Genomic DNA, 72089 nt, shown 5'->3' with positions numbered 1-72089 from the left:
GGAATACTATTGTACAGTAAGAAATGTCAAATGGAAGAAGCCACAAGAAGCATGGGAAAATCTATGCAAAATGCTACTTTAACTAAGCAGCACCAAGAAAACAGTATATGGGGGCGGCTAGGTGGCGTAGTGGGTAAAGCACCAGCCTTGGAGTCAAGAGTACCTGGGTTCGAATCCGGTCTCAAACATTTAATAATTATCTAGCTGTGTGGCCTTGGGCAAGCCACTTAACCCCATTGCCTTGCAAAAAGCCTAAAAAAAAACAATATACATAGTAATCATATCAATGTTAATGTAAAGAATAGTGGTATAACAAAAAATCAAAAGATAATATAAAATAATAATAAAGAGATGTGAGAAACCTCTAATCTACATTTTTGTGGGGGTGAGAGGTCCATAGATATGACATGTTGCATTTATTTTTGGACTTTTCCAATGTATCATTCAATTGCAAATAATAGGTATTTTTTTCTTCTCTAAAATATTTTTGATATTTGAGATGGTTCCCTTAGAGGGGAAAAGGGAAAGAAATAAGGGATATTATAGTGATAGAAGAAAAGAAAAGAAAAAAGGAAATTTATTTAAAATAAAAAATAACTTTAAAATTTATTTTAAAACAACACAGAGGTCAGTGTCACTGGATCAAAAGAATATTAGGAACATAAGGAAGAGTAAGGTTAAGGATGCTGGAAAAAGGAAAGAGAGAGACTGGCAAGTAATGAAGAGTTTTGAACATCAAATGGAAGACTTGTATTTTTGAGGCAATTGGAAGCCACTGGAGTTGTTTTGAATGCTGGAGGTTAGGGGGAAGAAATGATATGACCAGATTTTTCCTTTTGGAAAGTCAGTTTAATTAAGTGTAGGAATGATTTTAGTGGAGGAAGACAAGGCAGGAAAACCAATCAGCAGGCTACTGCAAGAATTCAGGTGTGATGTGAGAAACTAAAGTCTAAGTCCAAGGAGAGAAGGGGGCATTTATGGCAATGTTAAATAGCATGATTTATTTTTTTATTTCTTTTAAATTTTAGAAAGGTTTTATTTATTTTCAGTTTTACAATTTTTGCCCCAATCTTGCTTCCTTCCCCCCACCCCCCCCACAGAAGGCAGGTTGTTAGTCTTTACATCATTCCCATAGTATGCATTGATCTAAGTTGAAGGTGATGAGAGAGAAACCATATCTTTAAGGAAGAAACATACAGTATGAGATATAGCAGAATTACATAATGACAATGTTTTTAAATTAAATTAAAGGTACATAGAAAGTCTTTGGTTTTTGTTCAAACTCCACAATTCTCTCTCAGGATACAGATGGCATTCTCCATTGCAGATATCCCAAAATTCTGCCTGATTTTTGCCCTGTTGGTATGAGCAAGTCCATTAAGGTTGATCATCACTCCCATGTTTCTGTTAGGGTATATTATGTTTTTCTGGTTCTGCTCATCTCACTCAGCATCAGTTCATGCAAATCCCTCCAGGCTTCCCTGAATTCCCATCCCTCCTGGTTTCTAATAGAACAATACATCATATGAATACATATATATATATATATATATATATATATATATATATATATATATACCACAGTTTAAGTCATTCACCAATTGATGGGCATTGCCTCAGTTTCCATTTCTTTGCCACCACAAAGAGAGCTGCTATGAACATTTTTTGTATAGGTGAAGTTTTTACCCTTTTTCATAATCTCTTCAGGGTATAGATCCAGTAGTGGTATTGCTGGATCAAAGGTGTATGCACATTTTTGTTGCCTTTTGGGCATAATTCCAAATTACTCTCCGGAAAGGCTAGATGAGTTCACAGCTCCACCAACAATGCAATAGTGTCCCATATTTCCCACATTCCTTTCAACATTGATCATTTCCTTTCTGGTCATATTGGTCAGTCTGAGACATGTGAGGTGGTACCTCAGAGATGTTTCAATTTGCATTTCTCTAATAATTAGTGATTTAGAACAATTTTTCATATGACTATGGATTGCTTTGATTTCCCCATCTGTAAATTGCCTTTGTATATCCTTTGACCATTTGTTAATTGGGGAATGGCTTGGTTTTTTTTTAAATTTGACTCAATGTAAACAAAGTAAAGACTGACTGAGTGCTCTCTGTGGGGTGGGGGTGGGGGGGAGGGAAGCAAGATTGGGAGAAAATTGTAAAACTCAAATAATATCTTTAATAAAAAAACAACAACAAAAATTGACTCAGTTCTCTATATAGTTTAGAAATGAGTCCTTTGTCAGAAATATTAGTTTTGAAGTTGTTTCCCAATTTACTACATTTCTTTTGACCTTGGTTACAGTGGATTTTTTGTCTGTGCAAAAGCTTTTTAATTTAATGTAATCAAAATTATCTAGTTTGTTTTTAATGATGTTCGCCATCTCTTCCTTGGTCATAAATTGCCTCCCTTTCCATAGATCTGACAGTTAAATTAGTCCTTGATCTTCTAGTTTGCTTATAATATTGTTTTTTTTAATGTCTAGATCCTGTATCCATTTTGATCTTATCTTGGTATAGGGTGTGAGGTGTTGGTCTAATCTAAGTTTCTTCCATTCAGACTTCCAATTTTCCCAGCAGTTTTTATCAAAGAGAGAGTTTTTATCCCAATAGCTGGACTCTTTGGGTTTATCAAACAGCAGATTCCTATAACCATTTCCTGCTATTGCACCTAGTCTATTCCCCTGATCCATCAATCTATTTCATAGCCAATACCAGACAGTTTTGATGACTGATGCTTAAAGGGATGATTTAAATACATTCCATTACATTAGAAATCAATTCCTTATGTGTGTGATAAAGATTCTAAACAAAATCTTCAGGGACTGGTCTGAGCAAAAGAAAGTTTTTATTTGTTTTTCTCGAGAGAAGAGCACACTCAAAGTCTCACAAAGGTAGTCAGATCAAGTTGCTGTATCCAAGGTACAGGCAGGCAAGATTATATGGCCTAACATAACCCACCCCCGCCCCCAGCCCCATCTCATCCAACCCAATTGGTTGAGTTTTCAGAATGACAGTCTTTATGCAAAAGAAAAAAAATCTACCCAGTAACAAAGAGAAGAATAGAATGGTTTCATCTATCTAAATTAAATAATGTTTGAGTATGCAAGGTCTAAGAAAAGTCTACTATCCTCCTATCCAGTACGTATCATCAAACAAGAGGAGACTTATGAGCATCTTTGGAATGCAAAGTGTTTCCATGGGAATATGCTACTGTTCTCCCAGCTGATAAAAATAGTTTTATCATAAGATAGGTGGCTAACTTAGAATGCAAGATCTTTCTAGGAGTAGTCTAACAATAATAGTCTGTTTTTGTCTTAATGTTTCTTAATCCTGAGAGGACTTGACTAGAAATATCAACCCTAAGAAGGTTCTATTAGAAATATTCCACTCACTTCTTACTTCCTGCTTCCCTGACTATCTTCTAAAATCCAGGAGAATGTAAGCTTCTTATGAGCAGGAACTATTTATTTACTTTGATATGTAAAGTGCCTTGCAAATAATAGGCACTTAATAAATTCTTGTTGAATTTTTTCTCAATAGTAGGGCCTTCCCTCTGCCAGAGGTCTATAGAGATTTATATCTTCAGTCTCTGGTCTTAAGAAGTTCACAATCTGATAGGGCTGATAACAAACAAACAATCATTTATGCAATATGTATATAGTGTATACACACCCAGGTATACACATGGATAAAGATTTACACATCTACAAGTTATATGTAATATAATTATGTATTTAACTTGTAGATCTATACATCTATGTGTGTATATTGTTTGTATATAACTGTTTGCATGCCATTTCTCCCTTAAAACAATAAGTTCAGAAAGAGCAGGATGGAGAAGATAGCATGCAAACAATTAAATATGCTTATGTATGTATGTTGTATGTCTTTGTAGTGTGTATATAAGTATGCACATGGATATGTAATTCTACATATTTACAAGTTTAATATAATATAATTAGGTATATAATTTATATAACATATAGTATATATAATTTTATAATATAATTAGGTATATAATATATATAATTTTTATAATATAATTAGGTATATAATTTATATATCTATACATTTATGTGTATATTTTTATATATAATAGCATGTTGTTTCCCCTATCAAATTATGAGCTCCTTGAGAGAAGAGATTGTTGTTGCCTTTCTTTGATTTCCCCAGTACTTAGCAACAGGTCCTGGCACAGCAAGTGTGTAGTACATGTTTGTTGATTTGACTGAATAGTTTTTTTTTTAGGAAAATGACTTTATAAAAATCTTGAAAAGTTAACCTGCAAATTTGGCTGACTACTGCTCAAAATGCATTCATCAGCCACAACTGTTCGAGCAAGGCAAAAAAAATCATAGCAGAACCAAGAACCCCAAGAGGCCAATTCCTAACTATTGAAGAACAAAATAATCCAAGTCACAAACTGACCAAGTCATTAATTTCTTCTCAATGTTCTGTAAATGTTAGAAAGAGACCAGCAAGAAGCTAAATGTAAATTTCACTGATCTATAGATTTTAATTAATTTTTAAAGTTACATAGCATAAGGAGGCAGAGGGCTCATGATGGATCTTGAAATAAATTTAAATTTACTACATATATCACATTTTGTTAGTAGCTGTATTCTCTTACTGACACTATATGGCTACAAAATAAATCAAAATTACAGATGACACAAAGAAAAAAATATGATTAGTATAAATAACCCAGAGCATAGTACCAACATTAATTTGTATGAAGGAAGTATAGCAAATCAAACCATTAAATAAAATCAGGCATGGATTTTTTTTGCATTATGTATCATATAAATATCAATTTCTATTAGAGGAAACAGAGTATAATGCATAAAGTTTGGGTCTTATAATAAGCAAGATCTAGATTCACATCCTACCTAAGACATTTACTAGTGTAAATTTACATCATTTTATACCACTGTAGTTTAAGCAACTCCTTAGAACTTGTTTACTAAGTCATGGGTGAGTTGTGAACTATATAAGTAGGAGGATTTCCAACATTGGGAATTCTCCCATTTTGTCAGAATCAAAAATCCTTGCAATATTTAAGCTTTATCATATTTATAAAGGATATATTAATTGTTTTTCTATACTTATATCCTCAACTCATAGCATAGCGCCTGGCACATCATAGTTGTTGATTGACCAAAAGAAAAAAAGATGATCCATTGGTTGAACATCAGTTCAACCCATAACAGTCCATGTACTATATATTAACATCCAAGAAATATGAAAATATTCTGACAAAAGTATTCAGCATATTTGGGAGGTTCCTTGTGGAAGATTTACAGAAAACAACTCACCCAGGTTGAGAAAACATGGATGGACTGTGCTTGTATCATCCCCTTTTAGAGACAGGTAACTTTAGAGAGATTTTAGTGGTTTGATTCCAGGTAACACTGCTAGTGATGATCAGAGATGAGATTTGAACCCAGCTCTTCCCAACTTCATGTCCAGCACTCTTAGCAAATGCACCCCGCTGAAATTGAAACCCATGCTCTGGGTTCCTGTTCCAGTGTGTCATTAATCCTCACTCAGTTGCCCTTGCTATGTGGAAAGGAGTACTATGTGATAGAGCTTGGGATAGGAGAGAAGGAACAACTAAGTAAAATACTTCTTATTTAAATCCCCAAATATTTCTTCCCTAGTTTAGAGTAGCTAAGGGACTAGAAGAATTACATTAATGAAAATCATACCTTCATGTAAAAGAACTATTAAAAATTAATCACAGTACTATTTTGGTGTCTCTCATTTTAAAGTGCTATGAAATATATATATATATATATAGTATAAGTATATGATATGTATAGATGTGTATAGGTTAATTTGGGAATTTATTTTGCTTTTGTTAGGCAATTATGTATAGATGATTATTATCCAAAATGGGTCATCTCATCTCCATGATATGAATCAAGCTCAACCTCTGAAGTGGGAAGTTTGGGTGTGTCCTACTGGGGCACCAGGAGAGAAGGTGAGGCCTTAAGACTGAAGGGGGATTCACCTGTAGTACCCATGTTAGGTTGATTGTTTCTACAGTTTTTTGTTTTTATCTTTCTCACACAGGAAGGGGCATCTATTTTAAATTTAGCTACTTACCTAGTGTTACTCTCATTAATTTACTCTGAAGAGATTTAAACCTCTGGCTTTCTGGTTTTGTTTTGTTTTTGACTCATAGATCTGTTTCTTTTCTGTTTTTCTCTCTCCTTTCCTCTCCCTATTCTTCTCTTTTCTCTTCTCCCTCTCATTTACATCCTCCCTGAAACAGCTGAATAGTCTTTCATTTCTATGAGTATAAATACCAAGTATTTGGTAGGACTTTTTATTTTTTGAACCAAGATAAATGACAGCCATCTCTCAGTTCTGAGCTCATTAAATTTAGCATTGAATAAACATTGTCCTCTGTCATTATAACCTTTGACTCTTCAGATGGGCCTACCCATAAGTATATTCACCATTATATTTCCTCAGAAAAATAAAATTTTGATCCTAGATGGACATAACCTTCCTATTCTTACTGCACAGATAGCATTTTTTAAAAAATCTTTTAGAGCATTTGAACACCTGTGGGTGACTTCAGCAGCCTCACTTCCTTGTCCCTGCCTGCTTCCATTAGATCTGCAGCTTTTATTGTTGTCAATTCCTAGTTATTAGAGGCTTTGGACTGCACTCCTCAAAATAAAAATTAAAGCCTCTTAAAGAAACCTATATTAGATCTATCTTCCTCCTTCCCCACCTAGAAATATGAGTATCAATTTTGCACCCCCTGGTGGTGTATAAAGGTAGAGCAACTGTGGCTTAGCTTGGGATAACCATCTTTGACATAGGGAATTAAAGTAACATGTATAAGTACTGTGTTTTAAATGAATCTAGACATCCTTCATGCACATACTTATGCACTAGCCACAGTCCCTCTAAATACAAGTCCTCAGTGTGTATAGTCCAGTACATCTTTCCTGACCAGAGGAACCTCCCTCCTTTTCCCCACCTCCATCATGTAAATGAAAGTGTCCTTGTTTCACACACTTAAGTTAAAAGTAAAATTAAAATAGAAGCTGAACAAGCTGCTAAAAACCAATATATTTTAGTGAATAATGTGATATTTAGTAATGGTGTTCTCTGATAAGGTACTCACTCCTACCTTGGGGGGTAGGAAGAAGCTTCCAGTCATAAACCACTTTTTCCCTCCAGTTGGAAGAGGGAGCCTAGGATGGAAAGGAAATTCTTCCTGGAATAGTCCCTAATGGCTCAGGCTGTAGGCCTTGCTACACTCCTTGCCCACTACCAAATCCCCAGCCCTCTCACATTGTGAGTGTTTGTGTTCATCCAATATTTCTCCTTTTTTTTGCCAATCTGGAACAAACCTACACTGCTATTGTGCTGTATTTGGCTGTAGAATACATTATTGTCAATAAACACAAGCTGAAGCAAAAAAAAAATCTTTTAGGTGATGTATATGTTTATTTAATGATAAATTTCATGACAGCACCACACCCTGTTTTATTTTTATGGCTATATGTTCATTATAATTACATAAATTCTCTTGATAATAAAATTTGAAATGCTTGCCAAGATGGTGGGTTTAAATAGGTCTAAGTGCATTAACAACAACATTGTGAGTTGACCAACTAGGATAGATGCAAATCCTCTCAACAGTTCAGAGAGTTAGGACAACCCTGGGAAATCTGTTATGGATACTGCCATGCCTATCCAGATTAAAAAAGAAAAAAGAAAGAAAGAAAACAACAGAATCTGAATGAACACTATGTTCACTTTTTAAAACTTTCTCTCATGTTTTTCCTTCCCATTCCATGGTTTTCTTTCTTTTCCTTTTGTCCTATTTCCTCATGCACAAGGTGGTTAATATGTTAAATATAAATGTACATGTACAATGTTCACTAGATTGAGGGAGGAAGGAGGGTGAAAGAAAATTGTGTAACTTATTTTTTTTTTTTTTAGTTTTTGCAAGGCAATGGGGTGAAGTGGCTTGCCCAAGGCCACACAACTAGGTAATTGTTAAGTGTCTGAGGTCGAATTTGAACTCAGGTACTCCTGACTCCAGGGCCGGTGCTTTATCCACTGTGCCACCTAGCTGCCCCCAAAATTGTGTAATTTATAAATATGCAAGTGAATGAATGTTAAAAAAAAAAAAAACTTTCACAGCACGGTAACTGGAAAAATAAAAATATAGCCATCAAAAATGTTCACATATACACAATACTAAAAATAAATAAGTAGATGCCAGTGCAAACGGAAAAACATTGAGTGAACATATTGAAATCATGTGGTACAAGATTTCATAAAATCTTTTTAGGCTTTTTTAATGCATTATAGCCACCTAATTGCATCCATACTTCAAAGTAAATACACACATAGACATAAAAAAAAACCCTAAGATACTCTGGATTTTTCAGTGTTTCTGGTTGCCAGTCTTGAATAGCCCAAGTGAGAGCGCCTCCCGACTTGATACAAGACTTCGTTTCAGGAAAGCCTCTGAAATGCCAAGTAATGCCAGAAGAGGCTTAGTCCAGCAGAACAGGTGCAAAACCGTCTCTAACAGATTTTCTACGAAAGGGAGGAATTATTTAAATGTCTACTGTAAATTTATCCCTTTAATAATGATTTCCCTTCCACAGAAAAATCGTTGTTTCAACCACAAATTTGCGCCAGTGAAGAGAATTCCAGGGCCTGGAATTTAAGAGTAAAATCTTTCAACTGATCAAACAAAAGCCTCGGAGCAGATCTGCTATTTTCCCAAAAAGGAGAAGGGAGCGACTGTGACTACTTGAAGTTGGGGAGCGAGGAAGGGGAGGTGTTTCTGCAAGCATTTCCAAAGGCTTTCGGTTTCTGCTTTGCATGGGTTAGACGAAGCTGCCGTTGGCTCTAGGATCGGGGTGATGCCCCTGAATGGATTTGCAGGGGGTGCACCTCCACACCTACCCCGCGCCCCCACCCCTTCGCTTCTCGGGGGAGTGCGGTCACTCGGGATTGCGTGCGGTGATGTCATCGGCCGCCGGGTGAAGAGACGGGCAAGTCAGGACAAGTTCAAGCGCCCGCCTGGAGCGGAGCTGGCACCGCAGCGGGGCGGGCAGAGCCAGGCAAAGAGCAAAAAGTCTCCGTCTTCCAGACGCGGCTTCTCCACCGACACCGAGTAAAGGTGGGAATGGCTCGGTTCAGCACCGCCCAGGCGTTCCTGAGCCCCGGAACCATCCCACTAGCACAGGAGAGGAGAACTCTGGCTCGTTGGATCCACGCCAGAGTCCTCATTGCGGGTGGAGGACTGGAGCAGGGCGAAGCTGGAACTAACCAGTACTGTGGCCTTCCAATCCAAGCGTCCCCGAGATGGAAGAGGGATTTAGGAGCCGGGGGCGGGGGGGCGAGTGGGGGCTGTGCTGGAATCCCAGCCATCATCTCTAAGACTCGGATCAAGAAGCCTTCGGAATAGAAAGGGTGAAGGCAGGCGCAAAGGAGCTGAAATGACAGGGGAAGCAGGAAAGGCAAGTACACGGAGCGAGCCTGGCACTTTCCAGTCCAAACGTTCGTGGGTTCTGAAATGACAGCAAAAGCGGAGGAGGAAGGGGCTATCCCCTTGAGGGCTATCTGCATCTGAGCAGTGTCGCTGCCCGCGGGCAAGCAGATCCCCGAGGAGTCCGAACCTGGGACGTTACAGGGCGGGCGGGAGAGGGACGGGAGCGCGGCCTTGCCCGGTTCCTGAAACTGGCTGGTGAAGCCAACGGGGTCGCGCGCTGCAACGTTTCCCCGGCCTTGTCCCGGTGCTTTGCGTAGGGATCCGGTGAAACACATTAAGAGAAATGAACTTTTTTTTAAGTCTCTGAATAATAGATAAAACGTGCCGTACGATTTTTTAAAATGTCCAACATGTCCTTTTTCCTTCTCTTTGAGGATTTACTTTGGGTTTTTTTTTTTTTACTTTTGCTGATAACGCTTAAAAGTAAAAATATTCTGCATTTCAGAAGGTATGCAAGTATTTCTACTTCACAAAAAATCAGGAATATTAATGCTATTTATATACAGGGATTTTTTTTGTCAGAGATTAGGGAAAAGAAAATCACACTACCTGTTGATTTTTATTCGCATTACCTACTACGGGGAGGATTGGGGAGATTGCATGCTAATTTGAGTGATTGTTATGTTTTTCAGACGCGTTGCATTTTAAAAAGCCTAGTAATGAAAGCACTGTGTACATATTATCTCAATATTCATTAATGCTAATCCCTCCCCCCCCCCCGAAACTTTGTCGATATAGAAAGAACCTTCAAAGAAAGTTTACTTAAAGGATAACTTTTTTTACTCGTCCCTACTTTTTTTCTCAGTTTCCCCAAGAAAATATTTTGTCTATAGAGGAGCAAACAATTTCAGTAGTCTATTATTGCCTTTTACTATATAAGCATAGATTTTAAACTGCTGATTTTTAAAAAAAAATACATTTCCTTCATTTAAATGTTTTATAACACACATTTAACAAAAATACCTTATTTGCATGTTCTTATAAAATTTTATCAGAATTTATATTGAATACTTTTACTATAGTTCAGTTTTTCTTTCTAGTTTTCTTTATTATGCCTCTTCTGCTTCAAAATATTTCTATTATCCTTTGAGTGATATTAATTAATTCCTAAAAACGTAAGTTTCTATGTATAAATGCACACGTGTGTGTATATATATATATACACACATATGTATATTATGAGCTAGAACTTAAGTTAACTGTCAATTACTTAAACATATTTGTTTCTATTTCACCTGCCACTTCCAAAAAACCCCACATTAATATTCTCCATTTGTAAAGTTCATTATATAAGGAATTTCTTTTATAAGCCACTTTAAAAAATATTTGTCTAAAATTGGAATTGGTCAGTCTTTATATAGATCTGTATTAGGGTAGTTGCTGGTAGCCCAAAAGATTTTAATGCTAATACTCCAACTTTCTTTTAGATCAACAAAATGATACTATTTTTATAGAGCAAGAATACTTATTTTACTTGAGGACCCTATAACATGTCTTTTCCACTATGAAATTTAATGTAAACACTAATGGTTAAATACTTTTCAGATTCACATCTCTATTTTCATCTTCTAAAACAAACTATCAAACTTTCCCTTTTACCTTTAACTTTTATTTTATAATTTAAGAAAATTTGCTTTTTCATGACTAAAACTTACATCATTGGCTAGAAAAAGTTACTGTTCTAGTTCAGCATTATTTGAAATGGGGAGTGAGGTAGGAAATGATATATAAAGCTGAGAGTTGAGAAATTTATTTTAACTTATTTTTGTAGGTGGATTTACATAAAATAGACAAATAATATATTTCTCACTTCTGTGAAAAATTATTTATGAAAAATTTCCAGAGATATAGGTAATTTGTAATTGTGTGTGTATATATATATATATATATGTATATGTATATGTGCACATTATGTATGTATATATACACATCTCCAATGGCATAAGTTAGGCATTCACATCACCTCACTGACCACTCACTCTTCAATTAATCTTCAGGGTCATGAGGATGGCCAATGTTGGAGTGGCAGAGCTCCTACTGAAGCACAGAGCTGATCCTAATATCCCTGATCCCATCACCCTTGCCCTACCAGCTCATGATGCTGCCCCAGTGGGCTTCCTGGACACTGCTCTTGCTTCATCATACAGGAGCCTTCTTGGGCCCTGGAGACTCCCCTTGCATTTAGCTCAGCAGCAAGGATACCAACAAGTCTCCTTATACCTTTGCGAAATGACAAAACGGATCCACCTTTCTCTCTTTGGCCTCCACAGCAACACCAAACAAGCCTGAAGAAAGGGAACTTGGAAAGTGACCAAGAGCATCTTTGCACATATTCCCTTAGGCACCCAGAGACCACCCCCCCAGAAGAATGAAGGTGTATTCATACTCTTTCTATACCCTCAACTATTTCCTTGATTTTCTCAGTTTACAATAAAAGGAGGAACTGAGTAAAAACAGAGAAACAACATTTTGGTCAAGATTTCCCAGTGAGACTTGTAAATTACATAATTTGTGGTAGAAAGTTAGTGGGGGTGAGGACTTTTGTTTTCTCTGAAGGTGGGGGAAGGGAAATCCAAGGAGTACTGTTTCATCCAAATAGCCATCCCTGGTGGGGAAACCAGTTTGAAAAAACTTCACTTGTGTGAAAGGTCTCTAAATACTGTAGGAATCCTCCCTAGTGTAACTGAGTCATCTAGAATACTGGTAATATTGATTCAAGCAAAGTGGAGGGAGACGGAATTCTAGTGATGCTGGTAGATTTTATTATTTGAGAGAGATATTCTATTGAGTGTTTCTAAGGGAGCCGCAGATGGCAAATAAAACTGAAGTGCTCACTTTGTAGGGGTCCAATTTCTTCAATCTAGCTTGAAGTGGAGGGGATGGGAGGATTGGAAATTACAAATTCACCCATAAACTTCAGAAACAAGAAGTTGCAATGACAGATGCTTCTCTGAAATGATCACTGTTAATGTTTTTGGGTCCCTTGAACCTCTATATAACCTCCAAGGTTCTTGCCAGGATGAAAGAGTGAAGTGAAAAAGATGTGAAAGTGAAATGTTTTCTAAAGAGATTTTTGAAACCCAAACTAACTATTGGGAAATTTCCAGAAGAAAATTGATCAAACTCATGTCCAAAACACGCATGTTAATTTTACTGTTGTGATTAGATATCAAGGAATTCGATGCTACATACTGAGAGGTTTATATTAGAACTACATTAATTGTGTATTTACCTAATGTAAACTCAGATAATGAATTCCCTTATAATTCTTTTAAACCCACCTGGAAGACAAGGTTTGATTCAATACCAAAACTGATTTTTGTGACCTCAGCATACTTAAATCTAATCTCTCTGGATGCTAAAGCAAGTTTTTAAGACAAAGAGAGTCGTGGTTTCCTCAGTTGCAGAGAAGGAGTTTAGACAGAGGCAACTTCCTCACTGAGGAGCTCCCAAAAACAAGGAAATCAAACATTGTCTCTCTCTCTCTATTCTATTCTTGTATTGTTTTAAAAAATATTTTCTCTGTGGGTTTATTATCTGGGAATATATTTAAGCAGACATTTAAATGCTCATGGTTTTCTTTCCTCTTAATTTCTAATTCCTCTTACACAAAATGACTATTATGTAAATATGTTAAACACAAACATAAAACTTTAACCAGACTGTATGCTGACTTGGGGAGGGGGGAAGGATAGAAGAGTGTTAGAAAAATGTGTAATTTATAAATTTGCAAATGGATGAATGTTGAAAAACTTCAATAGCATGTAACTGGAAAAATAAAATAAAAGTACAACTTTAAAGTAAATAGATTGATAAAACAAAACCCATAAATAAATGTTATAAATGTGGTTTAGTGTACTGATGAATTTATCTCAGAATTCAGTTACCAGGTTGAAATGTCTAAAAGTTGAAAAGTTCATAACTTTTGGAATAACTTGTAATAGCCTGCAATATAATGTTCCTTCTACTACAAAACTACACATGCACGGCTACCAAATTTAAATGTTCATGTAGACTGGTTTAGAAAAATAACACTATAATTTTAAGAGAACTTAAGAGACAAAGTAAATCCCATAATGTTGTAGGTAACTGAGTTCAAAGTGAAATGTGAATTCCCCATTTGTTAAAGAAGTATGAAGATCCTGAAATTCTACCATACCAAATACACACACACACACACACACACACACACACACACACACACACACCTGCACATTTAGAATTGTGCTAATTTTTGTGAAGATTCAGATTTTTAAAAAAATTGGCAACTAAGAAACATGATTTATAAAATAATCTGAAGTAAAAAATGCGATGACAATAAAACACTTATCTAATTGATCTATTTCCCTTCTAAGATCTCAAAGCATTGTACATAATACATTCAAATAGGAAGGAAAACATTCAGGACAAATCAGACAAGAAGGAGTATAAAGAATAAGAAATTACCTATTTAAATGTGAATCACTGAACTGTTAGTGGAACACTTGACAAATATTCAATTGGGAAATTACTGGATTTTATGGACCACAGAATTTTTATTCCATATTGATATTTATCACTACAATGCTATTAAATAAACAAATTTACTTTAAAATATTTATTACATCTTGAGCAGATTTTCTCACCAAAGATTTTTCAATTTTTTCTGTAGTTTCATTAGCCTAGGTAGAAGATATTTTAAAGACCTAATAATTTTCTCTATCTTTCCTTCCCTAGCTCCCTTTCCTTCTTCCTGTCTTCACTTATCAACTTCTCTCCCTTTCTCCCCCCTGTCTTGCATTCTCTTAGTTTTAGTACTCTAGGCAACTCTCTAAAGTTGTAAGTGGCAAAGAAGACTCTGATCTGCACATTAATAGGAGTTTTCTCACCCAGGAATTCCCTGTACAGATGAAATCATAAGATCTGCTCACAAGGCCATGGAAAAGTGTGTTTTACAAATCCAAAGAAATTATTAATTTAATTAATTATACTGTCGTGTCATAATAGTTCCAAAATTCAAGAAGCCAGAATTTAATAGTTGCCTGATGCTGAGTAAAAGAATTCTCGTGGAGGGTGCATATGAAATAAATTCAAATTTGTGTATAAATTACTTCATATATAGACCAGTAAAACTTTTTTATAGTTATTTATAATGAATAGCTGGAATTAAAAGTAAAAGCAAAATAAAATTACTCCCATAACACAATAATGTTGAACTTAAGTGGCTTTAAGTCACTTACTTTACCAAGATCAAGTTTTAGAAAAATAATTTATTTTGGAACTAATGACCTGTGAGAGTAATTCCAAGACACTTAACAGACATTTATAGAATTTAAACAGAAAGGAGAGTCTAGTTCAAAGGAGGGATTTAAAACTACCTAGACTTTTGGGACACTGTATATATTACAATGGATTTAGTTTTGCTTAAGTTCTTAAGGTACTTTTATTGACTAACAATCTCATTAAGCCAAAATGAATGGTTTTGGTTTGTTGTTGTTTTGTTTTGTTTTGTCTGTCTGTGTGTGTGTTTGTGTGTGTGTGTGTGTGTGTTTGTGTGTGTGTGTGTGTGTGGTGTGTTTTTAATTGGTCAGATGAACAGCAGCACAACATAAATCAAAAAAGTTTGACTCACAAACCCACACTGACTTTGATCCAAATAGTTATACAGTGAAATAAATACTTCTTTGATTTTATTTCATTAACATATATACTATTTGGAAGGTTAGAATGACTTCTTGAGTCAAGAACTTTGTAAACTTACTATACTGACTTAATATGCTCTCCAAATTCTATTATTTCACTACGAAGTCAATTTTAGGGTCTATAAATATTAAATATAATTGTTCTTGAGTATCATTCATTTCAATTTGTAATTTAAATTAAATGTAATAAATATTATGCAATACTATGTATAAAATCTGAAGATATAAAACTGTAGACACACAAACCCTGCTCTTAAGAAATTTATGATCTCTTAATTTTCATTAAAAATTATTTCAATATTGAAAGTAAAATAAATTTCTGATAGTTAATTCACACCAATTCAAAAGGAAATACATGTGCTTTTGTAAAGCCTTGAAAAAGTTTATAATCATAAATTATTTTATTTAGGTTCTAGTGTAAGGTCAGCATTTCTCTAGAGGTGAGGTAATTATTCAGTTAGCAAATATTATAAATTGAAATTCAAGTTTCATTTTCAATCTTAAAATGTTGAATCTATATGAAACATTTAGAAATCTAGTCTATTTTTTGATAAAGAAATTGAAGCTCATATTAGTTGAATGACTTGCTCATTTAGCAAATAAGTAGTAGAGTAGGTTAGGAGTCCAAGGCCTTTCTTGAAAGATTTAGATAACTATATGGGTTATCTTGAATGAAATAGATAACTATATTGGCTATCTTGTCAATCTAATTACCTCTCTTTGGAAAAATGTAAAAAGATGTATTGAGGTGATCAGAAGATTTGAAATTTAAAACTATTTTTATAATTTTGCTTTTTACTAGCACATTCAATTGAGACTAAATCATTTTCCAAAACACTAGAGCCAAATTCAAACAGGTACATTCATCCAAGCATTCAAGTGTGTGCACTTTTATACCCATGCATGCAGGCACACAATTATGAAAACTTTCTCAACCAGAATTCTATCATTTGAAGAGATCATACAATGTCATGAAATTTTCATAAACAGTATAGTCTCTTCTGAATAAAACAACAATAGTAGTTTTACATGGTGAGGGGGGAAGATGAGAAAGATAATTCCTTTTGAAGTTAAAGTCAGTTTTTTGGAACCTGTAACACATAAAATTGCTAAATAGAATACAGTTTATTCTAATCCTAATTCATAGATCATAGGATCATTATATCTTGAAGAGCTATTAAATTCAGTCTCTTTATTTTAGATTTAGTGACTTGCCCATCATCATAGTTAATTTGTGGCAGTCAGAACTTCAGTTTCATATCTGCTATTAAATATAGCTGAGCATATTCTGAAATGAATTGCAGTTTGTCATTCTCACTGTCTAGAAAGTCATCATTTGACAAAAAAAAAATGAGACTTTATGTAACTCTTTAAGAAGAAAAAATTGTGAAAGTGCCTTTTCAAGAGATTCTAATGATCCCTTTTTTAAAACCAAGGATAATTCTGTTGAACAGTTATCATGTTGGGACTTTTTAATTTAAGTTTCACATTTGCTGGAACTGTTTCCTTCCGAGAATTCTAGCCATAGTGTAAACTAGAAGGAAAATTCTTTAAAAGTATATATGTAATTATATGTTTTTCTTCTTAAGATAATCAATTATATTACACAATCTAAGTCCTCGGGATTAAAAAAAAGAGTCATAAGGGAATCTCAAGTTTCTTTTAATCCTTTCAAAATATAACTTCCTTGAACTCTAGCATTTGTATAAGCATTAGTTAATGTAGAATGTAAAAATGAAGGTGGAGAGTAAGGGTTTTCTTTCTTGTTCTTGCCTTTAATGTATTTTCCCCATGAAGATCAAGCTGAGTAAATGATCTTCAGAAGATAAGCAATGAAAATCTAGTGTTTAGCTGAAGTGGGCATTGTTATAAATTTGATATTTTTGGAGTCTTATAATATTCTGTAAATAGTTCTTGGGGAATTAGAACAGCCTTCCAGTAGGACAAAATATTTTTGATATTGACTAAATTCAAAGATCATTTTTGTTAGTCCTTAGTTCTCAAGTCTTAGAAGTTATTTGGCAGATAGAAAAAAAAAATCACTGGGCACATAAAGAGTCAGGATATTCTACTTAAAGGCAGTTGTAACTGGGAGAGAGTTACTAAAACAGTCAGAGAAGGGCAGGAAAGGAATGAAGAGGCCAGTGGTGCTATTAACAAATGTCAGGAGCAGAATAATACAAATGTGGAATTGATAAGAGGTGGAAGAAGTTACTTTAGAAGTGACATTAACTCCTTCATTTTACAGATGAGGAAACCTAATTTTCAAGATTTTTGATCACTGATATAACATTTGATAGGCAAATGTTATTGCTACTTTCAAAAGATGGAAGAAATTTTTAGAAATTTCAATTACCTATAAAATAAAATGGTTCTTCCTATTTCTTAAGTAATGTAGGAACCGCTATAAAACAAAAAGAGGTAAATTATTCTTCATAGTGAGTTAGACTCCTCCCAGAATGGGCAATAACATGTTCTAGAACTCACAGCTGGTAAATGGTAGAGCTGGAACGAAGTTATAATTTCTGTTATGTGTTATATTCCCTGCACCATGCTGTTTCTATAAACTGTAATATTCCTTCTCTCTTGAAAGCTGTAACTAAGAAAGGTATTTGTGGAAAAGAGGCAAGGAGTTCAACAGAATAATAAATTCAATGGATATTTGTCTCCACATTTTTGTGCTGATGGAAATTCTGAAATATTATGAGTCATGAACCCAAGTTTTTATATTATCTCAAGCCACACTATATTACTTGATCACTGTACAATTTTATTAATTTAAATGATTACAGATGAATTCATTTTGGGCTTTGTAGTCTAATTTTGCCTGTTAGAATACAGTAGTAACAAGGAGAATATTTTGAATTATTTACTATATACAAAATGTCATATATGTCGAGCTGAAAGGAATAAAAGGGGCCATTTAGTCCAACCCTTGTCATTTTATAGATGATAAAATTAAGAATGAGAGGAGATAAAGTAACGTGCCTAAGATTTATTATGTAGATAGAAAGCATCAAAAGCAGAATCTAAACTCAGGTCTTCTGATTACAATTTTTTCTGTCTATAGCATAAAAATTTCTTCTCTACCCTCAACAATTTTTCCTTTTGAAATATACAGTCATTAAAGTTCAATTTAAATGTACCTCTTCTTCAAAGCTTACCATTCCAAGAGTAGGTAATAACTTCCCCTTCCCTGCTTCTTAACTAAATTGTACTTTATTACATCTATGCATGGTGACTCATCCCAAATCACTCTCACAGGTTGGGTTCCATCAGGAACCCAACTATCTCAGGTTCAAGGTATTCCATGGGTCTACAGTATCCCTAAAATTATAGCTCACAAGCCCCTGCCAATATTTTTACCTTTTAAATGTTAATCAATATATAGTGATTATTGATATAAATGTTATTAGCTTAAAAATAAAGGCATTTACTGAAATGGCATAGTTTTTTAAAGGTTAATAATGAAAAAGATGCCCTCTATAAACTTGGGCCACTCTATTCCATAAATACACATAGTATGAATGGGAATAGTGGACAAGAAGACTCTATTAGATACTGGAAGATTCTGCTGTCCTGGACACTATCACCTCTTTGCTGTAATCTCCACTCCGTGGAACTCCTCAGTGACTTTGAACTTCAAGTAAGCCTCAGGATCACAGGCCTGGGATGGATCTATTTCCACCTCAAATAATCATGACACAAAAAAAAAAATGTTCTCTAGAGACGATCAAATGCCTGTAATGCTCACATTTAAGAACTCTAACTTGGACACAGTCTAGAGTTCAGAAAGAAATGTGTTTGAACTTCCTTCTCAGGCTATATACAAGATGCCACTGTTGATAGGGAAGAAAGAAGAGAGAATCTGCACTCTTGCTTCCGTCTCTAATAGGCAAAAATACTTAACATCTGAGTCCTTCCTTCAAAGCTCAATTAAAATAAGAATATCTTGCTTTTTATGTAGGCCATAACAATCTGTTTATCAGTTGTCTAAATCAACTTATAATTTTATCAGGTTGTTTCAGAAGATTCCACATACTTTGTTATGAGATTGATATTTTATCAATGACTTCTTAGGCAAGCCACTTAACCCCATTTACCTTGTAAAAAAAAATTCTTAAGTGACCTCAATTAGTTGATTTATTGAAATAATAAATCCCCAATTACATACTCAGTTGTTTGATAATATTAATATAGCCTGTTGACACTATTTTTCAAAGAATATTATAAGAACAGGTTCAGAGGAGGATTTCTGGATTTCAGATAAGATTGTTTAATCTTAATAAATGAGTTTGACACATGAGCTGTATATTTATAGTGTGTCATCTGAAATTCATCCCCTTTCATGGACATCATGACAGTGCAAAAATGCACTGGAAACAAAAGGACCTTGGTTCAAATCTAGTCTCTGATTTTATTACCTGTGTCACTTCAGGAAAGTCAGTTAACCACTCTCAATTTCAGTTTCCTTATCTATAATGGGGATAATAATACATACAGTATCTATTTTACAATGTGGTTGTAAGGCTCAAATAAGATATAGCATGGAAAGAACTTTGCAAATATAAGTATGACATATAAATGTTAGTTTTGATTATTCATAACCCTAGTCTCACCCAGCCAGGGGAGTAGTGGTATAGATCACACCAATCAGTTTTCCTGTCTTAATGATGGAACCTTCATGATATCTCTTTTCTCATACAGTTAGTTATTCCCTATATCAGGTCCTCAAATGCCTCTTCACCTGGTCTCTTAATGAGGCCCCAAGGATCACTCCACATCATCAATAATTCTATTCCTAGACCACATCTGATCACATATGAAAAATTCATATGCCTTATACACAAAGTTCTTGTAACTATTGCTTCTAGGATAAGATAAAAACTCCTATTTCCTTTGGAAATGAGGATTGCATCCCGGTTCTAACAGTAGCCTTTTTTTTTTAAGGTTTTTGCAAGGCAAATGAGGTTAAGTGGCTTGCCCAAGGCCACACAGCTAGGTAATTATTAAGTGCCTGAGGCTGCATTTGAACTCTGGTACTCCTGACTCCAGGGCCATTGCTCCATTCACTGTGCCACCTAGCCACCCAAACAGTAGCCTTTTTGAGAAAAGGGATGGTAACAGAAATAACAGTGGGTTTGGAGTTGGAAGCTCTGGGTTTAAATCCCAGCTCTGAATCTTGCTTCCTATAGGTCCTTGAGCAAGTAACTTAATTTTTGTGTCCCAGCTTCTTCTAAAAAAATGAACTAAATGACTTTTAAAATCCTTGCTAACTCTAATCAATCTGGCCCCTGCCTACATTTCCAGGCTGATTACATATTTTTCCTTCTACTCATTTTGAGTTTCTGATAACCTAATTTCTCAAACATTGCATTTCCCCACTGTCTGTATCTTTGCAGTCTTGTTCCTCAAGCCCCAAATGCACTTTATCTCTATCTCTTAGATTCAGTTACTTCAAGATTCAGTTAAAAGGTTGTCTCCTACTTTTCCTGATTCCACTCCCCTTTCAAGTACTTGGATCCCTCCCAAAAAAATCTCTTTGTATATATACTTTTTACTCAAATAGAAAGTAACCTCCATTAAAACAAGAGTTATTTAAGTTTTCTCTTGGCATCCTCAGGATATAGGGCATAGTTCCTAGTTCATAGCAAGGATTTAGTATTTTTTTTGATAGATGGATCAATTGATTGATCAAAAAGAATTTCAGTTTTTCTTTGGAAGGAAGTATAAATTTGTTTTTGCTACAGAGAGATCTTCCTAATTATTTTTTGTTTTAAGTGTTACGGTAATTGTTTAAAATTTTTTCAGTTTCACTTTGTGATTGTAAATTTCTTTTATCTCTATATGGTACTAGCTATTTTTATGGGAGAAATATTGGAGTATTTAAAAACCATAGCTAAGAAAAAAAATCCTTCTTTCCCACCATCAATGCAAGAACTCCAGTAAGACTTGGTATTTCTGCTCATTCAACTCAATATCTAGTAGAGTTTTACAGCACAGATATGACTGAGTAAAGTGATACAAGATAAGTATGTGTAAACATATGTGTGTATGTATGTATGTGTGTGTGTGATTAAAGCAAGTGCTATTAAAGATGCAAGGGGATGGAGCATCAGTAAGACAGGAAAAGTGAGATGATTTGAGGGAAAGCTCTTGAATTCAAAATTAAATTGAAATTTCCTGAGTTGGTATTAGAATTTTCTGAGGAGGGACATAGTCAAAGTTCTGTGCATAATAAAAGATTAACTGTAATGCCATGCAAAAGATGAATTAGAAAAGGAGCTAGTTTAAGGGAACATAAACATATTTTATACCATCCATAACAAACAGCAAAGTTCTCAATTTCCAAATTTATATTTGGTGTCCATTTAAACTGGACACATATACTGCATAACCAGGGCTCTGGAAATGTCACCTGTTCATCATGCCTGTGGGAAAGATACTACAGTTCTATATCAGAACAAAGCTATTTGGGATTTTTTTTTGGGGAGGGGGGGTTCAGGTACAACAATCAGCTTGAAATTTTATAGATTACTTGGTGTCCAAGTCTGGTGGGTCTGTGCCAATCCCAGCTCCTTGCTTTATTTAAGTCTGACTATCAGTAAAATACTTCTCTGGGCCTCAGTTCCCTTAGCCATCAAATGGGAAAATTGGACACGACTTCTGAGATCCCGGATAATTCTAAATCTACGATCCTAGGATTTAGGACACACCCCTAAGAGGTGATTGGGTGTGGGTGTAGGTGATGTGCAAAAAGTGTAGCAATTTCAGAAGAAAGTTTAGAAATTATCGTGTTTAAAACTTACAAAGGGGGAGGGGGAAGAGTAAATATTCCTCACTTGCAAACCACTCCTTTTTCCAGAGTGCTTGACCTTATCTGCAAATATCTATGGAGAACTTCCTTACCATCAGAAACATGTTCGGGTTAGATCAGATCCGATACCCGGACCCGGGCCGATCCAAGACAATTTGCTAAGGGACAACGTAATTGGCTCCAGCCGAGAGAATTCGCAGGCTAGATCCTACTGCCGCGTCTCTAACCGAGTTCAGCCCGGGCTCATTTGCAGCGGATCCGCATGATAAGAGATGGTAGGATGTCCGAGAGAGAGAGAGAGAGAGAGAGAGAGAGAGAGAGAGAGAGAGATGGGGGGAGACAGACAGCGAGACCTAAGGCGGGCCCATCAGATATTCGGAATGTGAGTTAGAACTGGAAGAAAAAGCAATCTCCTGACACGTCCTCCGATGGAAGGAAAGAACCTGTTGTGAGGCCTCCCAGCCCAAGGCAGCCTGGTGTCCTGACCTCACCCTGTGGATTTCCCCACCCCCGGGCCTGCTTTTCCAGTTAGAATTTTTGTTAGAAAGAAAGAAGATGTAGAGAAAAAGGACCCTGGAAAGAGGAGAGGAGAAAGGGAGGCCAGATCACGCTATTTTTCTCTATGCGGATCTCTTTGTTTAAAACCGAAAATAAACCAGAGTTTGGGGACACCTCCTTTGGCGTCTGCTAGTGGGGCGGGGCAGCTACACAGAAGGAGCCCGGCCATGTCCGGCGAGGACCGCTCGGAGGGGCTCAAGTCCAGCCGGGCGCGGGGGAGAAGAGAATCGTGGGTGAGGGAGAGGGGAAGGGGCGAGGCACCGCGCCGGAGGCTCGCCCCGGCTTTGCCTACCTAGTGCCCGGCCTCCTCAGCAGCCTTTAGGCTCCGTGACGCTTCCCCGCTGCGCCCCCGGAGCCCGCGCGCCCCGCGCCTCCCTGAGCCCAGGCGGCCGTGCAGCCGCCCCAGGTGAAGTTAAGCTTTTCTTCCCTCGCACCAGCCCCCCACCGCTGCCCGATCTCGCGCCTCCTGAGGAGTGGGTCTGTGCAGCCGTTTATTTCAAACTTGACCTCTAGCTCCTGATTGGTCAAAGAAAACAATCCGGGCGAAGCTTTTTTTTTTATATTGTAAGCAAGAATGAAAAATTAGCGACCCTCCAGGGAGAGTGAAAGAAAGGAGAGGCTGGGGGCAGGGCGGACAAGATTGTTGGGGTACAAAGTGAAATGGGCGGAGAAAGCAGCAGGAAGGGGCGGTTAGGGATGACTGGCGGAACTAAAGCGGGGGGAGGGAGGGGGAAGGAGGGGGAGGGGAGGGGGTGTGAGAAGGAGCCGAAGAAGGGGAGGGGAAGCTAAAGAGCAGCCATCCTGGCTTGTGGAGGAGGAGAAGGTGGCCCCCAAGTTTTCTCCCCATCCCCCGGTCCCAATTCTCGTGCCCTTAACTCTGACTTGACTCTGGTCCCAATCACCCCAGCAAGCAAAGCGGATCTTGAGCAACGGTACTGATGGAGGTTTCCCGCCCCTCTCCTCCTGCAGAGCTCTGACTCGTGTTCGCGTGTGCGTGCGCGCGTGTGCGTGTTTCTGCGTGTGTGAGAGTGTGTCTGCGTGCAGAGGGCGAGTTTGCGGCGCTGCAGGGATCGGCGCGGTGGAGCAGAAGGACTGGGCCTGTAAATCCGGGGGGAAGAATGATTCGGAGAATGAGAGTGACCATCCGCGTGAGCAGAGCTTGTCGGCCCCACCGCATCAGGACTCTCGTGGCCAAGTTGGTGCAGGCGCTGTGCCGGGCATTAGCCGTCAGCAACCAGGCGACACCCTTCCAAGTTCTACTAATAGTGAGGAGGAAACGGGACCATAGGAGACCAGGTAGGCAAAGACCGTGGAGAGAAGCTGTGGAAAAGAAAAGAGGGGTTTATCGGTGCCTGTGATTAATAGAGAACTCAACCTTACTTAATACGTAATTGAACAGAGACAGGGGGGGCCTTCAGACAGAAAAGAAGCCCCACTTCCACCCATCCCACTCTGGCTGCCTTTTATATCCTCGTACCTCTTTTTAAAAATCTCTTTTAAATGTTTCAGATTTTTTTCATCTTAACCTTTGTCTCGCTCGGGGCACATAAAGCCGGTTCTGCCCAGCGCAGGTCCCCCTCACCCTCCCGTGCAAGTTACCCTTCAGTTCCTCAGCAGGGAATTCTGAAGCTGGTGCAGGGGTCTGCGACTTACGAATGCCCAGTCTGTAGTCATGAACATTTGTTCTGGTCTCAGTCTTTCGATGTGGAGCCTTTTAGTAGTCTTTCTCTCTCCCCTTTTCTAAAAGTTTTGGAGGGAAAAGAGGACTAGGGCACCCAGAAAGATTTAACTACCTCGTAACTTCGGCCACCCAAGTGAGACAAACCTCCAAGAATTTATTTTCCCCCTCTGAAATTATACTCACCAATTGTCAACCAACAAGAGCCAACCTGGTCCAAGAAATGATTTTTTAAATCAGACTTTTCACACATTCAATCTTATTTTTTATGGGGATATCACGGTTTGTGCCTGTCTCTATGTTCCAAGTAAGGACAATTAGCCATCTTAATTTGGCAACCTCTAACCGGTTATATTACTACTTACTGAGTAACTAATTAATATCTACTAGGTCTATTTGGTCTATATGTTGAAGACAACATGTTCGCTATTGAGGGTAATTCAATTCATTTAGAAAGGAAATTTTAGGGTCAAGATAACAAAGCTACTTAACCTGTCTTAGATAATAAGCCTGAAAACAATGAAGCCAAGTAATGAGGCCTACTATTTATTTGAGTGACTTCCCATGTGGTAGCCACCTTTCCCCTCATTAAAAAAATAAAATAAAACCTGTAAAAGCAAGAGACAGAGTAGAACTTGGAATTAACATTATTTCATATAAAAATTAAATTATAATTATTGTGATTTTTTCTTTTTTAAAATAAAGTTAAGGTTCTTAATATACAAACATCAGTTTTGAATCCTAAGCAAAATGTAAGATTTCACAGCCATTAGCATGCATATCTACATATAAAGTCATTTAATATTTAAGATAAATTATAACCTTTTGAATTGGCTGAAACCAGAGTAAATTTAAAGGAAAAAAAGGATGATAGAAAAATGAACATTATTCTAGTTCTTGACTTCTTTGTTTTATCAACTGTGAAGTCCTACTTCCTTTGTCTAACTGTAAATCTGTAATTGAAGAAATGCAGTTATCCATCCTTGCATGAATAATTTTAAAATATAATCAAATTAGAAAAAGTATTTTATTCCTTCATAATTTTAAATTATCACACAGTCAGTTATAACCTATTGATATTCAAATTCTGCATAAAAGACTGGCTCCTTATGGGAATAAAACAATATAGAATAAGAACTGGACCTGTAATTTCATCCCTCTTGTAGACATTCATATATATAGAAAATTCATACATTTATACATTCACAGAGAGATAAGACACATTTGTAATTTAAGGATCTGTATTTTTCTAGATATAGGTAATTTAACCACTGATCAAGATTATAACCTCTCTGTCATTTAGTTCAAAAGAGATGCTTGGACTGAAAAAATATCACCCTGCAGAAAACCTGATAAGCTTATTGCATTTCACTAGACTAGTTGAGATGAAAGACAGCTTATTGCCAAGCCTATACTGAAAACATTTCTACTGAACTAGAACTGACCCTTTACTAAGACTGTTTGTAGAATAAGGGTCATCCACAGCAGATAGGGTCTATTTTTAAAAAACCTCATTTTCCCTGTGACATTTGAGTAGATTTATAAAGGGTATTTTTGCACCAACAACAACAAAATAAAAATACAGTGAGGAAAACATTATTAAATTTAACTATAATTTAGGTATAAATGCTAATGAACATCATTTAAATTGTACAAATGTATATTTCACATAAAATATTAGTTTGGATATGCCTGTATCTTAAGCATACAGACGTAAATGTATTAATGAAAATCCTATTATGAATAGCTCAGACATTTTAAAAGTCAAGTAAGTAATCATGAGTCTGAGATTTTTTGCATGATAATTTTTAAGTGTCATGTTACTGGATAATAGAAACTTTCATAAGTGTATATTATTTTCCTTACAAGAAAATTACAATTAGTAGTAATTTCATTTTATATGAAGTTTCATAGTAGTCTCTTTGCAATGAGGCTCAGAATTAATACATAAATTCAGGCCAGGACATGATTTATTGTATAGCATAATATCTCAGATTAAACAAGACATAGGATCTTATAAATATAAAATGGATAAAATGGATTTTTAGGATATGTAATATATCACTGTGTAGTGACTAATAATTTTGTGAGTACCTTATGATCATTAAGTTTAAACAAAAGTCACTGTCCACAGTGACTGCTTATTAAATTAAGCATGCACAGAAGTTGGCTAACTCCCATTTTATGTTCTTCTCCATTAGAATATAAGATCCTGAAGGGCAAAAACAGTGTTTCTTTTTGCTTGCCTTTCTGTTCCCAGCAATTAACACAGTTCCTGGCATGTAGTAAAAACTTAGTTAAAATTTAATTTAGCACTTCTCCTTTTCTCCCTCCCCCACCCCAGATAAGACCTTAAATATATTGTATTGACCTGAAGGAATTGATGCACTTTCCAAATCATTTGCCATGCAAAATTTAGACCCTGGAGCATTGTGTTACCATGGGGAATATCACCAGACTGAGAGTTAGAAGACTGGTTCAAATCAGAACTTTTCCTATGTAATTCAGTTACCAAAAGAGAGCTGGACTAGGTGATCTTTAAAGTTCCTTCTAGTTTTAAATCAGAGATTCTTTATCTATTCAGATCTCTAATGTTCTAATGGCATGTCTATTGTGCAGGGTTAACTGAACACTACACTTTCAAAAATTAAATTGAGATAACTAATCTGTCTAATAAAAAAACTTTGCAGTATCAGATGAATTCTCTGATAATATCTGTTTTTACTTGGGAGGAGTTAAGAATAAGGGGGAAGGGAAAGGGGAAAAAACAAAATGCTGAGAGAATAAATCCAGGATACATATTTATATGTTTAAAATGTTTATTTAGGGGAAGCAATGTGATAAAAATCAATAGAATACTGGGGTTTAGAGAAATCAGGTTCAGATCTTATTTCTGACCCATACAAGTAGCTTGACTATGAACAACTCACATATCTATGTCCAGTTGAAATCTTCAGTGTTCTTAGTTGAAGACCATCCAGAATAGGGAGCTGGTAAAGAGATTTCTGAGAAGGAGTGACATATAAACATTGAGACACAGATTACTTCCTAATCCAGAGGTGGGACTCCAAACTCCCTTGGCATATGTGAAAGATTAGGTTATTATAAGTCTGGATCTTTTTTACTTAGTTTTTGTGAGTGTTTGTTTGTTTGTAAGTAGATTTAAATTTCATCCCCAGAGGCCTCTGAAGATAGACTTCTAGAATTGCAGTTTTTTTACTCCTTCAGGTCTCTGTGAATCATCAATTTTTTTTTAAAAAAGGAATATATTTAGTTGACTTTGTGTCTTTCTGCTCAAACGCCTAAAAGTCTCTTGGACTAACAGATGTGGAGCATTGATCATCTCTTATCTAGCCCCATCTCCAAGAATGCCAAAAACTCTGATGTCCACCAGTGGTTAGAATTCCTTCCTACTTGTGCGTCATGGGGAGAAAACTGCTGGAGACCATTTACCTCTTTTTGCTCTACTTCTCTCTTGCGATATGATCATTTTTGCAATAGCAGACTACATCAGTCTTCTCCCCACCACCTGCTGCCTAACAGGTACATACACATATCCTTAGTGTCCCCCAGGCTCTAAGCTCTCTTAGACTACACCTGTCAACTGAAAATGTTAGTTGTGACTACAAACCTTGGTTCCATCTTAACTCGACTCACATCTTAGTTCCCCTTCTTAACTCCCCTATTCCTCTCTCCTAATTTCACACTAAGGGTTGTCACTCTGGCTTTGGGTATTCAAAATTATGTATGAGAATGTATATGTATATGAGACAGTTCTCTATCTAATGACCTTTGAAGAAAAGATGCAGAGGGACTTAACAGATTCTGAACCTTGTCTGAGTCAATCTTTATATTGAGGTCTGGCTAGGTCTCTGAAAGGATTACAAGTACATTTTCTTTCTTTTTTTTTTTAGGTTTTTTTGCAAGGCAAATGGGGTTAAGTGGCTTGCCCAAGGCCACACAGCTAGGTAATTATTAAGTGTCTGAGACCGAATTTGAACCCAGGTACTCCTGACTTCAGGGCTGGTGCTTTATCCACTGCACCACTTAGCCACCCCGCAAGTACATTTTCACCAATATCCTGCTTTCCCTTTCCCTTCTGTGACTGCCATAGAAGGAGAGACAGAAATGAAGCCAGGGCTAATAATATTTGGGTTTTTAAATTTTGTGCAGAGGATGAACCCATCTTCTCTGGTGATATAGACAGTAATTTTTTTCATTATTCTATCTTTTCCCATGTTAAAAATTTTTTCTCTACATAAAAGTGTGGAAATAAGAACATGTGTCAATTACCTTGTCTATCATGTGAGGTACATAAGAAAACATCTTTAAGAAAAGTCTTAAATTCATTGCTCCCAATAAATCCGCAGAAATGAATTTGGAACTTTACATTTGTTTTCAGAACTGATCAATATGTGGACTTATTTTCCTGAATTACTATTTTTCAAGTTAAACAATTATTTGATAACAAGGAATTGGAAAAGAGGTGAAGAGAGTTATTTGAAAATTAATCATATAAAAGTCAAAAATCATTTTTATTGATAAAATTCTGTCATCTAGGAATCTACCTAAATCATTATATCTTATCTGCATTTAAATAACAACTTTAATTATGATACATTCATTATCATTAAACTTTGCATTAAAATCTCATTTTTAATGAGATTATATAAATACTATTAAGAGTTAAAATCAGAAGAGCTGGCTTCAAGTTTAGCTTCTAAATCTTATAAGTTTCTGTTACATAGGGCAATGGCTTAACCTCAGTGAATCAAATACATGAAATGAAAAATATTGATTCCCAAAGTCCCTTCCTGTGTTTGAGACTATTAAAACTATTTATTTAAAAGAATGTAAATAGGAAAAATGAAACTTTGGATTCTAAAACGCAAAAAATGTTTTTCACTAAGTAGTAAAATTTATTAAATCTGTTTTGACTACTTTTTTAAATGTTAAGTCTGGCCTAAAATTACAGTAAAATAATTCACATTGTCAGTGCTGTGCTAAAATTTGTTAAAATGTTTTTTCTATATGTAGAAATAAATGCATTTGGTTTTGTTGTTTGAAAATATAACAATACTTGTGCATTTTGAATATGGTGACCTTTGTTTTGGGTTTGGGTTTTTGTAAACACTTGGATAATTTGTACTTCTTAACTGTCCTTCTCTGTTTTCTCCCTCCACTTCTTCTCCTGTCATCTTCTTTCCTTTCCCATCCTTTAACTTCAAAAAAAAATTCATTTTTAGCTCTGGGGAAAAGTTTTAAATGAATGCTCTGGAATGAGTGTGGCCCACGAGCTCAGTACATACAGTGGTAAATGCAGAGGTTCAGAATTAAGATGTACATAAATAGAACTGAAAAGCACCTCTTTTGAACAAGTTATAGAGCTGTAAGGGAATATAAAGTCATTCATTTATGAAAGTAAAAATAGTTTCAATAAAATTCCTTGTCTGTACTCTCACTGTCAGTTCAAGGAGGTAGATTTTCTATTGTTTTGGCTATACTTTTAATTATGAGATTTTGCAAAAAAAAAAAGTAACAATAAAGAAATTGGAGATGATGTGATTTTGGTTTTATTTATTTATTTCAAACAGTCTCATACTTACTTAAAATAATAATAATTAAAAACATAATTTCTGGGGAAAGTTTCTGTGCTCAATGGAAAAACTTTTTTGTCAAAGAAAAGATAGACTTTATAATTTTATGTTCACTCATATCAGTCAGGAAGATTGGATTCTGGATCAAAATTTAGATTTGTGTGTGTTCAAAATTTAAGAAGCTGCTGAAGCTTTTACTAGACCAACAAATGAAAGGATTGAGTGAATTTCAAACAAAAAGGCATATATGGATCTGTCATTTTGACCAGATATTTCCTTAAATCAATCTCTCTCTCTCTCTCTCTCTCTCTGTGTGTTTGTGTGTGTGTGTGTGTGTGTGTGTGTGTGTGTATGTGACAGAGAGACAGAGAGAGAGAGAGAGAGAGAGAGAGAGAGAGATTGGAGGTATCTACAATAATGCTTTCGTTTGGTTTATAGTCAAGTACAAATACTATCATGACCATATATATATATATATATATATGTATATACATATACATATATATATACAATATTGAATTTTTTAAATGCCAAAAATAAATGTCACAGTAAGACTACAGAAAATGAGACCCCAGTGGAATTCACTAAAAGAAAACTGATTAGTGTATTTCTGTGCAACACACTGATAGAGAAGGAATATAATATGGTTTAAACCAAAGGATAATTTACAATTTTGAAATAGAAACATGATCCTTCCAAAGTACAAAGCTATTGTCTCTTGAGATTTTCAATCTTGATCATTTTATGGCAGCACCTCATTTGGTTGATCTATTCTAAAAATATGCTTATATTTTGCCTCCTTCTTTCAGTGCCACTATTTTCTTGTCTCATGATTCTTTTTGGTTGCCTGATAATCTGACTTGTTCAGTAGACTTTTAACTTCACCATATTAAAAAAAAAAAAAAACAGTCACTCCAAGAACAGTCACTTCCCCTAACTGATAATCTTTCTAATTCTGATGAGTGTGTTTGAAAATGTTTCACTGCGCATGCATGAAAAAAACAAACATTTTATTCAATTGAATTATACTGTGCATATTCTAGGTGTTTCAAATTGTGTCCTTTTTTGCTTTTGAATTTTTCAAAAAAACCTATTTAAATTAGCATTTTGTTTTCAAAACAGTCTTTGGGAGGTAGCTTACTTAGTATGGTCACACAGCATGGATGGAAATATTCACTTTGTCATTTGCTCATTTGCTCGCTGTGTCGGCTTGCTTCATTTCCTCTTAGATTTTGTTCTCTCATCTTTAAAACTAGAGTATTAAGATCCTTTCCAGGTCAAGCATTCTTTAAAGTACTTTTTAACCCTCATGAAAAGATTAGTCAAGGCATACTGATGGCTTTTGCATTCTGCTTATGATTTTAAAAGCCCCATATTACCTTTTTTTCATTTACCAAAAACTGATTTGCTTAACTTAATCATGAACTTTAAAACTTTTTATTTATGAAGTACTTTAAATTTTATAAAAAACATCATAGTTCCTCAGTTTCCCCATCTTTAAAATAATGGGGTATATTAGAATCTCTAAAAGTAAGAAACAGTTCAAAAATCTAACTTTCAAGAAGTGGGTGCTAATCTCTTGTCTAGTAAAATTCATAGTATTAGATTCTTAGGAGTTTTAAAAATGAAATTGTACCTAGAAAGATGAGCTTATCAGTTGCTGATAGTTTAGTGTGAATTATCCCATTGATTTATTCCTGGTATCCAGCTGAGATTTTGTTTTGATTTGGAGGGAGGGTGGGCACGGAAAAGTCAATAATGCTAGATCATAGGATGAGTAGGAATATGGTAGGATACCAGAATAGGGAATTGAACAACAAAAACAATGTGAAAACACATGGGGCCCTGAGAGAGGAAAACAATGACAAAGAAAAAAGTCATTTCTTTTAAATAAGTCATCTTGGCCCTGTATCTCTACCATAAGTAGTTTGTTAATGCCTATGTTAGCAAACAATCAAAGATGACTGTGAAATAAGACTCATTTTTAACCATACTGGAATTCAACTTTATTTTTAGAACAAATATTAAAAGCAAAATTTAACAATTCTAATGGAAAACTGCTTTATAGTATTAATCTTACATTAACTGACATTATTTACATTATATTGATCACATTGTTTCCTTAAATTATATAGAATATTCTGAATATACCTTCTGACTAGTACTCAGAATACTAATCCCTTAAAATGTTATTCTATGATTCTAGATTGCTATTAAAAGTAAACATCAAGTAGGAAGATTACTGGTGCTGAGTCAGAGAACATGGTTTTAAATCTCTCAGATTTAACACCAATGTGATCTTGGCAAATCATAATATGCCTAGGCTTAATCCAGTTTCATCTTGTCAGCCTACTGTCAATAAAAGCACGGAGTCATAGCCATTGATATTACAAAGTGAAAATCTATCAAAATTAATGGTTGACTCAAGTAATTTCATTATTTCTATAACTCTTTGGATTATCTTTGGTTAAAGTCCCATTCTGCCATTTGATATCAACACAATCTTAAGTGATATAACCTCAATGGCCTTTAGTTTCCCCATCTACATATAAATTGAAAGGATATTATTAGATGGCTTCAAGATCCCATCTGCATCTAATATTTGATCATCCAAAATGAAATTTCATAATAAAAATGGTTAAATCAATTAAATTAATATTTCAAGAGTTTTAGATACAATTTGTTCAAAAATGGACAAAAAGAATTGAAATCACAAGATTCATGTATGGATTTAAGGAGTGGGATTGCATGTTTGGATAAGAAAAAGCTGCAGTTTTTGTTTTATTACCATTTGGTTTCTTTTGTATTATAAATTAGAAGTACCTAGGAAGCAGGTGGAGTCACAAAGACCTGAGTTCATAACTGACCACAGACACTTATTAAATGAGTGACTCTATGTAAGTCACTTAAACTCTGTCTTCTTCAGTTTCTTTTGTTTGTTTGGGGGGTTTTAGGTTTTTGTAAGGCAATGAGGTTAAGTGGCTTGCCCAAGGCCATAGAGCTAGGTAATTATTAAGTGTCTGAGGCCGGATTAGAATTCAAGGTACTCCTGACTCCAGGACCATGCTCTATCCACTGTACCACCTAGCTGCCCCACTTCTTCAGTTTCTTAACTGTAAACTTTAACCAAAGTTTAACTGTAAAATGTGTATAATTATAGCGATTATCTTGCATGTTGTTATAAAAATTAAATGGCATAATATTTGGAAAGCATTTAACACAGTACATAACACATAATGACTGCTTTATAAATGCATTTCCTTCATTCCTATGCATTTTATTTGATGCATTTAAAATAGTATTCCAAAAACTTTTAATGAAATGGTAGTGATTTAAGAACATTTACTTTTAGATTCTCTGCTGATAAAATAACCTTTTTACTTCTCTGGGTTTCAGTTTCATCAACATTAAAGTGAGGTAATAATACCTTTAAAATCTATTTCATAGGGCTATTGTGGCGTTCAAATGAAATTATTTAAAGTGTCTCCAAAAAAAGTCTTGATGCAGTTTTAAACCATTAAAGTTTTAAAAATGCACTAAGATTGTGGGGAATCCTTCATTAAAGCACTTCTTAAACTTTTTTAAAACACTATATAATTTTAGCTATTATCATTATCTCTCTAGTCCTCAGTCTATCTCTATTGGTTCCTTTCTTATGCCTCTAAACTATATATGTCTCCCCAATTCAAAACAAACAAACAAAATTCTCACTAGCTCCTGTCTATTGTTTCTTATAATTAATAATGATCCTTTCATTGCTAAATCTTTCCAGTCTTCATCCTTCTTGATCTCTCTTCTGCATTTGACACTGGATTCTCCTCTATACCCTCCCCTCTTTGTGCTTTCTAGACAGCCCTCTCTCGGTTCTCCTGGCACCTGTCTAGTTGTCAGTCAGCAGTTGGATATTCTTTGTCACACTACTAACAGTGGATGTCCTCCTTTACTGTGCTATAAATTTTTCTCTTTCTATATTCTTTCACTTGGTGAGTTCCCAAAAGGTCAAGTTTTCATCTTTTTTTTTTAGGCTTTTGCAAGGCAAATGGGGTTAAGTGGCTTTTGCAAGACCACACAGCTAGGTAATTATTAAATGTCTGAGGCCAGAGTTGAACCCAGGTACTCCTGACTCCAAGGCCAGTGCTTTATCCACTATGCCACCTAGCCGCCCCAAGTTTTCATCTTTTTTAAAGATGATTCCCACACCCAATCTCTCTTCTGAGAGACTCTCATATCACTAGCTGCCTCCTGTTCATTTTGAAGAGATTGTCCCATAGGTATATCAAACTCAATATATCCAAAACAAAATTCATCTTTACTCCAGACACATCTCATTCTGAATTTTCCTAGCACTGTCAAGGATATAACCATCCTTCTAGCCACCCAGATCAATGATTTGCCATCCTCGAACTCTCAACTCTTTCCTCACATGTCTTAGACCTATCTTTCTTCACAATATCTCTGTAATATGTTCCATTCTTTCTGCTCTCCACTCAAAGAGACCACCCTAGTTCAGGTTCTTAATCACCTCTTGCCTAGAATATCGCAATAACCTTCTAATTATTATCTCTACAGAAGGGTTCAAGAAAAGTATAGGTAAAATGGGCTAAAACTCTCTAGTAGTTAAATCATAAAAGAATAGGAATTTCTCAAGCATTAATAAGGATACAATGATGAAAAAATCTGGAGAAAAGATCAATAGAATATTAACTCTAAAGTCAGAAAGCTCCACAGAAGTCATCTAATACAAAGCCCTAATTTTACAGGTGTAACTGTAGGTATATAAGGGATTTTCTTAACATCAGCAGGTAGAAAGCCTCAGGGTTGGTATTCGCACTTTTGTCCTCTGAAGTCAGAGCCAATATTCTGATTACACTGCATTAGGGGATAATGTTTTTAAAACTTATATGGATATGGAGAGAATTAATTAAGCAAGTTAGATTTTTCAAAGATATGTACATAAGAGGAAAACAAAGTAGGAAAACAAGTCTTAATCCTTAATGAGTTGTATCAAAAATACTAATGTTCAGACTGGGTCATTCAAGAAACCTAAGGACAAGCAAAGGGGATTTAAGTTTTAAGGAAAAAAGAAAAGGCTCCAAGAAGGAAATGGATGAGATGATGGTAAGAGGCAAGGCTGTTCAAGTCTTACTTTGGGGGTGTCTGTGTGTGTGTGTGTGTGTGTGTGTGTGTGTGTGTGTGTGTGTCTGTGTCTGTGTGTGTGTGTGTGTGTTCTCAAGCAGAATAATCTTTGTACTAGAAAGTTTACAACAAAAGTGACTGATACAAAATTGATACCTTGCTTAATATCAGGGGCAGATATTAAGAGAGTACATAGTTCAGCAGTCAATTGACTTTTAATTCTACTCATCATTTCTATGGCTGCCCAATTAAAATATCCTTCCACAACCATAACTGTCCTATATATGTTACATCTCTATATTAGAATGTAAATCCTTAAGAGCAGAGATTTTATTCTCTATTTTTATTTGTATCCACAGCAATTATCACAATGCCTAATATTTAGAAAATTTTTATTCATTCAATGCTAAAGCCATAATTTCCTTGATCTGCAAAGAATTTGACGATCTCGTGGTTTTGAGACATGTGGTCAAAATTATGACACATTTAGATGGATTTGGAATTATTTCAAAGTCCAAATTGAAAGAAGAATCTTCATATTGTTCATCTTGTATGAAGATCTCTAGTGGAGTACTCTGTGTAGTTGATCATGATTATCAAAACATTTGGCAAAAGACAGTTAGTGGCATTATTAGATTCTCAAATGGTACAAAGCTGTCATTGAGAGCCAGCTTATTGAATAAAAAAAAAGTCAGGATCCCAAAAGGATATTGGTAGGTAGAATTTTGAGCCAAGTCAAAGAAATTTGGTTAGATAAAACCATTCATCTCAAAAAAAATCTAAAATTTTTAGTCACTTTAAGTTTAATACAAACCTTCTGGCTATTGTGGCAGGTAGAAACATATCCTGCATTCTTATGCTACATAAAGAAAATGAAATGATGCAGTAGAAACCTTTTGTAGGAGAAGTTGTTCTTTGATATCCTGATAGAGAACAGAAAATCATAGCATAGTATTACATGCAGCCCAGTATTTTTCTTACTGTATTCTGCCCTGGTAAGATAATGTATTGGAGGAACAGCTAGGTGGCACAATGGATAAATGGAGTCAGGAGTACCTGAGTTCAAATCTGGTCTCAGACACTTAATAATTACCTAGCTGTGTGGCCTTGGGCAAGCTATTTAACCCCATTGCCTTGCAAAAACCTAAAAACAATCCAAAATAATATCTTGAAATATTTTATTCTACTCTAGGCAAGAATTTTTAGGAATAACATTGATAACTTAAGAAAATATCCCCCTCTTTGATAACTTAAGAGAACATCATGCTCCTATCAAGAGGAGAAGGAGACCTGTATGTGTGACTTTGAGATTATGCCATTGGAAGATCATTTGAAGAAACTGGAAGGGGTTATCACAGAGAAGAGAATACTTACAAAAAATCATGACAGTGTGGGGCAGCTAGGTTGCGCGTGGATAGAGCACTGGCCTTGGAGTCAGGAGTACCTGAGTTTAAATCTGGCTTCAGACACTTAATAATTACCTAGCCGTGTGGCCTTGGGCAAGCTATTTAACCCCATTGCCTTGAAAAATCTAAAAAAAAAAAACCCATGACAGTGTTCTTCAAGCATATGAAGGTCTTTAATGTGGAACAAGGATTAGACTTATTCTGCAGCAAAGCAGAATGAAGAGAAATGGATGCAATGACATAGAGGGAGATTCTGGTTTGATAAAAAGAAAAACTTCCCAATATTAAAACTATCTGTAACTTTTCCTCTCTAGATCTCAAAGGACTTTAAATATTACACAGAGACTTACATGTATACCTCATTCTAAAAAAATCAAATATACAAAAGTGAAAATTTTGGAAGATACTTTATCACTTGACAGGATTTACTATAGCATATGTATTAAAATAAAATTTGATTAACACAGATTTCATGAATACATATTTTATAAATTGAGGTATACTACTTATTCTCATAAATTTATTCTTATAGAAATAGGTAGTATCATTTTTTTACATTTTTAGAGTGGGAAAAACTGAAACCAAGCAAAGTTAACTGACTTTTCCATAATTATATAGTAAATGATAACATTCTGACAAAAAGTGGTGGCTTTTGAGATAGAAGAATCATGGAGACCCTACGTGGTTGACTAAAAGATAAAATACAATCACACTCTTATATTATCATTTATCAAAGGGATTAGAGTGTTTGTGATATGACACTAAGAAGGAAATTGAAAATGTTCTTTAAGGAACAGATGTTATTTGTGCTGGTAAATAATTCTTCATTGACTATGTGCAGCATGTACATGTTTAGTGTAACAAATACGTATTTATATTCGGATTCTATTCCCTCCCCCATACCACCTTCCTTGTATCAAACTTTGCTACACATAAAGCCTCAAATATAAGTAAATATAATTTGTAATTATAATTATAAATAGAAGCAATTAATATTATGATGTGTCTTTTCAACAGTGTTGTCTGTGTCTTAACATACTTTTCAGTTTGGAAATTCTATGACAGTTAAAATTTAGAAGGTAGCATCTATGACTTTCAAACAATTATTCTCCCCACCAACCTATACTGGTTTTTATCAACATATGGTTTCTCCTTAAGTTTGAATATATACAGAGATTTAGTTTTTCCAGTCTAAAGAATGAACATAAATTTAAAAAAAAAAAAAGAATGAACACGTACAGAAGACAAGGGAAACGGGTTGGAGAATTATTAAGAGGAGACAGAATAAAGAGACGATAAAGTTAGGAGGCTCAAAGATCTCTTTCTTACCTGAAATCCCTTTCCCATGCCCACAACTCATAGAGATGTAAGGTGAATGATATTTTGATCCATACCTCTTTTCAAAATATCCTACCTTTAAACCATAAAATCCCCCTTTCCTTTAAATGAAGTAAACAAATCCAAAGAAAATCACTGGAAGGTAAAGAATAATAAAAAAAAATGGTTGAAAGACAAGTGAGGGAATAGAAGTGATTTTGTTATTGGACTATTGTTACTGGACAGATAACTTTTGTAGAAAGATGAAATAAATGACAGGTTCAGAAAAGTCTGGCAGAAAGGTAAAATATGGTTATCATGGGGTCTTCACCCAGTTATCTGCTGGTGATCTCTATTAAAAACAGAAGAGCTAATAGTTTCTTGATCCACTATAGTGGCAGTGTCATTTTTCAAAATATGAAGAAACTAACAAGAAAATAGTCTATTCTGGGTTTCTAACTAAGAGGCAGAAATTGGTTACTAGGTGTAAATGATTGAAATCTTAGGGGAGAAATTACCACTCTACCCTTGGAGATGAAGATAGACAGGAAATGGTATAGTATCCTAAATTTAGAGAAGCACATTTAAAAAGGTTTAGAAGAAAGTGGGATATGATGCCATAAATTAAAATACATCAGAGAAAGTCAGTCCAAGAATGAAATTCTGAAGACAAAAAGGTAAACAATTACAATGAAGAAAAAAAAATGTTTTTTGTCCAAGGAGATCAGTGTGATTGACAGCCAACTTAACTAGTTTACTTAGATTTAAAAGAGAATTGTACAAAATACTAAAAAATGTAAAGTAACAAAAGATGAGTATAAAAGCATGGCCCATCTGGTAAAAAAGATTAACATGAATGCTTTAAAAAAAAAACTCACAATGACGTTAGGCTGATGAAGGAATCATAAGAGCAAGATTTTTTTTAAAAATCACCTTTATTAAAAATAGAAAATCAAGAACGGGATAGTATCTTTATAATAGACATTCTTGACACTTATTTTGTTTTTGTTTTCTCTGCTAAGGAGAATGATCTTTCTATTGGAAATAACAGAACATATGCTCACATGGAGTTGATATTCAAGGAGTAAGAAAGAGAGTTATCAAGTAACTTAATAAGTAAAGAGAAAGTGAGAGAGCATCTAGAGTCACCTTGGTCATCTGATTCAGATGAACTATATCTTCTGGTCATGAAATACCTGTCGGAAGTGATTGTTGAGCCATTTGTCACTGATATTTGAAATTCAAAGGAAATTGAATTTTCCAAAAAAAATGAAAATAGAATCTGTTACTTCTATTAGACTGGTGACCTTGGGGCTTTAATTCTTGGGAAAATGACTAATAACTAACATTCATAGAGACTTTTAAGGTTTACAACTCTAGGTAGAAGGTGCTATTGTTATTTTCATTTTAGGAATAAGAAAACTGAGGTTTAGAAGTTGTTACTTACCCAGGGTTACACCTAGTAAGTATCTGAATCCACATTTGCACTCAGGTCATCCTAACTCAGAATCCACTTTGTAATAAAAGAGATGATTGGTGAGCACCTGGAAATGGATGTGATGTTTACAAAGAACTAAACATGACTTCATTTGGAATAAGTGATACCTGTTTAACCTCATTTACAGTTTTAACAGATTGACAAAGGGGGTTGCAGTGGAAATGGTTGACTTTAATCTTTGGCAAAACTTTTATTATTAAATTTTATTTTCATATATGGAATAAAACAAATATTTCCATAACAAAGTATAACCAAAAAAATATTGCACATGAAGCTGAAAATCTACTATGCCCAACTTGCTATTCCTTTCAAATATAAAAAAATTATCATGAAATTTCTTTTTTTGCTTTCTTACCCCCCAACAATGGCTACCCTTAAACATAAATATGTCTGTCTGTATGTGTGTGTGTGTGTGTGTGTGTGTGTGTGTGTGTGTAAAATTATTCTATTTATCCTTCTAATTCTAATTATTAGTACTTTCTCTAGAGGCAGATAGTTTTTCTTATGTCATTTTATTATATATGTATATACTTATTAGATTATTTATATATTAATTTTGGATTTTAATAATAGTCAAAATAAATTATTTGTTCAAAAGGGTTCTTAAAATAGTATTGATGTTTCAGTACATAATGTTCTCTTGGCTCTGCTCATTTTGTCCTTATTTTGTGTCTTTTCATGTTTTTCTGAAATCATTAGCTTATTTTATTTTCACAGTTCCATCAACAATGAATTACTATTGGCAAAACTTTTGATGAAATATTTCATGCTATTTTGTGGATAATATGGAAAACTATATATTATACAATGATTCAACCAAGTAGATTCAAGACTTATTAGAGGGCAGTTGTTAAAGATTCAACACTAGTATGGCGGGAATTCTACAGTAGAGTAATCTCTAGGTATTTGCATTTGACCCTCCCTCTACTGTTTAACATTTTTATCAATAACTTGGATAAAGGTACATATATGATATGCTTATCAAATTTGCAGATGACACGAAATTAAGGGTAATAGTTAATAATCTACAAACTCAATCTGAATCAGCAGCCATGGTGTAGCATTCCCCCTCCAAAAAAAAGCTAACACAACCTTGAGCAGCATTAAGATGGGCAAACCTACCAGCAATGAGGAGCTAGCGATTTAACTATACTGTACCCTCTTCAGACCTCATTTGCTGTGCTGTGTTTAATCTTGGAAAAATTCCCAGAAGCAACTCAGATGGTGAAAGGACATGAGGCTGTGACATTTGAAGATTAACTGAAGAATTACATGAAGAAATGATTAAACTTGATCTCTTTGGCATCATAGGGTGAAACAAGGAGCAATGAGTGAAAGTCCAAAAGATAAAATTAAGGCTTGATGGAAGGAAAACTTAATAATTGACGTTGATCAAAGGCATATTAGACATACTCAGACAGTAGAAGTTTCTCTTTTCCTTAGAGTTCTTCAAGCAAAGGCATTTATTTTTGATACGTTATAGTGAGGATTCCCTTCATGTGTGGGTTGGACTAGATGGGTACTAAGGTCTTGTGACAATTTTCTCTTTCCATCTCTATTTTTCAATGTTCCAGTCTATTCACAAGAATAGTTTCTGTCTCACATGAAGAACTCTGTTTCACTCTAGACTGGACACAAATGCAATCATAGTTATTATCCAAGGACACTTTCCAGGGTAACTGCAATTCCCCTGCATATGAAATAATGCTGCGTTTATACAATTTTCCATGTTCATTCAATTCTAATTTATACTTGCATATACTTGGACTACACTGTATTCTCTGATATACTCTGAGGAGAAGAGAGAGGAATATATACATGCTACTTCCAATGCAATATCTTTACAGATACACCCACCATTTCTTTTTTTTTAAGTTTTTGCAAGGCAATGGGGTTAAGTGGTTTGCCCAATGCCACACAGCTAGGTAATTATTAAGTGTCTGAGGCCGGATTAGAACTCAGGTACTCCTGACTCCAGGGCTGGTGCTCTATCCACCGCACCACCCACCATTTCTTAGTGCCCTCTCTAAAATTACTATTTACTTTTTAGGCATTTATATAGACTCAAATCTATGCACTTAGACTGTCTTTCCTAATCAGTGTGTAAGCTCTCTGAGGGCCAGAACATTTAAAAATAACCATTGTTTTACTCAGTGCTTAGGACACTAATCTTAATAAATGATGAATGAAAGATATGTACTGAGGGGATCCCCTAAATCCCAAGGCAACTCATTTCACTTTGGGACAGCACTAAAATATTACGAAGTTTTTTGCAAATTTAAAACTGTGTCTCTACACCGTCATTTGACCCATGGTTTGTAGGTCTGCCCTCTGAGTTTAAGCAAATCAAGTTTAATCAGTCTCTCACATGAAAAAAAAAACCTTTCAAAAACTTAGATACGTGCACTTGTATATGTATATACAATAATGTTGAATATTTCCAATAAAACAATTTCAGGATTGAAATTCCTTGTGAAGTTCTCTTAGGGTTAAAAAAATATTTAAGAGCAAACTATTATTCTTAAACTATTTCTAGAAGAAAGCCCCTTTATCTTTAACAGATCCCCCCCCCACATTTGTTAGTGCCCTCTCTGAAATTACTTTCTATTTATTTTTCTGGATTTATATTAACTCATCTCTATGCATCTATGATGACTCTCCCCATCAGTGTATAAACATTTTTAGTACCAGAATAAAAAAAAAATCTTGATATTACTCAGGGCTTAGGACATTAATCTTTGATGGATGAAAGATATATACTGAGGGAATCCCCTAAATCTCAAGGCAACTTATTTCATTTTGAGATAGTGTTATGAAGTTTTTGCAAGTTTCAAAATGTCTCTCCACACCTTTCTTTGACCCATGCCTTGAAGTTCTGCTCTCTGGGTTTAAGAAAATCAATTCTAATCCATCTTTCACATAAAGAACCATAAAAACTTCGATACATATATGTGCACGTATATATGCATGTATACATCATATGATATATACATATGTATGTGACCCCTGTTTTTCAATCTATGCAAGGTCATAAGATTTAGAGCTGGGAAAAGGACCGTAAAATCCAGTTAATCTAATTCTCTTACCAGTTGACACTGATGATCAAAAAAAAAATGAAACTCATAATTATTAAGTAGCAGAATCAGGATTTAAATCCATGTATTCTGACTCCAAACTCAAAGCTCTGGTCACTATATCACATTGTACTCCCATTTAATGGGTGAATTGGGTACTGCCATAGTCATAAAATTGATCTGAAGATTAGAGAAACTGAACTATTTACATTCTTTAACTGACTTTGAGCAGGATTCAGTCGGTGTTGGGTTCTGGTAGTCATTGAGCCCAAACAGTTTTCGGTACAGAAAACAATGGAAAGGTGGCGGGGCGGGGTGGTCGAAAGGGAACGGTTTTTCTCTTTATGCTTACTTCTCATCACTCGGTCTACTCATACTCATTGCCAAGTTCATCTAAAGTTAGTTTTTAAAAGGAGAATTTTACCCTTAGAAGATAATTTCCCAAGCTGTCAATATAGCTGTCTTCTGTATCAATCCAGTAGTTGAGAAAAGTTAGTGACCCAGGAACAAAGCCTTACGTTTTTGGCAAATTGCCCGATTTTTACCCTACCACTGCTGACTCACTCACCTCCCTCCTCCCTGCTTCGCTCCGCCCAGACCCAGTCCGTCCCGCCCAGGGACGAAAAATAATGGTGACAGAGTTGCTATGTTCCTCAAATCAGAAGGGACTGTTAAGAAGGAAGGAGGGGTTGCGGAATTAACGGGGATGGGAGAGGAAGGGGGGATGCCGCGAGGGGGAAATAGGCCTTATTTAATTCGGAGGCAAGTTGTGAAGGTGCAGCGCACTACAAAGAAGCCGGGATATACAAACGGCACAATCCAAAGAAAATCATGAATCTGTCCGTAGAGAGACTGACAGAAGCTGCTGCTAGGGGTCGGACGGAGTTAGTGCAGAAGCTCCTTGAGTCAGGCACTGACCCCAATGTCAAGAATCGCTTCGGCCGGAGCGCCATTCAGGTAGAGGGAAAAGGAAATCTTCGAGAATGGAGGCAGTGAGTGGAAAGGAACGAGGAGAGGGGGGAGAGTGTTCCGGAGCTCCGTATAAAAGGGAATTCATCGAAGATTTAAAGAAAGAAATAGGAATTCGAATTATTCGCGGTGGGGGGTGGAGTTAAAAGTAAATTTAAAAATGATTAAGTGGTAACTTTTAAAAAATGTCTTCCCATTTGAGTGGTCTGTGCTTCTCACTGAACTACACGGTTAAGGAATACAAATGATGAAAAGTATGGAATAGTATACACACACACACACACACACACACACACACACACATGTATATACACATATAAATGAAACATCTCTTCCTGACTCCAAACTTTCTACAGGTTGTAAAAATACAATTCATCGGGGAGAAAATTAACAGTGATAAATATAAACTACTTATAAAAGTCTAACTTATTATGGATCTGATCTGGGGGGAAGGACAGGAAGGAAGATCAGCAAGGATGACAATGGTAATGCGGGAGGGGCACAGAAAATTCTATAGTTATATTTTTTCCTCTTCAAAATGTAACCACACAAATAATAATTGTATGCTTGCTCCTGCGTGTGAGATTGAAGCTATCTTGAAACTTTTTACAAAAGTACTTTATTGCTTCCACTACTGTCTCTCGAAATCTAGAGCTAAACTGTTCCTCAGGATTCCAGGATTATTTTAGTTCAGAATTTGCTAATTTGAGTCTCTGCCCAAGGAAAATAGAGAACAAAAACAACGAAGACTTCATTTCCAAATGAAATATCTTTTTCGTGACTCCACAACATAAGATGTAGTAATGCAATTCTTCAAGGAAAAAATTAACAATGTTAAATACAAAAGTTATCTTTAGAAAAAAAAAACCTAGTTTATGGGGGGAGGTCTGAGGAGTGGAGTGGGGATGATGATATTTTGGTTTGGATTTCGATGAATAATCAGATCTTGGGGGAATGGCAAATAAAATAATATAGTTCTATTCGTTCCTTTTCAAAATGTGCCCTCGAAAGAAATTAATGACTCACTTTTAAGTTACAGGCTATGACTATTGCCTACAAAAGTACTTTATGATTTTCAATTCCCACTTAAAATTGATTTTTCCTCGAAAATGTTGGATTTAAAAATGTGCCTCTGTATTTTCATTTTTAAGTATGTCAGTAAAACAATGTTGGCTTATTTTTTAGAAAAAAGTTTTTTGAGAACATTGAAAATAATGCTTTTAAGGGGCGGCTAAGGTGGCGTAATGGATAAGGCACCGGCCCTGGAATCAGGAGCACCTGGGTTCAAATCTGGTCTCAAACGCTTAATAATTAACTACCTAGCTGTGTGGCCTTGGGCAAGCCACTTAACCCCGTTTGCCTTACAAAAAAAAAAAAACTAAAAAAGAAAATAATACTTTTAATAAAAGGAAAGCAAAGGACAGAAAATATATTTAATATTCAAAAAGATTATATTTAAACGATCTTTTAAAAATTGGAAAGACCTGGAAGAGAACTAGAGAACCTGAGTACAACCCAGTGGTCAGCTGTGGTCTGTTTTTTGGATACAAGCAAGAAGTTGTACAGGTTAGGAATGGTTGCTATCACATTGCTGGAAACAATTAGTGAAAACAAACATCTTTTGTTTGTAGTTTTTTAGAACCGCTTCCAACAAATATGATATTATTTCTGACTTTTTATGAGGTGAAGTGAATTACAACCTCCAGTATTTTGTATAGAGTTTAATGAGAGATGATACAACGATCACAATTGCAATGTAGCATTTTTCCCCTTGAATATGTAATTTGGTTCCACATAGATTGATTACTACCTAGGATGGTTGAAAAAAAATTTAACTGATAATGTTCAATAACTTTACTATTTCCAATAAATATTTAAATGAATGTTTTCAACAACTTTATTATTATTATTTGCAATGAATATTCAGCTCCTTTAATGTAATTTGTAAACAATTTAGGATTTAATTAGTATTTGCAAAGCCAAATAAAGTAATAAGGAGGTTGGATTTATGGTCCCTAATATCTGTTTCAACTCAAAATCCATAAATCTCTTAATTTTTTCCCTAGTTATTAGTCTTGTAAGTTGTGAGTGCTGCAGTTAAAAAGCCATAACACTGATTTGTAAATGAATTCATCAAACTAAAATCCATTACTATTGTCTTTAAATTTATCACCTCAGTGGGCTACATATATCTTTCATGGATGTTGTCATAACTAAAAGCACATCCCTTTAGAAATTCTCTTTACAGTCAGTTGACAAATTATACTACATCATTTTTATTGGTTATGAAATATATGTAGGCCTGCAATAAGCCAGAGCAACTAAATAATAAAGTTAATTTAAGCTAGTTTTCTTTTTTAAGTTTTAAGATTTTCTTTTTTAAAAAATCAGATACCAAACTGACAGAATTCACAATTTGCCCAGCCATCTCTGCTGCATGAATCTAGCAAAATCTCAAAATTTATTTTGTTTCATTAATTTAATTCAGATTTTAGCACTTTCAGACCTTTTTAAAAGTTAGTTTTAATAGCCACCTTATTTTCCAAACTGTGGACCACTTGTATAAATATAGTTATTTTCAAAAGTTTAAAATTGCTCCTGGGACATCATACTTTGATTTCTAAATTACACAGAAGAATTTGACAATTCTTCATATGAGAACCATGATAATTTAATTTTTCCTTAAAAAAAGTTAAAACCAACTAAATAGGACTGCATTACAATACAGTAAAATTAATGTGATGCAATTAATACAATAAGTACATATTTGACAACCAGAAAATAAATTTCTTTAATAACTTTGTATTTATTCTGGCATCATAAATCTATTTCATGGCCTGAGAGCATTTCAGTGATTGCATTGCAGAATATGCTTAGAAAAAGGCCTTTTAAATTAGGATCCTAGGTTCGGAGCTGGAAGATATAGAAATGCCCTTGGGGCTGGGATTTCTTTTACTAACCAGGAAATTGGAGTCCTCAAAAGTAATTTAGACCACACACACACACACACACACACACACACACACACACGGAGATTAACTGAGCTTGGATTCAAATGCAGATGCTCTAATGACAAATCTGTGGTTCTTTTCCCTAAATTTTAAATGGCATTTAATTCAATTCATGTTGAGTCTAGATTCCTCACGGATCCAGTGGTCTGATCTGTTTTCTAGAGACCTACATATTTTAGTTCTTCTAAGGGGGAATGAGATCCTGGAGGCAATGCTTTGCCTCTTTAAAGATTGTTGATTCCACGTAAATGTACTCCCTTGTTAATTGGAACTAATCTAAGCCATCTCATCTTTTATTATTATTTATTGCCTGGGCAGTTTCTGGGAGTGTTGTCACATCAAAATTAAAAATAATTGCTTTGAATTGTAAGCAATGCCTCAGTCATATACATTTCTAGCTCTTTTAGTCTATTTGATGTGCTGTAAAAATGAATGCATACACCCATGCCTAAATTCATTTCCTCGTTCCTACTTCTGTATTCGAGTATTGACTTCTCCGCTTTTTCCCATACACAAAGATCTATGCCATACCTCACCCCTATACTTATATTAACTTTAAAAAATTTCTGAAGCATCTTTTTTTATGCAAGATACTGTTAGGGGCTGGGAATACAGAGATAAACAGAACCTAAATCTCATTTCTTGCGCCTTATCCTAGGAATCTTCCCAAGATGCGTTGTTAATGTGACCAATCCTGCCATTTGCCCTCTAGGTCATGATGATGGGCAGTGTGCGCGTGGCAGAGCTCCTGCTGCAGCACGGAGCAGAGCCCAATACTCCAGACCTGACAACCCTCACTCTACCAGTACACGACGCTGCCCGGGAGGGCTTCCTGGACACTCTGATGCTACTTCACCAGGCGGGAGCACGATTGGATGTCAAGGACTCCCTGGGTCGCCTCCCCGTGGACCTAGCTGAGGAACAGGGACACCACCTCGTGGTCACATATCTGCGCGAGGTGGCGAAGGGGGGAATGAAATCGGCGATCCAGGATGCAGAATAGGTCCTTTCAGGTGAGGTAAAAAAAAAAAAAAAAAAATAGGTGGAGCCTCTTTTTCCTTTCCCTAGAATCATCAAAGTTAAGTAGTATAATTACCATTTAAGTAGCTCTTTAATGTCTGCAAAAGCTTTAAAAAATATCTTATTTGTTTTTCACCAAAACCCAGGAAGGTAATTATGATTATCCCCATTTTAGATTTTTTTTTTTTAGGTTTTTGCAAGGCAAATGGGGTTAAGTGGCTTGCCCAAGGCCACACAGCTAAGTAGTTAGAGACCGGATTTGAACCCAGGTACTCCTGACTTCAGGGACGGTGCTTTATCCACTGCGCCCCTAGCCGCCCCTGATTATCCCCATTTTAGATAAGAAAACCATCAGCAGGAAGTTAAGTGATTTACCATGGTCATAAAGCTCGTTGTCTCGAGCTAGATTTGAACTAAGGTTTCTCAGACTTCAGGTCCAGCACTCAACCAATTATGAAATGTAGTCACCCTGGTATGCATGCGGGTTGCTTCTGTGGCTACCGAGGTCAGGTGTATTTAGAATTGAGTGGCAGTCAAGGCAGAAAGAAATACAATTTAATTTTATAAATATGCCTTGTGATGGATGATTTTTTTTAGAGCTTGTGGAGCGTAGGGGATAGAGAACCATGGCTCAAAAAGACCTGGTTTCAAATGTAACCCTTAAAAAAGAGAAGCAGTGACCGAGCTCAAATCACATCAACTGCGTGTTGACCATCAGCCTCATTAAAAACTACAACTCATTTGCTTTTATCGACTAACGACTCCACGGAAATTTTCCTTGCACGGTCTATACAATGTTCTCTCTCAAGTCTGTAAAATATTTGGATTTTCAAGAAGCATTTTCTCTCCCTTATGTCTTCCTTCCAAAGCAATGGACAATACCCAGATAGAATCTATGCTCTTCACAGAACCATGGAAAGGGATCTGTAGTAGAGTTTACAGCTTTTGTGAAACCGAGAAGAAAAGAACTACGTGCAGCATCTTTAGTTTTTCCACTTTTCCCCAATGACCTGGGGAGAAAGTTCTTTGGAAGTGGGACTGGGGGTTGGAGGGGATAGGCAAAGAAGGATAGCCGTCAGAAAAACCCCCATCCAAATGAAAGATGCGGAGCTACTCCAGCTCAAGAGCTGTAGCTAGGGACTCTGTGCTCTGTTAGAAACAGGGGTTCTCTTGCTTGCTAGAGGACGTGGCGTGGGGGGAGAGAGGAAGAGACAAACTTCAGATAAGTGACTTTTTCTCAACAGCTCAGATTGGGTAACAAGCTCCTACTATGAGCGAAGAACCGCGCTAAACTCTGAAATTACAAAAATAAAATAAAAGTGGAAAAACTGTTCTCTGTCTAATGAAGGAGACTACATTCAAAACCTTTGCACAAATAAGATATGTATGCTATAGATTGGTGATAATCAACACAGGGAGGTCCATGTATGAAGAGGAATATAGAAAGAGGGGGAAGTCTTAGGACAAACCTACACTTAATCTATACATATACATACATGAAGTTGATGCTTTTAAATCCAATGAAAGAAAATTGGCTAGCTTGTTATAGGAAATAAGAGTTTAATGAAAACTAATTCTTTATAGCATTTTTGGAATATTCGATGAGAACTGGAATGTCACAAGAAATGGTATTTGACTGTTGATCTTATGAAGTTTTCTTTTCTTAGACTGCTCTTTTCTTTTTCAGATTTGTATATCCTCCATAAACTTAACTGGCTAGAAAGCTGAAAAACAAAGGACAAAGGATTTCCTGTCTTCTTCCTTACCTGGAGTATCTTCAAAAGGCTTAAATCTTGCTTTAGCATTTTCATATTTCAGACAAATTTTTGAATAAACTTGCTTCTGATCAAGGCCCTGAAATGGCAGTTGCATACCATTCTTAATTGGCAGATGCCAAGAATGCTTTGGCAGCATTCAGAATGCTGAGGCTGAATTTAATGTGTGTGTTTATCTGTGTGTGTGTGTGTGTAGGTATGTGTGATATCTTTATATATGTGTGGTGATAGTGTTGTTCAGTCATACCCAATCCATGGGGTTTTCTTGACAAAGATACTGCAGTAGATTACCAATACCTTCTCCAGTTGTATCCAGTAGAGATTAGGTGATAGCTAGTAAGGCAAGCTAAAAGTTAAGTGACTTGCCTAGTAAGTTCTTGTAAGTGCCTGAGACTGGATTTGAGCTTCAATCTCAGTGACCTATGAGTGAATAAAGCCATCCAGTTGCTTTATTTGTAGAATAAACACATTACATACTAAAAAAATTATTTCCATATCCTTTAAATTTGAATTATTTGTTAAGGTTTTCTTGTAAAGAGAAAATAAAAATCTGAATTTTTTTACATTCACTTTTACTCAACATTAATTTTTTTGAATTATAAAGATTTTATTTGAGTTTTACAATTTTTCCCATAATCTTACTTCCCCCTCCACCCCCCCCCACAGAAGGCAATTTGCCAGTCTTTACATTGTTTCCATAGTATACATTGATCAAAATTGAATGTGATGAGAGAGAAATCATATCCTTAAAGAAGAAACAAAGTATAATAGCAAGATCAGACAATAAGATATCAGTTTTTTTTTCCCCTAAATTAAAGGTAATAGTCGTTGTTCTTTGTTCAAACTCCACAGTTCTTTCTCTGGATACAGATGGTATTTTCCATTGCAGACAGCCCCAAATTGTCCCTGATTATTGCACTGATGGAATGAGCAAGTCCATCAAGGTTGATCTTCACCTCCATGTTGCTGTTAGGGTGTACAGTGTTTTTCTGGTTCTGCTCATCTCACTCAGCATCAGTTCATGTAAATCCCTCCAGGCTTCCCTGAATTCCCATCCCTCCTAGTTTCTAATGGAACAGTAGTGTTCCATGACATACATATACCACAGTTTGCTAAGCCATTCCCCAATTGGAGGACATTTACTTGATTTCCAATTCTTTGTCACTACAAACAGGGTTGCTATGAATATTTTTGTACAAGTGATGTTTTTTTACCCTTTTACATCATCTCTTCAGGGTACAGACCCAGTAGTGATATTGCTGGATCAAAGGGTATGCACATTTTTGTTGCCTTTTTGGGCGTCTCAACATTTATTTTTAAATTTTTATTTAATGTGTTATTTTCTCCAATTACATGTAAATTAATTTCAACATTAATTTTTAAAACTTTGAGTTCCGAATTCTTTCCCTCCCTCTCCATTCAACTCTTTGAGAAGGTAAACAATTTAATAATGGTTATAATGTGTAGTTTTATAAACATGTCATGTAATTCATGTTGTAAAAGAAAACAAACCAAAAGACCCCCCAAGAAAAATACAGTTTAGTAAAGAAACTTCAATCTGTATTCAGACACCATCAGTTCTTTCTCTTGAGGATGGCTAATAACACTTTTCATCATAAGTGCTTTAGAGATGTCTTTTACCATTGTATTGCTGAGAATAGCTGATTCATAGCTGTCATGCATAATTGATCATCTTACAATATTGTTATTACATTCCATGCAATACATTTCCCTTTTCATTAGCTCATGTAAGCCTTCTCAGACTTCTGAGAACATTCTGCTCATCATTTCTTATAGCACAAAAATATTCCAGCACAATCATATAGCACAATTTGTTCAACCATTCCTCAATTGATGGCAACCCCTCAATTTACAGTTCTTTGCCACAAGAAAACAGCTTCTAAAAATATTTTTTCTTATTTAAAGGTCATTTTCTTTTTTTAAAAAATCTCTTTTTTGGATATGGACCTACTAGTGGTATTGTTGGTCAAAGGGTATGCATGATTTTATAGTCCCTGGGCATAGTTGCTCTCCAGAATGGTTGAATCAATTCATAGCTCTATTAACAATGCATTAATGTCTCATTTTTCCCACATCCCTTCTAACACTGCTCATTTTCCTCCTCTTTTCTATTGGCCAATCTAATAGATATAAATTAGTACCTCAGAATTGTTTTAATTTTCATTTTTCCAATCAACAGTGATTTAGAGCATTATTTCAAATGACAATAGTTTTGAAATATCAATATCAAATGGTTTTGAAAACTGTTCATATCTTTTGATCATTTATCACTCGAGATCAGCTCTTATATTTATAAATCTGACTCAGACTATCATTTTAGAAATGATGTCTTTATCAGAGAAACTTGTTTCAGAATTTTTTCAAAGTTGTGATTGTGAAATGTATTTCCCTCTAACCTACTTTTCCACCCCATTATTCAATTCTCTTTCTTTTTCATCTTGTCCTTTCTTTTTTTATGCTTTTTTTTTTGCAAGGCAAATGGGGTTAAGTGGCTTGCCCAAGGCCACACAGGTAATTATTAAGTGCCTGAGACAGGATTTGAACCCAAGTACTCCTGACTCCAAGGCCGGTGCTTTATCCACTGCGCCACCTAGTTGCCCTATCTTGTCCTTTCTAAAAGGTCTTTTGCTTCTCAATACCATCTCCTCCAGTATGCTCTCCCTTTAATCACCCCCTCCTCATCCCATGGTCATGATTTGTTTGTTTTTTCATGGGATTTTCTATTTGCTCGTTTTCCTAGTCTATTTCTTAACTTTTTACTTTTTTGTTGTTGTTGTTAAAATAGGGCTCTGCTTCCAGGGTGAAAATCACATTGTCCCAAGCTTCAGGGTTTTTATATAACTGTTTCAGAGATGTTTCTGGAGACCTGTAAAGTTTCAGTTCTTTCAAGATGGCATGATCTAAGGTGAGGTGTGTTTACCACATTCCTGGACTGTGTTTTAGTTTATGAGTGTTCACAAACAATTTCTTCTGCTCTGGAACTGAGAGGAGAGTCCCTGTTCTACTGCAACTGCAAGTTCTGATGGACTAGTGCTCTTGCTATCCCTAGGACACCCAGGATTATGACCTAGATCTGAATATGGGCAAAGTAAAAGAGTTCTTCCCCCAGTGCTAGCAAAGAGACTCCTGATTCAAGCCCTTAGTTCAACCTCTTAATCTCCTTCTGATTCAACCCCTTTACCAGATGTGAATTGAGAGCCCCTGAAACAGCTGCTGCCACTTGATTCAGTGGCTCCCAAGACTTGCTCCTGATTTGCTGGGGCCTGGTCTGCACTAGTACTGCCTGTGTAGAATTGTCCTGGATTGTGCTCCACTCTCACCTAGAGGGGACAGACCTTCTGCTAATCCTTTAAATTGACTTTGACTAGAAAATCATTTCATTTTGTCCATTTGTGGGTTCTGCTGCTGCAGGAATTGCTTTATGGAATTATTTAAAGGTGTTCCAAGGGTTGGGGGAGAGGAGGTGACTAGTTACCATTGATCCACCATCTTGCCTTCACCCCTATTCACCTCCCTTGGAACTTTGAGTATTTATTAAATATCTTCATTTTGCCAGGTCCCAGATAAGATGCAAAGATAAAGTTTGGACCATCATTTTAATTAAATGGTTGGTTCTTGTCTTTCATTATTAAAGAAGACCAAAATGACATCACTATGTTTGAGACAAATTACAGTGTGTCCAACTGTGACTGATAGGACCAATAAAACTCAGAATACTCTACCACAAGTTGGGCACAAATAGTCCATGCGAACACTTGGGGTGGGTACTCTAAACTTCAGTATGCCACATTTCCTTTGAGCTGCTTCAATTCTGCCTCCTCATAGAGTGCAGCACCCTCACTGATGAAGGCATGCCACACTGGGTGGTCTTGTGCCAGTGTCTCCCATGCTGTACAAGTAGCACTTCTGACCTTCTTGTAGATGTTTGTCCTGTGTGAGTTCTGCATAAAATAGTTTTTTTGGCAAGTGTATACCTGGCATTATAACAACATGTCCAGCCCATAGTAGTTGTACTCTCTGTAGTGATGTTGGAATGCTAGATAGTTTAGCTCGAGAAAGGATCTCAGTATCTGGCATCTTCTCCTGCCAAGTGATCTTCAGAATCCTCCTAAAACAATTTAAATGGAAGTGATTCAGTTTCCTGACATGGAGTTGGTAGGCCGTCCAGAGCTTTCTGAGCTCTTTGGTCATGGTGACTCATCTCTGTTTTCAATTTAAGAATCTAGCACTTCCTAAAAAAAAAAAAGAAAAGAAAAGAAAAGAAAAAAGAATCCAGCACTTGATCATCTTAAAGAGTTCCTGGGAATTTTGTTGCCTCTTGGTAGCATTGTGAAGCTGTGACTTTTCCAGTATATGCCAGAGGAAGGGACTTTCACAGTTATATAGCATTGAGGTCAGCATAACAGCTCTGTAGACCTTCAGTTTGGTGGTCATTCTAATACCTCTTCTCTCCCATACTTCCTTTCAGTATTTATTAAATATCTACATTTTCCCAGGTCCTGAATAAGACAGGAAGATAAAGTTTGAACCTTCAGTTCAATTAAATAATCATTTATTAACTGCCTGCTATGTTCAAGACAAACTACAACACAATTCTCAAGTGTTTTTCTTGCATTAGAGGAATATAATTCTTTTATCAAGTAAATACAAAGTAATTTCAAGAACAAGTAAATTTTGGGGTCATCAAAAATGTTTTGTGTAGTCTGTGATATCCAAACTGTGTTCTGAAAGTAGATAGTGATTTTAGGAGTGTGAGGTGAAGAGGAAATGCATATGCTAGGCAAGGGGGTACAATTTGTAACAAACCACTGAGGGAAGAAATGGAATGTTTTGTTTCAAGCTAGAAGACAAATTTGCCCAGAAAGGAGATTGCATGAAAGGGAAGAATATAAAGAAAGACAAGGAAAGTATATAATATCTGATTGTAGAAGGCTTTAAATGTTTTAAATACTAGGTGGAGGGTGGCTAGGTGGCACAGTGGATAAAGCACTGGCCCTGGAGTCAGGAGTACCTGGGTTCAAATCCAGTCTCAGACACTTAATAATTATTTAGCTGTGTGGCCTTGGGCAAGCCACTCAACCCCATTTGCCTTGCAAAAACCTAAAATAAATACATACATACTAGGTGGAAAATTTTGGACTCTTAGGGGGTAAGAGAGGAAGCTTGGTGTTGGCTTCAGAATCTGGAAGATGTCAGTTCAAGTCCCTTCTTCTAATTGATACTTGTCATACTGGAAAAATCACAGCTTCACGATGCTGCCAAGAGGCAACAGAATTCTCCAGAACTCTCTAAGATGATAAAATGCTGAATCCTTAAATTGAAAACAGATGAGTCACCATGACCAAAGAATTCAGAGAGCCCTGAATTTCCTCACTTCATTCTTTTTTGTAATCTAAACAAATGAACATTTGTTCTATTTTTTCAAGACATTTTCCTCCTCATTCCCATACCATGCAGTACTAGTATTCAATCTCTGTGTGCTAGAGAGGGAAAATGGTGGGGTGAAAGTGGTGAGAATGAGGGCTTACTTTCACCACTTTTCATTTCCATTCCCACTCTCGTACCCAGTCTCAAAACAAATTTTTTTATCTCTCCCAATCAAGCACAAGACAAATTAAGATATTACTTTGATCTTCAGCTTCTACTATAATTCCACCTACTACTCTATCAAATGGTCTCAGCGTAGTAGTCACTGTCTTCTTCTTGTTGAAGTATCTCTGTGTGGGTTCTGGTGGCATAATGCAGAGGAAATCTGGAGGATTTTTCCAGTCATGGTAAATTGGCTGGAGACCTCAGCTAGGGTTGTTTACTTAATGGGTTGAGGCTATGCTGCTCATAGGAGAAGCACATTAACTTTATTTTAACATCAGATGCACATGAAATTTGGGAAAGAATTTTTAAGTTCATGTGTTCTCTTTGGCTTTTTTTCCAAATTAAAAATTTATTGATATTATTACACATATATTTATGCAACTTTCATTTCCAAATAAATCTTTCCTTCTTTAATCAGCAAAGTGGAGGTGGGGAATGAAAGGGGAATAACAGATACAGAAATAGAGAAAGAGACACTGACAGACACAAGTGTTGGGAAAACAATACAGAGAAATTAACTCACATAAGAGTCCAACAATATATGTAATGTCTCTCACCTCAGCAAAAACTGTTGCTGTGGCTTGATGACTATGAGAAAAGAGAGATGATCTAGGAAAGCATGGAGACAATAATGATTATTGTCAGGCAAGCTGATCTCTTCATGTAAATGAGAATTAATGACAGACAGGAGCAATTTGTGACCAGAAATGTCAAAACTGTCTATACCAAAGGGCTAATGGAGCCATGAATCCTTCAGATACCTGAAGCTTTCTTAAATCACTCTGGAGAAGTAGGTATATGAGGTTGATTCCCTGAGATTTTACTATCTGTTTCAGTTCTGATTAAATACCTTCTTATTTGGATATTTAGCTATAGATCTGAATCTTTTTCAGAATTCCCATTATCAATCTGGGTGTGACCAGGTGAGCCAAATCAAAGATAATATCAAGCATAATAAATCTGGATGATTAAGAAGATAGTCTGAAGTAGGAAAGTTTGCAAGGGGTGGGTTTTAAAGGGAAAAAATATGATGAGCTTAATTTTGTACATGCTGAGTAGTGAGTTTCTTATCACTGGGGTATTTAAGCAAAGAAAAGATGACCACTTGGTGGGAATGCAGTGAGTTAGAATACCATCTAAATTACTTTCTGATTCTAAATTTGCTATATAAATTTTGATTGATATTATGACAATATCTTTTGATTTTGGAAAAGCAGTATAGCATGGAACATTGGGAAGAAGGCTGAATTAGAAGTCATTTCTAGAAGAAATCTCTCTCTTTCCCTGATCTATAAATGTTCTCTCTCCTGATATTATTTTTGTATTTATTTCTATATATGTTTCATTCTTCACACCCCCCCGCCCCCAGGAGTTAAGTTAAATCATGACTCTGACCCTTGCAAACTGTGACAGACTATGGGCAAGGCATTTAAGCCTCTGAAATTCAGTTTCCTTATCCTTAAAATAGGATTGTGGCTAACAATACTTCTTGCACATTTTTGCCTCACAGGATTGTTGGGCAAGTGCATGCAATAATGTAGTTACATCTGAAAATTGGAGATTTCAAGAAATAAAGAAGCCAATGTTTATGCTGTTGAAAAAACTTTTTATCTTTTTATTTTTTTTTTTTTTGATAGACAATGTAAAAAGTCCATATGTTTCTCTGAGTTCATGATTTTACAGCTTGGTCCTGATGAGTAGGAACTAAAATCCTCTGAAGTGGTAACATATATTCAAGTTTGCACCATTTAAAGTTGTAAATATGTAAATATGATCATTGGTTCTAGCACAGACAATACACAATAAGAATGAGACCTAGCTACTGATTTTTTTTATTTTCCCATGAACTTTAGTTAATAAATTTTGTTAAATATTAGAAGATTTTATACACAATGTATTATAGGATTTTAGAATTACATGTTTAAAGACAGAAACTAAAGAATATTCTACTACTCTAATTCTATTTTAATATTAAAAGAAATATTAAATGACTTGTTCAGGGTCTGAGGTAGAATTTGAATCAAGGTATTTCTGACTGAGTTCAGTGTTCTAGTCACATGTTACACTACATCTTTCATAGTGGGTGCTATAAAATCTATTCTATGTTCCTCCTACCCCATTCCCCCTTCTCTCTGTCTGTCTCTGATCTCTGATGCCTGGATGTCTCTCTTCCTATTTCTGACTGTTAGAAAGCTGACTCAGACCAGGAACCACTTCCTTGGGCATGTACTTAACCTTGGCCTATTTCAGTTTCCTCAACTGTAAAATGGGGATAATAATAGCACCTTCCTCCCAGGGTTGTGAGGATTCAATGAGATATTTGAGGAGAGCTTAGTAGTCTTGATACATAGTCAATACTATGAGATCAATTATTGTTACTTTTATTCATATAATGCCCTCCACTAGGAATCTCTCTCCTTCCCTGACCAGTAAATGTTCTCTCTCTCTCTCCTCAGATTATTTTGTATTTATTTCTATGTATGTTTTATTCTTCCCCTCCCCCAGAAGACTGTAAGCTGTTCTATCTCACTGCCATGTTTTGATGAAAATAAGGGATTCTGAGAAGCAAAGGCCATTTCAGAGGTGGGCTACCCCAAATGCAACCCTCTACTTGTCCCTTTCCGGACATCCTCTTCCATAAAGGGAGAAAAATTCAAATTTCCTGAAGTAAGCTGCAGAAGCTTCTAGATCCTAAAGATGTCTTATAGTGAGAAGGAAATTGAAGTCATTATTTATGCCCTTGATAAGCCATAATGAGTTTTTTTTCTTTTGATTCTACTCCCATTGCTAGATGATTTCAACTATTTCTCAGTTTCCTGGGTTTATTTTGGCAAAGAAAAAAATGATAATCACTTGCTGAAACTTCAGTGAGCCACCTCCTATCTTTGGCATCAGACCTCAACTGATGACTAATTCTTATTCAGCTGCTTTGGGAGTGTTTTGTGATTTTAAATGAGATTCGGATTCGTTCTTGTAAGTGACACTCTCGCTGACACCAGTGAAAACGAAAGTATTTTAATTACACAACACAAGGAATAGATTGATTACAATAACATCCAATACAGCAGATAATACATAAAAGACAAAGGATTGTTAATACTATAATCAAAGTAGAAGAGAAAGATAAAGAAAACATCACCAATTCGGAGGAGCACCAACTCGTTTTCTTGGGGGGGGGGGGCGTGGGTTACCGGCCTATGAGTTCTGAATGGGAAGGAATTCCAGGTAGTAGGTCTCCTCCATGGATGAGATCCTGAAGAGGAGAAGGGGCTTAGAACTTTTATACCTTTGAGGACAAAGAAGGCTCAGAGCCATCTGAGTTGAATGGGATCCAGTTCCATAGATTGAATCAATATGTTATGTTTTAAGGAAATGCCATTATGGGGCTGTAAGGTTTGTTTTAATTAAACATCAACACTGGGAGACTAGCCAATTCTCCCAATCCTGTTTTGTCTTCCCCAGGAATGGCTAGTTCCTTGGATGTCAGAAATACAGCCAAATCACATAAGGCATACTCCAAATGGTGAGTTCATATACCGGTCATTGCCTCAATTACAGCCTTCATACATATTGAAGAGGCCTTACACTAATAATTTGGTAATTATTAATTAGGAATTAGGAATTATCAATTCAGGGAGGAATTCATTTTTACTACTTGTGGAGTGATTATATTCCCAACCCTCCTCATTGGATAACTTGTCATGCTATTTGATTTGGACAAAAGGAACAAGTTCATACCAGTGGTACAGATGATATCAATAGCCAGGGCTGGGTTCCAATCTACACAGGAGGTTAGACCTTGCAAACAACACAATACTAGTAGGTTTTATGAAAGAACATACTTGTTCAGATGCCTGGCTATCCAAAACCAAACTGATAATCATGAGATGCACAACACCAGCCACAGTGAATCACTTTGATCAGAGTGCATTGTTAGTTTTCCTTAATTTTGACCTGCAATTATGGAATTCTTTTTAAGACTTGGAATATCACTAAGCTTTGTTCTTTTTTTTATTTTTTCTTTGGCCTTTGGCTTTTTAATATAGCAATCTGGATCTTCTTATTGATTTGATTTTGTGTAATGAAAAAGTTACAAAAATTAAAAGACAGCAGATCCTTTCTAGGAAACTTATGGGAGAACAAAGAATTTTACAGAATGAGAAGGCATCAGTGGTGTTTCATTTGCATTGATAAAGTATATGTTCTTCATTGAGTCAGGAATCCATTGATATAAATACTAAAATAAATGTCTATTGGACATTCCTTCACTAACTACTCAACTTTCATCAGTTCATATTAAGGTCAATAGTGTTTTAGAGAAAGAAATTAGAACAGTTGTTAAAGTTCCATCATTTAAGTCAAGAAGATATGAGTTTAAATCTTGCCTCTGATACATCTTAGTTCAGTGATCTAATTCTCATACAAATTAGTTCATGATCAAGCCATTTAATCATTCTTCTATGACCAATAGCTGTCAAGTTTCCCAATTCTTTCCTTACCAGCAGGGATTAGTTTTCCCTAAAGGAAAATCAATATAAACTTGGGAAATGATTAGTTCCTGTCATCCTTTACAGTTTCCTGGAAGAGGGTATTGGAAAAATCCAACCAACAAAGAGTCAGGGACTCTCTTCTGAAGCCTCCTTGAGTTAATTGATGCCCTGATACCCTGAAGCCAAAACAGATTTCTGTGTGGAGATAAAAATGGAGACACACATTTAGAAGCTAAGGATCGTTGTATTCTTTTGGTTTGTTTGCTTTTGGTTTTCTTACCATGTTTGGGTCAAGTAAATTTTATGTTAACTTTTCAATGACTTTAAAGTGTCTTCTGTTCTAGAATCAAACAATCATGGTGTTGATGTTAAAAGAGGGTTAGGGGGCAGCTAGTGGATAAAGCACCAGCCCTGGAGTCAGGAGTACCTGGGTTCAAGTCTGGTCTCAGACACTTAATAATTACTTAGCTGTGTGGCCTTGGGAAAGCCACTTAACCCCATTTGCTTTGCAAAAAAAAAAAAAAAAACTAAAAAAAAAAGAGAGGATTAGGTATGTTTTGTTCTACTCATTTTCCTTGTTGACTATCCTTGTCATGTGAAGGTTTAAAAAACTCATTCTGCTAACTTTTTGACGATTTATTTAATCACAAAATCAAACCTAAAGCACTAGGTGTTGACATATAAATAATGGAAGATCTCAGCTTTGCTAGAAGGAATTAACACACACTAAGACAATCACAAGTCCAGACCAAAACAAAAATAATTAAAAGAAACTAAGGTGTTGATATGAAGAGGCTTTTCTTTTCTCCTTATCTTATATATCTCTTTTAGATATGATTGATGAAAGCTTTTGGAGATAATGCCAGGGAAAGTATTTTGGTATTGAGTTAGAAAAAGGTTTCTAGGTGTTCTCTGTACAGGGTACAAAGGTGGAGAATGAAATACAAATAGAGATTAAGAATTAAGATCCCCCCCAAGAAAGAGATCCCAAAAAATCAACCCCCAGGAATATTATAGCCAAGTTCCAGAACTCCCAAGTCAAAGAGCAAATATTACAAGCAGCCAGAAGGACACAATTCAAATACCATGGAGCTGCAGTCAGGATCACACAGGACTTAGCAGCAACTACATTAAAAGCTCATAGGGCTTGGAATATAATATTCCGGAAGGCAAAAGAGCTTAGAATGCAACCGAGAATCAACTATCCAGCAAAACTGAATGTCCTCTTCCAGGAAAAATGAAGAACTTTCAATGAACCAGGGGAATTTCAAATGTTCCTGTTGGAATGGCCAGAGCTGAACAGAAGGTTTGATCTTTAAATACAGGACTCAGGTGAAGCATAGAGATTGGAGGAAAAGGGGAAAATATGAGGGACTTGATGATGAACTGCATGTATTCCTGTATAGAAAAACGACACTGAAAATACTCATATGAACCTTCTCAATTAACAGAGCAGGTAGAAGGAGCTTTTATAGATGAAGCACAGGAAAAAGCTGAATTTAAAGATAAAATATGGTATAAAAATGGAGTCAATAGGAAAAAAGGGAAATGTAAGGGGAGAAAGAAAAAGGAGAGGGGGAATAGGCCAAGATATTTCATATAATAAGATTTTTCTTTATTACAATGAGCTATTGCAATGATATAGAAGGGGGTAAGGCAAGGGGGAATTAGGGAATCTTTGCTCTCATCAGAGGTGGCTAGGAGAGGAAACAGCATATATACTCAATGGGGTATAGGCATCTGGAGTAAGAAGGGGGGGACAAGAGGAAGGGGTGGTGATGTGAATGAAGGAGGAGAGGATGAACCATGGGGGGAGAGTGGTCAGATATAATGCATTTTCTTTTTTACTTCTTGCAAGGGACTGGGATTGGATGGCCTGTCTGGGACCATATGGCTAGGTAGATGCTGGGCCTAAGGGGTGGTAGGGGGCTGGGGGCCTCTTGGCCTCAGAGCCAGGGATCTGTCTACTATGCCACTCAGCTACCCTAAAAGCAGAGTCAGTGAAAAGAGAGAGAAAATATAGTACATGGTAGTGAAGAAATATGAAAGGAGGGAGTTGCAAGCAGCAATGGCAACAGAGGAAAAATATGCAAATAACTTTTGTGATGGACTTATCATAAAGAATGTGATCCACCCATGGTGGTGTTGGAACACAGACTGAAGCACATTTTTTATTATTATTATTTTGGGGGGTGGTGCAGGGCAAATAGGTCTGGGTGGCCTGCCTGGGGCTGCATAGCAGGGTGACCGTTGGGTGTCTGAGGCCGGATTCGGACCTGGGGGCTCCTGGCTCAAGGGCCAGTGCTCTGTCCACCCCCCAGCCACCTCTACTATTATTACTATTTTATTTTATTTTATTTTAGGTCTTTTTTGTTGTTTTTTTTTTTTTATGCAGGGCAGTGGGGATGGGGTGGCTTGCATGTCACACAGCTGGGTGATTATTGGGTGTACGGGGCTGGATATGGGCTTGGGTGCTCCTGGCTCCAGGGCTGGTGCTCCATCCACTGTGCCACCTGGATGTACCTACAATAATTACAATTATTTTTTTATTTTAATTTTAATTTTTTTCTCTCCCCTTTACTTTATCACTCAAGTGAGTCTATATTTTTGGGGGGTAGGGGGTATTTTGTTTACTCTTAAACAAGAATATTTTATTAATGTATAAAAAACATTGTACAAAATGAGAATAAATAAATATTAAATTAAAAAGAAGCTAAAAGTTGATAAATGGTCAAATGAAAAAATAAAAATGTACTTATGAAAAAATGCTCTCAATCATTAATGATTAGAGAAATGAAAACTCAACAACCTTGAGATTATACTTGACTAAAATGATTGAAGGGAAAAATGACAAATGGGAGAAGGGATGTGAAAAAATTGGGACATAATCATTGTTGATGGAATTGTGAACTGATTCATTTTGGAAAGCAATCTGGAATTATGCTTAAAGAGCTATTAAACTGCCTATGATCTTTGACCCAGAAATACCATTAGTAGGGTATTTCCAAAGATAATTAGGGGAAAAGAAAAAGGATTTATATGTTCCAAAATTTAGAGGTTTCAGGTTTGATCAACAGTTGGGGAATGGATAAACAAGTTGTGGTATATGATTGCGATGGAATATAGTTATTCCTTCTATATCTCAGGGGTCAGGGGTGTGGTTCCCATAAAATCTGGAAAATTTGTATAAAGTTTCTTGGTTCTCCCTTTGTACCAGAGAAATCTGATTTATTATGGCATTAAAAGTTAAAATACGTTGAAATTATATAATATTATACAACAATTTTATGTATTTCTTCGACATCTGTTGGCCTTTTGCATGTCATCCCCCAAGATTCCCATTAATTTCTTATGCTGACTCATAATATACCAAAATTGTGATGGGAAAAGTCACAATGTGGATGGGATGACTGAACTTCAGTATTATAAAAAAATGATAAGCTCCATGATCTTAGATAGGCATAGGAAAACTTACAAAAAACAATGAAGAGAGAAATGAACAGAAGCAGGAGAACAGTGTATATTGTAAAAGCAATACTGTTTTAAGAATGACTTTGAAGAGAAACAAAATTCATCTAGAGGAATCAAAGGTCAAAAATATCAAGAGAATGGGGGTGGAGCCAAGATGGCGGCAAGAAGGGATCGAGTCTTAGGAGCTCTCTGATAAAATTCATCAGCTAAGGACTCTAACTAAACTTTCGAGAGACAGAACCCACAAAGGGACCCAGTGAGGCAGTTCTCCTACTCAAGGTAACCTGGAAAAGAGCAAAAAGGCTCTGCTCCTGGGATTGGAGAGGTGGCCCGCCGGAGGGGTGGCCCACCAGAGCCAAAGAACTTCAGCCTCCCGGAGGCAGCCCCGGGGTGCTGGGAGTCTCAGCTCACAGCAGCGGGGGAGTCTCCTGAGCTGCACCCCGAGGAGCACCGAGGACAAAGTGGGGGAGCAGTGGGGGGACCTCTGCCAGAGAGAGCATGTGGAGCCCAGCCCTCAGGGCACACAGGGAGCAGCTTGGTCTTTCCCCAGCCCAGATCCAGTAAACAGAAGCAGGCGGAGCCGGTAAGCAGGAGCCTCCAGGGCATGAGCCCATTGACCTGAGGGAGGGGAGTGAAGAGAGAGAGACTGCAGAGCTCTGTCCTCTGCCTCTGGAACAGGACTCTGGGGCTCTGACCACATTCAGATCCTGATCCCAGTCTAGGCCCCCCAATAGAACAGCAGGGCCCCCCCCCACCTCGGCCCGTGGGAGAGGGAGGTGCTTATGGTCATTCACAGACCAGGAGGGAGGACAGAGCCTCACACACTGAGACCCTTGTGGGAGTGTCCCAAAAGCTCAGGAAGCACCCTCAAACCAGGCCCAGGCCAGGAAAATGAGCAAGCAAAGAAACAAAAGGAAGACTATTGAGAAATATTTTGCAAATGAGGCCAAGAAGGATCAAAATACTCAGTCTGAAGATGAGAAAGCACAAGCTCCTGCATCTAAAGACTCCAAGAAAAACATAAATTGGTATCAGGCTATGACAGAGCTCAAAAAAGACTTTGAAAATCAAATGAGGGAGTTGGAAGTAAAACTGGGAAAAGAAAGGAGAGAGATGCAGGAAAAACATGAAAATGAAGTCAGCAGCTTAGTCAAGGAAATCCAAAAAAATGCTGAAGAAAATAGCATGCTAAAAAACAGCTTAGGTCAAATGGATAAAACAGTTCAGAAAGTTATTGAGGAGAAGAATGCTTTAAAAAGCAAAATTGGCCAGATGGAAAAAGAGATAAGAAAACTCTCTGAGGAGAACAAATCCTTCAGACAAAGAATAGAATTCAGGGAGATTGATGAATTTACCAGAAATCAGGAATCAATACTTCAAAACCAAAAAAATGAAAAATTAGAAGAAAATGTGAAATATCTCATTGAAAAAACAACTGATATGGAAAACAGACTTAGGAAAGATAATTTTAAAATTACTGGAATACCTGAAAGTCATGATCAGGAAAAGAGCCTTGACATCATTTTCAAAGAATTGCTACAGGAAAATTGCCCTGATATTCTAGAAGCAGAGGGCAAAATAGAAATGGAGAGAATCCACTGATCCCCCAGAGAAAGAGATCCCAAAAAACCAACCCCTAGAAATATTATAGCCAAGTTCCAGAACTCCCAAGTCAAAGAGAAAATATTACAAGCAGCCAGAAGGACACAGTTCAAATATCCTGGAGCTACAGTCAGGATCACACAGGACTTAGCAGCAGCTACATTGGAAGCTCGTAGGGCTTGGAATACAATATACTGGAAGGCAAAAGAGCTTAGAATGCAGCCAAGAATGTACTACCCAGCAAGGCTGAATGTCCCCTTCCAGGGAAAAAGATGGACTTTCAATGAACCAGGGGAATTTCAAAGGTTCCTTTTGGAATGGCCAGAGCTGAACAGAAGGTTTGATCTTCAGATACAGGACTCAGGTGAAGCATGGAGATTGAAGGAGAGGGGGGGAAATATGAGGGACTTAATGAGGATGAACTGCATGTATTCCTGCATAGAAAAATGACACTGATAATACCCATATGAACCTTCTCAGTTAATAGAGCAAGTAGAGAGAGCTTTTATAGTTGAAGCACAGGAGAAAGCTGAATTCGAAGATAAAATATGGTGTAAAAATGGAGTCAATAGAAAAAAAGGGAAATGGAATGGGAGAAAGAAAAAGGAGAGGGGGAATAGTCCAAGATATTTCACATAAGATTTTTTTTTATTACAATGAGCTATTGCAATGATATGGAAGGGGGGAGGCAAGGGGGAATGAGGGAACCTTTGCTCTCATCAGAGATGGCTAGGAGAGGAAACAGCATATATACTCAGTGGCATATAGACACCTGGAGTAAGAAGGAGGGGGGAGCAGGGGGAAGGGCTGGGGATGTGAATAAAGGAGGAGAGGATGGACCAAGGGGGGATAGTGGCCAGATATAACACATTTTCTTTCTTACTTTTTGCAAGGGGCTGGGATTGGAAGGCCTGCCCAAGACCACAGGACCAGGTGGATTCTGGGCGTAAGGGGTGGTATGGGGGCTCAGGGCTTCTTGGCCCCAGGACCAGGGATCTGTCTGCTGCTCCACTCAGTGACCCTATAGCAGATTCAGAGTGAAAGGAGAGAGAAAATATAGTACATGGTAGTGGAGAAATAAGAAAGGAGGGAGTTGCGATCAGCAATGGCAATGGTGGAAAAATATGGAAATAACTTTTGTGATGGACTTATCATAAAGAATGAGATCCACCCATGACAGAGTTGTTGGTGTTGGAACAAAGACTCAAGCACATTTTTTGTTATTATTATTTGGGGGAGGGTGCAGGGCAAGTGGGGCTGGATGGCCTGCCTGGGGCCACATAGCGGGGTGATCTTTGAGTGTCTGGGGCTGGATTCGGACCCAGGTGCTCCTGTCTCAAGGGCCAATGCTCTGTCTGCCACCCAGCCACCCCTACTCTTATTACTATTTTATTTTATTTTGGGTCTTTTTTTCTTTCTTTTTTTTATTTTTTGCAGGGCAGTGGCGATCTGGTGGCTTGCATATCACACGGCTGGGTGATTGTTGGGTTTACGAGGCTGCATATGGACTCGGGTGCTTGGCTCCAGGACTGGTGCTTCGTCCATTGCACCACCTGGCCATACCTACAATTATTACTATTATTTTTTTATTTTAATTTTTTCTCTCCCCTTTACTTTTTTCGCCCAAGCAAGTCTATCTATATTCATGGGGGGAGGGGTATTTTGTTTACTTGTAAACAAGAATATTTTATTAATGTAAAAAAACATTTGTACAAAATGAGAATAAAAAATAAATTAAAAAAAAGAAAAAATATCAAGAGAATTAATGAAAAATATAAAGGAGGGTGGCCTAACTATACCAGATCTAAAACTATTTTATAAAGTGGCAATCATCAGAATTGTCTGGTATTGGCTAAGAAATAGAGAAGTGAATCAGTAGAATAAATTGAGTACAAAAGAAACAATAATGATCATTGTAACTGATTGATAAAACCCAAAGACTCTAGCATCTGCAATAACAATTCACTATTTGACAAAATCTGCTGGGAAAACTGGAAAAATCATATGAAAAACACTTGACATAGACTGACATCTCACACCCTATTTCAAGGTAAGTTCCAAATAGATATCAGAGTTAGACATAAAGGATGATATCATAAGTCAATTAAGACAAAAAGGAATAGTTTGTTTGACAGATCTATGGAATACGGAAAAATTTCTGACCAAAAAAAAAGAGATAGAGAACATAATAATATACAAAATGGATAATTTTAACTATATTAAATTTAAAAGGTTTTATATAAATAAAATCAATGCAATAAAGATTAGAAGAAATGCAGAAAGATGGGAAACAATTTTCACTCCTAGTGTTTTTGGTAAAGTACTCATTTCATAAAATATAGAGAACTGAGTCAAATTTATAACAATACAAGTCATTCTCATTGACCATTGATAAATGGTCAAAGGATATGTTTTCAGATAAGGAAATCAAAACTCTCTATAATCATTTGAAAAAATGCTCTAAATCATTGTTTATTAGAGAAATGCAAATTAAAACAACTCTGATGTACTACCTCATACCTACTGGCTATACTGACAAAAAAAAAGAAAATGATCAATTTTAGAGATGATGTGGAAAAACTGAGACACTAAAATGCACCAACCATTCTTTTTTTTTTTTAGGGTTTTTTTTTTGCAAAGCAAATGGGGTTAAGTGGCTTGCCCAAGGCCACACAGCTAGGTAATTATTAAGTGTCTGAGACTGGATTTGAACCCAGATACTCCTGACTCCAAAGCCAGTTCTTTATCCACTACGCCACCTAGCCGCCCCTGATCCAACCATTCTTGAGAGCAACTGAGAACTATGGCTAAAGGGCAATAAATCTGTGCAAACCATTTCATCCAGCAATCCCACTACTAGGTTTATATTCCAACAAGATCATAAGCAAAGACACCCATATACAAAAATATTTATAGCAGTTATTTTTAGTGACAAAAAATTGGAAATTGTGGGGATGTCCATCAAACTACTGAAGAAGCTCTGATACATATATACATGTGAAGGAGTACTATTGTTTTGTAAGAAAACATGAGTGACCTGACTTCAGGAAAGCATGGAAAAACTTGCATGAACTGAAGTTGATTGAGGTGAGCAAAACCCAGGAGAACATTGTACATACTAGCAGCAACATTGTGAAATGATCAACTATGATGCACTCAGCTCCTCTCAGCAGATCATGGACCATTCTGAAAGACCTGTTAAGGTAAATACCATCCACATCTAGAGAAAAAAAAATTCTGAATGCAGAGCATTCACTTTTAATACTTCTTTTATGTTTTTATTTTCTTTCTCATGTTTTTCCCTCTTCTAATTCTTTCACAATATGACTAATATGGAAATAAGGGCAGCTTGATGGCATAATGGATAGACCTCTGGCCTTTGGAGGCAGGTTGATGGAAGTTCAAATACAGCCTCAGATACTTGACACTTACTAGTTGTGTGACCTTGGGTAAGTCACTTAACCCTGATTGCCTCACATCCACAACCATCTCCAGTGATCCTGATTCAAATCTGGCCACTGGACCCAGATATCTCTGTACAGGAGAAAGTGAAGCTGTTGACTTAGCACAGCTAACTATGCTCAAATTCAAAAACTCACTCAAATTAAATTCACATGCTTGTCATGGCATCACTTCCCCTGATGTGGTGGTCCTCTCCAAGAACAAAGAACAAACATCATCAATATGGAATTATGTTAAGCAATATTGAACATGTACAACCTATATCAAATTGTTTCCTACCATGAAGATAGGGGTTGAAAGGGAGAGTGGTAGAAAATATGGAACTCAGGGGCAGCTAGGTGGTGCAGTGGATAAAGCACTGGCCCTGGAGTCAGGAGTACCTGGGTTCAAATCTGGTCTCAGACACTTAATAATGACCTAGCTGTGTGGCCTTGGGCAAGCCACTTAACCCCGTTTGCCTTGCAAAAAAAAACTTAAAAAAGAAAATATGTAACTCAAAAGCTTGCAAAAGAATTTTTCTTTGCAGAAATTGGGGAAAAATATTTGGAGTCATTAAAAAATTTAAAAAAAGATTGCATGGGAATTTAATAAGTATAGAAAATATGGTAACAGAAGAATGAAATAGATAAAATTATCTATTTTTACTGAGGAGATATTTGATTTATCTTACCTAAAATTTCATGTATATTATACCTATAGTGATACATAATTTATGTGCCAAAATCCATAATATACATTGAAGAACTGAAGTGAAGGGAGAACCAAAATTATTGTAGTAATTACTACATTTACCTATTGAAAACCCTATTGAAAACTTTTATATTTACATTGTCTAAATTTTCCTATGTATCTTTTCTCCCAGATCTTCCTACAGTACCATTGCTTATAATAAATAATTTTAATAAAGAAAAATACAAAATTTAAAAAAGAATGACTTGAGTGAATAAGTCACTTTGACTATTACAAACGCCCAAATTAACCATGAAAGATATGTAAAGAAAGAGGCTATCTGCATTCAGAGAATGAAATGATAAATAGAAGTATGTAGAGAATAATTTTATACATATATACCTACTTGGGTTTAAAGTAGCAATCTTGGGGAGGGGGGAGAAGGAAGGAGAGAAAAAGGGAATAAGGAAATTTACTTTGCTGTGTATTTAAAAGCAATAGCAAGTTGAACATAGTAGATTTGTGGTTTCATGCACAATCATCTTTTTAATTTATTTCATGGAAATGCTTATTTTATTCTACAAATTTTTAAATAAATAAATAAAACAGAGGCTTGATGGTCCATTTTCAAAACCAAGGCAACTATTTAGGGATATACTTGAGAAATGGACAGTCCTGTCTAGGTTCACTCTTTAAACTGTACCACTTTTCTCTTCTTTACTTTAATCTTCATGTTCTCCTTCACCTTTGGCAGAAAACTGACTTATTTTGACTATGTCTTTGCCACCACATTAATATTTTCTCCTTTCAATAAATGTTTTTTTACCAAATATATATTTAAATTTCTTATTTGGATGAAAAGGAGTTGACTTTTATTGAATGCCAGATCACACCATAATTTTCTGTGTTGATATTAGTAAAAATGGACTTTGCATCTTTTTGCATTTCTAACAGTCAGAGACATTAAGTGACACAGTGAGCAGAGCACTGGACAGGTCAGGAATACAGAGTTCAAGTCTTTACTAGGACACTTGGTAGCTATGTGACCCTAGCCCTCCTTTAGCCTCAGTTTTCTGATCTGTAAAATGGAAATAATAGCATCTACTTCATGAGTGATGCAGTATATAGAGCATGTAACTTTGAGAAAAAAGATATGAATTTTGTTCTTATTTTATCAAGCTCTATAAAATATTCTCTTGGTAATTTGATTTGTATAGCATTAAAAGTATAGGTTAACTTTGGTAGCATAATTATTTTTATTATGTTGGCATGATCTACCCATGAGCACTAAATATTCCTCCTGCTATTTATGTTATACTTTAATTCTTTAAGAAATGTTTTGTGATTGAATCAATACAAATCTTTATTATAATGGAACACTATTGTTCTATTAGAAACCAGGAGGGATGGGAATTCAGGGAAGCCTGGAGTGATTTGCATGAACTGATGCTGAATGAGATGAGCAGAATCAGAACATTGTACACCATAACAGCAACATGGGAGTGATGATCAACTTTAATGGACTTGCTCATATCAACAGGGCAACAATCAGGGACAATTTTTGGATTTCTGTGATGGAAAATACAATCTGTATCCAGAGAAATAATTGTAGAGTTTGAACAAAGATCAAAGGCTATTACCTTTAATTTTAAAAAATAATGTTATCTTATTATGTAATTCTGCTATATCATATACTATATGTTTCTTCCTTAAAAATATGATTTCTCTCTCATCACATTCAACTTAGATCAATGCATACTATGGGAATGATATAAAGACTAACAAACTGCCTTCTGTGAAGGATGGGAGGAGGGAAGAAAAATTAGAGGAAAAATTATAAAACAAAATAAATAAAACCTTTCTGAAATTTAAAAAAATCTTCATTATATTTTGGGAAATTTATCTCAGCTATTTTGCTCATTAGATTTCACTTTCTATAATTGTTTGCTATATTTTATTATTATATATAAATGCTATTGATTTTTTGAGAATTTTTTAAGTTGCAACTTTCCTGAAGCTACTAATCAAATTAGTATCTTTGTTGATTTCATGGGGCTAAAGCATCTTATCATCAGTAAATATTTAGTTTTATCTTTTTTTGACCTATTTTTAATTCCTTTAATTTCTTCTCTTACTGCTATTGCTATTGCTAACATTTCCACTACTAGAAGAAATAATAGGAGCGAGAATGGGCATCCTTGTTTCTCTGCCATGTTAATCAGAAAAGTCTCTTGGTATATCCCCATTGCACATGATACTTGCTTTGGGTTTAGAGATACTTTTATTGATTTTTAAACTTATTTTTATTAAAGATGTTATTTGAGTTTTACAATTTTCCCCCCAATCTTGCTTCCCTCCCCCCACCCCACCCCCAGAGAAAGCACTCTGTCAGTCTTTACTTTGTTTCCATGTTGTACCTTGATCTAAATTGGGTGTGATGAGAGAGAAATCATACATATCCTTAAAGAAGAGAAGAAAAGTCTCAGAGGTAACAAGATCAGACATTATTGATATTTTTAAAAGAAGGTTGTGCCTACACTTTTTAAAGTTTTTATCATAAAAGAGGGTTATCTTTTCTTCATCTATTGAAATGATAATGTGGTTTTTAATGTTTGGGGTTTTCATGTGATTGCCATATTTCCTCATATATAAGACACTTCCAAGTGTAAGATGCACCTTAATTTGGTGGCCTGAAATTTGAAAAAAAAATATGTATTACATAGAGTTATTGAACTCAAGTTTTATTCATCATGAAATTCAAGACCTTCTGCTCATAGTTTTTAGACATCTTTTGAGCAAGTCTGGTACATGTACACATGCTTAGTCCATTCCATTTCATAAACCTGAAGCATCAATTGTGTCCTCCTTTAAATTTAATAACTTCTTTTTCATCAGCAGTTCTACTTGCCTCATGCTGAACCACCTTTGTGGACACAGAAATTCCAGTGGCCCTTTGCTCTTCAATCCATATCTTCAGTTCCCTCTCTAGCTCAGGCCATTTGACTGACTTGCTTCTCATGGCCTTCTGCTGGGGAGTTTCTTCTTCCTGTAACCAGTCTCAGATTGTTTTCTAAGTTGGGGGTGGACCAAACTGATGTTCAGCAGCATGATTTCCATTCACTTTTGCACTTTTAAGTTGAATTCTGCACTGTATGGAAATCTTTTCTAAGCATTTCTTCTTTTTTTTTGGCAAGGTAATGAAGTTAAGTGACTTGCCATGTCACACAGCTAAGTAATTAAGTGTCTGAGTCAGCATTTGAACTTACGTCCTCCTGACTCCAGGGCGGGTGCTCTATCTACTGCGCCACCTAGCTGTCCCTGAAAAATATTTTCTGAGACATTTCTGGGCAGAACGTGGCAACACATAACCTATATACTGGTAACAAATGTGAAACAATGAGCACAAAGACAACAAGCCTGAAAAAGCAGGAAATGCAAGTAAAAAATATCTACAACCACTGTATGAGACACTTCCAATTTTTAGACCCCAAATTTTTCAAAAAAAGAGTTTTATACATGGGAAAATATGGTAATTATGTTGATTGTTTTCGTAATGTTAAATTATCCTTGGAATGACTCTTGATTGATCATAATAAATGATTTACAACCTTAATGGGCTTGCTCATTCCATCAGTGCAATAGTCAGGACAATTTTAGGGTATCTGTGATGGAGAATACCATCTGTATCCAGAGAAAGAA

The 72089-nt window shown here is 36.0% G+C and overlaps 1 protein-coding gene across 2 annotated transcripts; it reads left to right on the top strand.

The window, feature by feature from the left end:
* Nucleotides 1-22830: 22830 nt before the first annotated feature.
* On the top strand, nucleotides 22831-49175 carry LOC141499885 (cyclin-dependent kinase inhibitor 2A-like). Of its 2 annotated transcripts, none has more exons than XM_074202673.1 (3): nucleotides 22831-23166; nucleotides 23572-23898; nucleotides 47001-47290. In XM_074202673.1, exons 2-3 carry the CDS (start codon nucleotides 23721-23723, stop codon nucleotides 47204-47206), a joined length of 384 nt encoding a protein of 127 aa, XP_074058774.1. In that variant the 5' UTR covers nucleotides 22831-23166; nucleotides 23572-23720; the 3' UTR covers nucleotides 47207-47290. The 2 variants fall into 2 exon arrangements, with proteins under 2 accessions (XP_074058774.1, XP_074058775.1); XM_074202674.1 differs by lacking the exons at nucleotides 22831-23166; nucleotides 23572-23898 and adding exons at nucleotides 43073-43265; nucleotides 48996-49175 and having other exon boundaries at nucleotides 47001-47301.
* The last annotated feature ends 22914 nt before the right edge of the window (nucleotides 49176-72089 follow it).

This window comes from Macrotis lagotis, chromosome X, assembly GCF_037893015.1.
Source record: "Macrotis lagotis isolate mMagLag1 chromosome X, bilby.v1.9.chrom.fasta, whole genome shotgun sequence".
NCBI classification, from domain to species: Eukaryota; Metazoa; Chordata; class Mammalia; order Peramelemorphia; family Peramelidae; genus Macrotis; species Macrotis lagotis.
Note: the sequence above shows the minus strand (reverse complement) of the source record. Positions and strands in the feature narration are given on the sequence as shown.

What these genes read in the sequence shown, in the direction of transcription:
- LOC141499885 (XM_074202674.1), top strand. Translation starts at nt 43,140, where the DNA reads ATGAATCTGTCCGTAGAGAGACTGACAGAAGCTGCTGCTAGGGGTCGG. An exon ending in TCGGCCGGAGCGCCATTCAG is followed by an intron (nt 43,266 to 47,000) that starts GTAGAGGGAAAA and finishes TTTGCCCTCTAG; the next exon opens with GTCATGATGATGGGCAGTGT.